Source organism: Ambystoma mexicanum, chromosome 4q (assembly GCF_040938575.1).
Source record: "Ambystoma mexicanum isolate Mex_15411 chromosome 4q, UKY_AmexF1_1, whole genome shotgun sequence".
Taxonomy (NCBI): domain Eukaryota; kingdom Metazoa; phylum Chordata; class Amphibia; order Caudata; family Ambystomatidae; genus Ambystoma; species Ambystoma mexicanum.
This window is the reverse complement of record NC_090928.1, coordinates 649,134,823-649,206,911: the sequence shown is the minus strand read 5'-3', so window position 1 is coordinate 649,206,911 and position 72,089 is coordinate 649,134,823.

Below are 72,089 nucleotides of genomic sequence, written 5' to 3'. Positions count from 1 at the left end.
GACATGCTGCCAGTACTCCGGCTCGGGATGTGAAAGGCCATCCCACAGAAGCTTGTTGAGCACATTCAGGAGGATGCGATTAAGGTGAGCTGGCACCAGCCACCAACCTTTTCTGGGATATGGAGCAGCACACCATGGCATCTGGGTTTCAAAAGCCATACGCAATCTCCGGCGACTTGGCTTTAAACTTGATTGGATGTTTTGCATAGGCGCGCAAGATTTTCAAGTCCGAGGATAGACTGCTGACCGCTAATGACGGTGCGTTTCCAATGCAGCAGAGACTCCTGCAGGCTAGCAGCCTCACAGGAGCTCAGCACAGTGCTGTAAGTGTGGTGAGAAATCGAGGAGTGGGGGCGCTCTGACAGGGCGAGTAGCGTAATTACAGAGGTGAGGATTACCTCATTGCAGATGTCAATAGGAGAGACAGAGGCAGACACATTGCTTGGATTCATTTGGCTGTGCCCACCTCTCACTTGGTTTCCTTGTGGCACCAACCCCAGCAGACAGGCTTAACACAGTTGTACGCATCTTTTTCTCCACCCCTAGACACCCAAGATAGACGTAACTGCTTTCACATTAGAGGGCCGCCTGTAGGGGTCATGGCCACAGATAAACAAAAGGAGAGATGGGTGCAGCAAAAGCAATGATAAAAATGCTCCCGCTTCTCCAACCGAGATGAGAATTTTTCACAAAGGGTAGGGGTAAAATAGGCCTGAGCCATGGTAGAGCCTCAACTCAGGGCCACTTTTCGGAGATTGGCGGGCTCCGTCGAGCCTCACATCACTGTTATTTAATTGCAGTAGGATAAATGATGTTTGAGTTTCAGAGGGACGAGTCGACCCGGAAGCTGAAGATGCATTAATGAATTTGGTGAGGTGTGTACACATTTGTGGATTTACAAGGATGTAATGTATAGACTTATGAACTTGTTAGTTATAATGAAGAGCTCTGTCCTTACAACGAACCGTGCTTTAGTGAGATAAGTTTTCAAACCTCCTAGGTCGATATTTACCAGCTAACACGATCCAGTGACAGCGCTCCTGGTCCCGGTCAAGACAGGGTCATGTTGGGGGTGGGGGAATCACTCTCTGCAGAGGGGGCTGTGGTGAAACAGGGTGAAAGCCCCATCCTGACAACTGGCCGTCCTACATTATTCAATAATGCCTGGTCTGCGATTTAGCTCAGAATAAACGGAGGGAAGCAGGGCCGGACCTGGAAATAACAAAAATAAAATGTGTTTCATGTACATTCTGCAGCAATACCTATGTTGCAATTGTGCGAAAATGTGCTTTATGTAAAACTGCTCGGAGACTTTGGTGAAAGCCTCCAGCATGGCAGTGCATCAAGTGAAACAAGCATTGGCAGAGAGAGCAGTTTTGTCGTTTGTGTAGGCACAGGGTATGCATTCACCCGACACTGTCATAATGGTAGGAACTGCCCATGGAAACAGCTGAAAAATGGTATGAGTACCTGGGCATATGATAGCAGTGCCTGGCAAATGCCCATTAAATATATATCTATACACAAGCCAAAACTGTTGCCTTTGCCATTGTTCGTTTTTAATAAGACTTAAGTGCAAGGATATACATACTACGAATAAATCAAGTGGCTCAAGGCAGCTTAGTTAAGACTTGCTTATTACACCAGTTACACATTTACAGCTCCAATCAAGCCAATGACACAGAACACTGCTCTGAAATAACACTAGCAAGCACTTACTGTACAATGTTTGATGTTACTGGTAGATAAAGTGTGCTTGAAGAGATCCCGGGAGGATGCGTTTTGGGTGGGGAGGGGTAGGTAATTGGTGAGAACGGCCAGACGTATTAGCATGGGTGGGTAAAGAACCGAACAGCAGCCACAAGCTCTGTGTCCCTCGTCAGAAGACCATCATCTGCCTGACTGTACTCGCATGCAATAGTTTTGAGTAGCCAATACAGAGTATTGTTGTGTGGGCTGCTATGGGCCTAGGATAGAGGTTATGATTCTATTTTTGCTTGGTGCCCTTCATCCGAGGTTGACTGGCCTACAGGGAAGTCAAACTCCTGAATCGCTAGTGCGCGAAAGGCTGGTTCAGTTGTGGGGTTGAGGGAGGAAGAGGGTCAGCTATTTTATGTACAGACATCACATGTGAAAAGCCGAATCAGGCTCGTCTATGAAAATTGGAGGCCTTAGGCCAAAGAAAGTCACCCCAGGCTAGCTTCTAAAAAAATAAAACATTGGGCATAGGTTCTTAGTCGAAAGGGCTGGGCCAGAATCCGTCACATATTAGGCAATAATAATGTAGTATCTGTATTCCCCTCAACTCGGCTGCTTCACTCTGGAGCTCCCTCACAGTGACTATCTGGTTCACAGACCATCCAATACCCGGGCCTTTTGAGAGGATGTCTGCATTCTAATCTTTACTGCTATCATGGTGCTGGTAAAATACTGCAAACGTCTTGGACGTCGTTCAGCCTCAGATACCATTATGGCCCTTAATTGTAATATTGGCGCCAGCTTCCACGGTAGCATTGGCAAATGTCAACAGATGATGTGGAATAAGCGCGGATGCTGTAAGCCGAGCCCACTTCAGAAACAATTGTGGTTGCTTCACCTTTCTTTTTGCAAGCTGCTACTCACCTACTCAGGTAAGCAGACAAGTCATTTTTGTGAAGTGCTCTAGTTTGGCTGTGTGGCGCTCCTGATTTCGAAAAAAACATCATCTTGGGCTTTGAGTGTGCGTGAGAGGTCGAGAAGTCTTCTTACGCCTCATAGAATTGGGAGGTGGCTGGCCTTAGTTCGGATGTTTAGTTCAAGTAATTGGCATCATGTCATTCTATGCCGGCTCTGCGATCGACTCTACTGTTGCCTGGGGTTGCGCAGTAGGCAAGGCACAAGGTGAGGCGCTGATGATAGGTAGGGGCAATTGGGGTTAAATGATGAGGGCAGTGAAGCAGATTAATGAAATTGGCAATGCTGAGGAATGGGCGGTGGGGTGTGAAAGGTTAGAGCAGTGCTGGAGAAAGCATCACCGTAGTGCTGGAGGAGGTTAAAGTGAAACAGGCTGCATGGGAGAGGCAGTGTTGGAGGGGTACTGTGTGCGGATGACAAATGCAGAGAAGACACTTTCATATAGGAGTAGTAGAAGAGCACTGGCAGTGAAGCTGTTGGTTTACTTTCATTTCTCCATGTAAATTAAAATTGCTTGTGCACTGTGCTATGAACTCAGTATTTGCCCTTTTGTGCTGACCTACTTCGACATTAGATAGGTCACTGTTCAATATGGCACCGGAAGCTGCAGGGTTAATCATTACGAGAGACAATATGAGCAAAACCAACGTGACCCATTCATTGTAAAGACAAGTAGTAATAATAATTTAGGACATTTCAATTGCATTAAAAGGATACACAATTTTGCAATCCATTAAGTAGTTTGTAATTGTAAATCAATAAAAGTTACAAATAATGTTCATGCTTTGGGAGCTCTGATCACTTCTCGGATGTTGTCCTTTTCCCAGTTGGAGGGTCCCGGATTAACATGGAAGAGATGCTGAAAGTCTGGAGTTCTGGTTGCACCAACAATGGACATATGTAAGGAACTCCGGACTCTGAATCAGGACTGTGATCGCGAGTCCCACCTGGAGAACCTGCACCAATCCTGTATAGCTCCCATAAAAAGGTAGAGACATGTGGGTCAAACTGGGTTCTTCTTGGATGATGGGGCTGGATTGCTGCTGAGGCATTAGTGGTCTGAGAACAGGAAGCAGTGGCCGGGGAGGGGGTAGGGGGAGGCTTAGTGATGGCAACAGGGGAAGTGCACAGGGCCAGGCGTACTAACAAATACTCCATGTGGTGACTTGAGCACTGTTGTACCTGCTGGATGACGAGCAGGAAACGGACATTAGTTACAAACCAAAACCCCTTTTGCCCCTCCAATGCAGAACACATGAGAAAAGGCAGTAAACATGTGATAATACAGGTATAAGATGTGAATAGTAATGATGCATTCAAGATTCTGACATAAACTGAAGGTTCACTCCACACAGAAAACTGGGGAAGAGTGAACAATACCTGCCATATCGGCGAAACCTAATGGGGTCCTGGCTGTTTAACCCCCCATTAGCTTGATCCCATCAGCGATGGATGTACCATATGAGCTAAGGTGCAGCAAACTATTCATAGGGGCTTCCCTCATTGGGGAACATGAACTTCCTGGGGCTCTCTTAGGGGTTACGGATTGGTGCTCATGAGAATTTGTGACCTCCTCAACCCCCCACGGGCCAGAAGCAACTTTTCAGTAACTGAGTAATTCTGTTCAAAAGGAGGCTGCAGAGTGCAACAAACGAATGCAGCACTGGGCTCTTTTGTCTCATGTCAGGACTTAACCTGCCTCAAAACAGTTCCAGCAGCATTCAGAAGGCCGAATTATGCCAAAGTGCCATCAAGGTGAGCACTGATTTCGGGAGCTCTGTTGGACCCTGCTAGCCGTATGACAACCCATTGGAAAAAAAGGCATTTTTGTAAAAAACATTCTGCATGAAAATATTCAGGAAACCAACAAGTTTGGCATGAGTGCCAGATGAGTTGTTTGCCAGGTTTGGAGAACTTTCACAGACATGGTCAAATTTTAAAGGGGAAAAATGTTTTCCCTATATAAAGTGTTATGTAACCTTAACTAGGCTGCCGCTCCTGAGGCTGTGCAATATTTTAAATATCACATGGCATCCTGCAATAACCATATGAAAGCCGTCAAGCTCAGTAGTGCATTTTTCTGTAAACCCTTTCTGGTAGTCAAGTTTCCCATCCGTTCTCATAGTTTAGTTTCAGCTCACCAAGGCAGTTATTATTTAATCGTTGAATTTAGCCTAAAATATGTTTTTTCCTGTTTTTACTAAGCTTCTCCTTGGTTTTCACAACTACATTAACATAATAAGTGCTGACAGTAATTTGTGTTTAAAAGTGCGCTAGCTTTGCTGAGCAGCAGGACCGAGTGTGTGAGAGGTGCCATTCGGGTGATGCGTATTCTGAAACCCAGGCCTTGGTGCGTCTTGGGTAGGTAGGGATCTTTTCAAAGTGCCCGGGTGATCTATCTCTACTCACCAAAAGCCACTTTTTTATGTTTTCCTTGGAGTGGTTATATCCACTTTCTCTGTGTAGGTTTTTCCACGTAAAATGTTTCACATCTGTCAATTTAGGGCTGGATTGCAGTTAACATTAGAGTTCTTAGCCGATTTACTGCATCCTCCTCAATCTATGTATCGGGTTGTTCTTTTACAGAGCAAGCTGTCAACACCCTCTTTCAGCACTGCTGCAGGGCCACTATGAAAGCACAAAGCCACTCCTGCACTGAGTGATGGTAGATTGGATAATCATTTACATTATTCGGTCTGTGGGACCTCCCCTTCAAAATTGGATTCCTCCTACCCTTATTTGCCCTCCCTGTGCTCCTATATGTACAGGTTGTCTTATAATATCACGTTGGGCCTCATTACAAGTCCGGCCGTAAACCATGCTGGAAATTCCGGCAGGTTACCGCCGGACTCGTATGACCATTCCGCCACCGTGATTCCCTGAATTACAGGGGCATTACGACCCCGGTGACCTGGGAATTCCGGAGGCGGAATTTGGTAAATCCCCATTCCCACTCAATGGGAATGGAGAAATGGAAACACCGGCACCATCTCGTGATGGTGCCGGTGTTTCCACGTCTGCCTGCAGGTGGGTGGTGTTAAACCTGTTAGGTCAGACCTGGCGGGAGTGACACCTCCCACCTGCAGGACTCAAGATCACCCAGTATGGAATCAACGGTGGCGGCGGGTTTACCGCCACCATTATTTCCATACCATACTCGTAATGAGGCCCTGTATCTTTTAAAAAATAGAAATACAGAAAGAGTGACTACTTCCTCCTTGGCTGTTCTGCTCCTTTCCCCACACAGAACACAGCCATAAAGACACACACATCCCACCCAATCTAGGTGAAACCATTCCCACAAACAACCTGGATTGGTTCTTGGGTAAGGCTAATGGGCTTCCTAGGTTACCACTGAAATGGGTCCCTGGATTTGGATGTATAAACTGCGGAGAGTGTCACTCTGCCAGATGAACGGGTTGCTAAAAATGCATCCTAGATCATGGTACTACAAATATTTGCCCCTCCCTGTACCCAACACTACACCAAATGAGAGTACGTCCCTACACTCTACCCTGCACCATTGTCTCTCTATCATTGAAGATCTATTTTTGCGAGATCATTATCTTATTAAAAACATGACTTTTTAATCAGTATATGTTTAAAACATCCTTTAGATTAACTAATTATGACTCATTTTATTCAACATTTTCTTGGAGGATACTCCCAATCCCCTCATAGAAGGGTTGGGTTCACACACAGTGCTCGATCATTCGCTGAAATATGGGGCCACTTTAGAAAAATGTCCAGGGCCACTTTTGGTTCCCAGTCCAGCACTGGGTGCAGACCTTTAAGAAAGCTGGAAAATATCCTTTTACATTGAAAGTAAATCTTGGGGAAGGGAACCCCTGAGTACTGCTTAATTCTACTTCATCCTAAACTTAAGGCAATCCTGAGACTTTTATTGGAACTGCTTCATACTTGGGCAAGGGAGCTGAAAGAAAGCACTGAACTGGCAAGAACCTTATGTTGAACATTGGTTTGTTGGTTGCTGACATCCCTACACAGTGTATAGATTAGTTGTAAGGCCAGTATAGGTTTGGACACAGACAGATTCCTAAGTTGAATGCTTGGTCTTAGACTTTCCTTACTTTTGGTTTGGTAGGGAAATCCCACCATAGTCTATCCTCACTTTTAAGTTAATAAAGTTGTATTATTAATTCAGAATCTTATGTCTGTGTCTTACTCCAAGATGCCTTTACAGGTCAAACATATATTGCATCTCTCACTAACAATACCAATCATGTTTTCTTCCGTAAGTATCGCTGTTAGGATGCTAGGATGCCCCAATGCTATAAGATGTGCAGAATGTGTGGTATAACATCGTTTGCCATATTTCAATAATATAGCATCAAAAGAAAAACAGAGTGGGATCCACCCTGTAAAGCCTAGTGCTCCTCGTTGCTCCACGAATGGAGCTCAGTTAATTTGTTCTCAAGTTCCAAAATTAAAAGCTTTTGTTTGTAATTATGTTTGCTTCAATCTTCAATTATATTATTACTAGTTTGCTTGCTTCAATGATCAGATGTTCAAAATATTCTCATTCGAAAATATGCTGTAAAAGATTTTTGTTTTAATCACACAATTATCCCAGGTGAATCAACAAATCCTCAGTTAACAGCACAAGCTCTTTGGCCAATGCATTTCGGTGCAAAGCACCTTCGTCAGGGATGTGTTATTTCAAAAAAACAGTAGTTCAAACAAACGTTTCAATCATGTAATAAATTGTAAGTATTTACATACCCCCATTTGAGTGTGTCACAAATGATGCATAGTTGTATGTCGAAAAACAGGTCAGGAAAAAAACAGAAAAAGACAGAGTACCCTAATTAGAATACTCGAACCCATATTTGTGTTGTGTATCATACCTTTTACAAACTTCAGTAACCCGCGTCATGTTTAATAATTACTTTAGCTATGACTGGCGAGAGTATGTGTCTCGTGTTCCTTCAATTTCAAGTATAAGGGGTAAATATCTCTGCGGGAGAAGCAGTATGCAATAAGCGTGTTGAGCTTCATGGTGTAGCTGTGTGTGTTTCAATACCCGTGCAGGTAAAGCCCTTACCTCTAGGCCGTATTCGTTGAACCGTTCTGCTTGCGCGGTGGGCTGCAAATGCAACCGCAAAACCGAGCTTCGTGTTTAAACGTTGCCATGACGACCGGGGCGACGCCACACGTCCAGTATTGGATAGTGCAGGCGCACCTGCGGTCCCACCCTCCCAAGGGATTGGAGGGGTGTGACGTGGTCAATGTCATGACACCGTTCTGTCTGGGAGTGGACACTACGTATCGTGTCAGTGCGCCATGTAGTTATGTGTAACTGTAAATATGACGGTTTGGATATCTTTAAATAAAAGTGTGAGTCAGAAACCCGACTCACGCCATGGTAAAAAATCACATGCAATAGGGTCTGGTGTGTGTTAAAAAGAGATCGGAAGTCGACCTGGTCGTTATAGAAATGTAGATTGGGCCACCCATCCTTAAAGGGCCCCTACATCATGTCAACATGGTTCTCTAAATAGGTGCTGGCGCCTTGTCTGTGTAGCGTCAACACCCATATCTCTAAACAGAAAGGGGCATGACAACCTCACGGTGTGGTTACAAAAAGTTAAACCATGTTCGCAGTCAGAGTGTACTCTCAATCTCCCCTCATGTTGATTGTATATTTCTGCATCCATTGACCAGAGACATCATTTCTTAATCTTCTAACCTTCCCTCAATTCTCTTTCTTTGTAACACATATCTGCAAAAACCATCAACTTTGTCAGCGGATTCCAACAGTGGACTTTGAAGCATTAACATTAACATTTAGATAAAGACATTTAGAGAAAAACACAAACAAACAACTGCACATCATTCTTAAAGAAAGCAGGCGAAATTTAACTCTTGATTTAATCACCTTGGTGTCAGAGTTCCCAATTTGTCAATCCAAAAAGACTTGTGCTGGTCCAGTCTCTGTTATATATTCATGTGCGGATCCACTTTCTTTACCACTTCCAGTATCTGAAATCTGATCTGGGATAAATTATGTTTTTTCAAATCCCAGTGTCTTGCTACTGCCGAATTTTTGTTATGGTTGCGAATACAGGAGCGATGCTCGTTCCATCTTACTTTTGCGGTACGTGTGGATTGTCCCACGTAGTATAGTCCGCAAGGACATCTTATGGAGTAAATCACATTGCTGGAATTGCATGTTCCAAAACATCTGAGCTTTCTTTTTTTCTCCTGTGTGCGGATGGTGTACTATATTGCCTTTAAGTATATATCCACAGTTCGTGCAACTCAAACATGGGAATGTTCCGGTTTTGGCGGTGTCCTTTGGGGAGATACTCCCCCCTTGTTTGTACCAATTTGTCTTTAAGATTTTGGCTCCTTTTGTATGCAAAGGTTGGCAGTTACTTGAAAAGTGATTCTATCCTCTCGTCCAGGGCCAATATGTTCCAATTCTTCTTAATTATGTCTTTGATGTGTTTACTCTGTTTAGAGTATTTTGAAACAAACACCAATGGCCGTGTTTCCTTTGTTGTGGATTTCGATTTCAACAGATCTTCTCTTGTCTTGTTTGTCAATCTTCCTTCTGCCTGCTCTATTTCAGAACTTGTGTAACCACGAGTGAGAAATGTATCTCCCATCTTGCTGATAGCCTCTTCATAATCTGCTGGATCACTTACGATCCTTTTTACTCTCAACATCTGACTATATGGTAGATTCTTTATCAAGCTTGGTTGGTGAAAGCTTAATTTGTGAAGAATGTTATTCCTGTCCGTGGGTTTTTGATAGATGTTTGTCCTGAAACCCATGCTTTGTTTGGTGATCTTTAAGTCCAGAAAATGAATTGTCTCTTTGGATTGTTCTGATGTAAATTGTATGCGTTGATCAATGCTGTTCAAATATTCAAGAAAATTCTTCAATTCTTCTTCAGTGTCGTGCCAAATTCCAAAAATATCATCAATGTACCGAATCCATAGCCTCATCTTGTTGTTCCATCTCTCATTTTTCAAGACGTGGTCTGTTTCAAACTTGTGCATGAAGGCATTAGCGTAAGATGGTGCCATAGTGGCTCCCATTGATGTTCCCGATGTTTGAAGAACAAACTTTTTGTTATATTCAAAATAGCATGCACAGAAAGTGAGATATGACAGAAAAGGTACATGTAAACTGGAGTGAACCTAGCTGGTCATGGCTGCTAGGTCACGTGAAAAGGGTGACTTGGGAAGTTCAGGACGCCATGATGGGTCATGTAATATGGGAGGCTGGAGAAATATGGAGAAGCTAGCAATTGTCTTTTGCTGACTGTGCCCAGGATACATGGATTCACAGACACGGAAAAGCCAAATGTGTGACCCGAATCCTAGATAAGGTGTACTGGGCAAGGCAACTGGCCAAAAGCCTGCAACAATTTAAGTTTTGGCGTTTACTGCTGTTCTTTGCATTTTACATGTATTTGCAACACGGTACAAGGAGGAGAGTGCACAGTTTCAAATGAGCATGTGCTAAGTGGTGTACGTGTGCAAGAGAATTAGAAGGGGACTGGAGCAAGGGAGGAAACCATTGATAGAGGGTGCCATTGATGATGCGCTAGATGAAATATGAGCAAGAAAGGGTGAAAGTGAGAGGGTAAGAAATAAAGTGAAAGTGTGAGAGGAAGGATGAGAGGTGGTAGAGAGAGGGGGTAGGGTGGGTGGGGGATAGAAAGGGTAGGGTGGGTAGGGGAGGAATTAGAGGGAGTATGGTGAGTGGGTGGGGGAATAGAGGGGTTAGTGTGGGTGGGGCTAGAGAGAGAGGGGGTAGGGTGCATAGGTGGGATGAAAGAGAGGGATGTAGGGTTGAGTAGAGAGATAAGGGGTAGGGTGGTTGGGGTACAGAGAGGGGATATGATGGGAGGGCTTAGAGAGAGGAATACAGATAGTAAGAGTGTGGGTGGGGTGGGTGGTGTAGGGTTGATTTTGGAGGTAGAGGGAGTGGGGGTAGAGAGAGTGGGGTAGTTTGGGTGGGGATAGGGAGAGTGGGGGTAGGGCAGGTGGGTGTAGAGAGAGGGGTGGGGTGGGTGGTTGGGGTTAGAGTGGTGTTCAGTGGGTGGGTTCTCAGAGAGAGCGTGGGGAGGGCGGGGCAAGGTTGGGTGGGGTAGAGAGCGGGGGTAGGGTGAGTGAAATGTAGAGTGGGGTGCAGTGGATAGTTGGTGGTAGAGAACATGCAGGTAGGGTGGCAGGGGTAGAGTGAGTGGGGGTTTGGTGGGTGGCTGGAGGTAGTGAGAGTGGAGGGTTGGTGGGTGGCTTGGAGTCGACAGATTGTGGGTCTGCAGAGAGAGTGGGGGTTGGGTGGGGTTAAAGAGAGTGGGGTTAGGGTGGGTGGTAGGGGGTAGAGAGAGTGGGGGCAGGGTGGGATCAGGGACATCCTTTAGGGTTCACCAGGGGTCACACCCACGACCCCTGAGGTCTCCCTTGCTACCCCTGTGGTCTCCCTTGCTACTTAAAAAAAAAATGGTGGCTCCTGGGCTGTGGTCAGAGCATGTGGCTCTTTGTTTCTGGAGTGGCTGGTTTTGTGATAGCTATAGCCGGTAAGATAACTCAGTGGGTTGAGCGCTCGCTGTTGCAATTTGTGTGTGATCTGCAGGTTGCAGGTTCAACTCCGGTCAAGCTTAAGTGCTATATAATAACACATCATTATCGTTTGGTCTTGGACGTCTGCTTGCATTCCCAGTAATTTGGTAATATGGGCCTATACGCACTGATATTAATGATGCATATGGTGATCCATTCTTGTATGAAATGTATATCACGTTGCAGTGATATCCTAACCATGTTTTTCGTAGTGTACTTAGAAACAATGCTATGTGATGCCCCTTCCTATTTTGTCAAGAGGTGAAAGGTTAAGCTACATCGCTTCCTGTGATGTCATCAGAGGTCAAGGGTCGTGTGATGTCACTTCCGCTACCCATGGCATTTTGTTGAAATGACATTCCTGGGTGGGGTAGAGAGAGTTTGGGTAGGGTGCGTTGGTGGGGGTAGAGCGAGCAGGGGTAGGGCGAGTGGTTGGGGTAGAGAGAGTGGGGGTGGGTTGTGATAGTTGGTTGGGGCAGAAAACATGAAGACCAATACAGCCTCAGGAGGACTTGTCGAAAGTAGACCAGGGGGCCGGTGGAGAGAGTGGTAGTGGGGTGTGTGTGTGGGGGTAGAGAGGCAGCCTCAGGAGGACTAAAAAACGGATCCAAAAATATCCCAATTGTATACGAAATAGCCCAAAACAGCCCAATATCACAACCTTACAAATCCCTGCACAGTTGGGAAATGGAAAGCCCGGTACCTGACTTACTTCTTGTAAAGCTGCTGATTGGAGCAAATAGTGTTAAGTAACTCCTCATTGGTTAGTACAGTGGAGGAGTTTGGAAAAAGAAACTTCAATACTTTCATGCCTACGTATTGACGGTTTCTATGCAAACTCGATATTCTCAGTTCAGAACCCTCCTTCCCTCTCTCTCTCTTGTGTAACAGTGGTCCGACAATTCGCCAAAACCATTGTGACAGCCTTTCTAGAAATTAACACAGAGAGCAGGCGAAACACATTTCTTTCGGATTTAAATCTTTTTATTGCCATTCTATGGCTAAAACAAGCTAAGAACAATTCACTGCTTCATCCTCACCAATGCCAGATCATGCTGAAAGAGGAACACAACATAAGCTCAGAATCATTGTCATGTATGTGAGACCAGCATTAAAACCAATGACTCCATTACGCCCAGCCAGAAAATTCCCATGGGGAGGTCCACCACCAGGAGCACTCCAGAATGTCACACATTTTAAAAAGAAGACTTTACAGTTTTTAGACATGTATGAAATATATCATTTATTACAATGTATTAAAGATTTGATGTGCATCCCTTGTTGCCCCTGCAGAGACTGGTGCTAGAAGGCACACCAATGAAACAGTCTTTGATGGCAAGAATGTAATATATCCAGCGACTGGCTAGAATTGAAATTAATCACTTCACAAAAACTTTGGGTTGGAAGGAGCTACGTCAGAGGGCAGCAAGAAGGAGCACTTCCCGGGGATCACCAGAAAGATATAATGTCAATGTTATAGGTACGGGATAGAGATTTTCCCGAGATCAGTGGTTTGTGTTCTGATCTCTGTGTGTTACTAAAGTCCCATTTGCTGCAATATTGTTAGAAGTCTGCTTCCCTGTTCTGGAGTCGAGGGTGTGGTTTGGTATTGAGAGTGCGGGCAACGGTTCCTCCTAGATGCTTTTCTGGTGCACCAGGCACAGAAAGAGCCACTAGCATCGAGAAGTCTAGATGCAATGTATATCACCTCAGGTTCCATAGAAACCACTAAAGATCTGTGTCATCGCCCCCACACGACTGAAACATAAGGAGGCATTGGTCTTGTTGAACCACACTTCAGAGTCTATTACGGAGGCCTTGTCATTGGAGTCCCAAGCATCAGGAGCAGCGGGACAACATCCTGCACAAATCCCTTTGTCACCAACGGTCCCTAAGGAACCATTCTTAATAGTAGACTGGTCTTCTATGTCCACCTCTTGGCCTACATCTTATCTGTGCCATCCTCTTCCAAGAGTTATGGCACTCATCCACCTGAGACACCCTACCTGGTTCACATCATCTACATTATCTTAGACTCAGTCCTCATCTTCCACTTGGACTCCGACTTTGGCTTCTTCCTCCCAAGATAGGATTTTTGACAGGTTCTAGCAAATAATACATTCAGATCCAATGGTAAATTATTTTTAAAACCTAATTAAGGCGGTTGTACCTCAAGCAATTCAATCAGTTTAGCCTTCTGCACATTCTATGATCTTTCACCAGTGATTCCGGTGTCAACCACGAACCAGCCTTTTCTTTCCACTTCAATAGCCAAACCAGCTGCACCTGTGTTGCAGTCTGTCCCAGTCTCAGGGGAGGAGTGCTCCTATAGCTCTGAGTACACCTGTGACCCATTGCAGGACATGCTGATAGTCCTGTGGTGGCCTGGCCAGGTTCTGGTTCTCAGGCCTGATGACATATTCCCCCTGTGATCCATGTTTCTCAGAATCCAGACATCCTGTCTCAAAGTGAAGGCAAAGTTCTTCAATCCCTTCTCTTCAATCGCTGAGCTCTTCAGACTGGGTCATGACACCTCATCTTAGGCAATCTAGACCTTACTTTAGGCACATAGCGATTGGTCAGCTGACCCAGGCAAACATCGCTTGCCTCTTACTGGGGATTCCTCCATGTAATAAACGGTTAGTGGGTTTTAGGGACCCTGTCCCTCTTCCTGCTTTTGGATCCCCTCAAACGCCTTAGTGTTCGTTAGCATACCTCACTTCCCTTCCCTCCCTTTAGGCCTCCCATGATCCCTCCCTCTGCCGCCTTCCTGACCCATGATTGACTACATGCTGCGGACCAGCTGACCCAGGCAAACATCCTTTGCCTCTTGCTGGGGGATTCCTCTTCCTTTGCAAACCTCTCCTGCTCCTGCAAGGAAGCATCCTCCCCAGAAGAAACGATGAGTGAGTTTTAGGGACCCTGTCCCTCATTCTGCATTTGGATCCCCTTGAACGCTTCCGCATTCGTTAGCGTGCTTCGCCTCCCTTCCCTCTCCTTTGTTCCCCCATGATCCCTCCCTCTGCCTGCCTTTGCGACCCATAATTGACTGCATGCAGTATGTCAGCTGACCCAGACACACCTCCTTTTAAGCAGATTCCACAGGGCAGCCTTGCCTGGGCAGCTGGCAAAGGGCTCAGGCAAAGGAGACCTTTGTAGGCTTGCATTTTTTTTTAATATCGCTGCTGTTTTGTGCCACCATTCTGCATCTTTTTCCACAGGGATCGTGTTCTAGGCTTGCATTCTTGAATATTGCTGCTGTTCTGTGTCCCTACTCTGCATCTTCTTGCACAGGGATAGTGTTGTAGACTTGCATTTTGAATCTCGCTGTGGTTGTGTGCAACTGCCCTGCATCTATTTCAACAGGGATAGTGTTGTAGGCATGCAATTTTGAATATCACTGCTGTTTTGTGCCACTACCCTGCAACTTTTTCACGAGGGATAGTGTTGATGGGTTGCATTATTAAGTATTGCTTCTATTTTGTGCCACTCCTCTCCATCTTTTTCCACAGGGATAGTGTTGTAGGCCTGCATTTTAAATATTGGTGCTGTGTTGTGCCACTACTCTGCATTTATTACCACAGGGATAGTGTTGTAGGCCTGCATTTTAAATATTGGTGCTGTGTTGTGCCACTACTCTGCATCTTTTACCACAGGGATAGTGTTGTAGGCTTGCATTTTAAATACTTGTGCTGTTTTGTGCCACTACTCTGCATCTTGTTCCAAAGGGATAGTGTTGAAGGCTTGCATTTTAAATATTGATGCTGTTTTGTTCCACTACTCTGCATCTTTTCCCACAGAGATAGTGATTTAGGCCTGCATTCTTAAATATCGCTGCAGTTTTTTGCCACTACTCTGTATCCTTTTCCACAGGGATAGTGTTGTAGGCTTGCATTTTGAATCTTGCTGCAGTTTTGTGCCACTGCCCTGCATCTTTTTCAACACGGATAGTGTTGTAGGCTTGCGTTTTGAGTATTGCTGCTGTTTTGTGCCACTACTCTGCATCTTGTTGCACAGGGATAGTGCTGTAGGCTTTCATTTTGAATATCGCTGCCGTTTTGTGCCACTACTCTGCATCTTGTTTCACAGGGATAGTGTTGTAGGCCTGCATTTTGAATATCGCTGCCGTTTTGTGCCACTACTCTGCATCTTGTTTCACAGGGATAGTGTTGTAGGCCTGCATTTTGAATATTGCTGCTGTTTTGTGCCACTACGCTGCACCTGTTTCACAGGGATAGTGTTGTAGGCTTGCATTTTGAATATTGCTGCTGTTTTGTGCCACTACTCTGCACCTGTTTCACAGGGATAGTGCTGTAGGCTTTCATTTTGAATATCGCTGCCGTTTTGTGCCACTACTCTGCATCTTGTTTCAAGGGATAGTGTTGTAGGCCTGCATTTTGAATATCGCTGCCGTTTTGTGCCACTACTCTGCATCTTGTTTCACAGGGATAGTGTTGTAGGCCTGCATTTTGAATATTGCTGCTGTTTTGTGCCACTACTCTGCACCTGTTTCACAGGGATAGTGCTGTAGGCCTGCATTTTTGAATCTCACTGCTGTTTTTTGCCACTTCTCTGCATATTCTTCCACAGGCATAGTGGCATAGGCTTACATTCTGTTCCCTGAGGGTTTTAGGTGCTGGTCTCAAAACCCACATTCCTGCCCTATTTTACCTCACTGCACATGCCTGCACGGCACTTCCTATAAGTGAACTGCCTGGATTCCCAATCCCGCTAGTGCAGATCTCATACTTGCGTTTTTTGCGGTTGCTGCTCTGCTCTGTTCTTGCACTCTTACACCTCCCTCCCTCAGGGCTGATGTTGCAGGTCCCCCATCATGCCTACCAGGTCCAAAGTTAGAGGCATGCTGTGGTGCGCCTGGAACTCCTCCACATAGTCGTCCAAACCCCACCCCTACATGCCACCTCACCCGCCTCAACACCAGCCCCCCTCCAAGAGAATACAACCTCCCCTCGTCCCTCCTTCATCCACTCAGGCCACCCACCTTACCTTGCCAGGACACCTGCACTTTGCCCCACCCTCAACCAGACTCCTTCTTTGGACCTCCCGACCTCCACCCCCTCATGCAATCCCTCCTCTCATCCACCCTGCCATGACCCATTCTTTGCATCCCTAAACTCTGCTGTGTCCTTCACTGGCTGCTGATCGGGCGACAATCCACCTTCAAGGAAATGTGCATTACCCCCCAAGCTCTGTACAACACAGGCCCAGAACATCTACAACACAAGCTCACACCCTACAGGCGCACCTGAAACCTGAGATTAGGCACATCTCTCCTTCTAGTCATTCCAATTGCTAAATCGACCCGACTAGGAGGATCCTCTTTCTCTGTCCAAGCTCCCACGATCTGGAACTCTATTCCTTTTAGCACCCGCAGCATAGAGGATCACCATGCTTTCCGGAATGCAGTCAAGACCTGGCTCTTCCCTTCTGCATCCTGACTGACCTAGTCCACCACCTGGGTGAACTATCACCCCAAGACCGGCAGGTGGGGCCTTGATGAGTCACTTGAGGAGACAACAAGACAGTACCTAGCCAGCAGGAAAGGATTCCAGTCGATCTGTATGATGCAATTTACATACCCTCATTGCAACTAGATATCAGCCTGAATCTGCAGTGCATAAAGCACTCCATCTTAATGGAACATAGCCCTATGCCTCCCAGGGCACAGCCACCCACCAGCATACATCTGCAACAATTCACTACTCGACTACTTAATGCACATCATCTCTGGCATTACAATGCAGCTAAGTCCCATGAAACAAATTCGGTCCGACTGGGCACATAATCAGTCTCCTTGACTAGCCTACCCTCCTGACAGTCGGACACAGAACCCATCCACTAGCCAGATCTCCATGGGTCGCTAGAAGGGACTGAGCCGACCCTCCCTACTTTTGTGCTGGCTAAAAGGCACACACACATTCTAATAATCCTCCTTTCAATTCTCATGCCTGAGGCTTTGGTCCTCCAAGGGCATTCACCCCAAAGTGCTTTGAGGACATACCAATGGCATTAGGCGCTATACAAATGCCATATAACATAACATAACAATGTGGCCCAACATTTCTAGCTGTAGTTGGGGGAGCAAGCCCATCAACCCTTTATGAACAGAAACAACGTGGTCACTGGCCGTGTTGCGATCCCAACCACTAATGCAACAACTTGGCGTAAGAAGCCAGAAAGCCTAAATCATCCATGCTAATTTGCTAAAGAGCCATTTTCCCTGGCCGTGTATACATCTGTGAGAAACCTGATGGTGTTTTCCCAAGTAGACCTCGGGAGTCTCTTATTCTTATTCAGGTGGCCAGGGAAGGGCCGGCGCTCTCAGATCCCAACCCTGGGGGTAGACGACTGAGGGAGGATCAACTGTCTAGGGGAACATGGGGGTATGTTTGGGGAAATGCCCCAGGTGAGACACAGTATTGTACGGAGGAAGGAGAGGAGGATGAGATACCTAAGGCCTTTGTAGCCTGTAATACATTTACCCCCCTTCCTACCGTCAAACCTTTCTTGTATAAATATAACAAATTCCCCGGAATCCCAAACCCAGTTACACTAAAGACCACCTCTCTCAAAATTCCTGCTTTTCCACATGCGGCTCGAATACTCGCAGTTACTCTCTTTCCCGGCCCTCTGATGATCGTTTTCAGCATTCCCAACCTGCTCAGATAAAACACTACCGTTCCCACCAAACCCTTTGTTTATTTCATGATAATAATCCTGATCATTCCCGTTTGCTTCACAAACCCTAACAATCTCACCTTTCTGAATTTACCAACCCCCCCTAGGATGAAGAATATAATTTCCATTGACAAAAAAAACCCTTTTGAGACTAACCCTAGAGCTGTTTACCTGACATGTTCCGACACAAGGGTCAGGCAATTAATCATAATTACACACACTTGACAGCCCTTTCCTTTGCCAACAGGGATAAAAGGTGAAGTACAAGAGCACAAGACTGGCAAGGCAGACCGCACAACCTGAGAGCTAACTCAGCACAGAAGTTCAAGAGGAGGAGAAAGACGGCGCAGACTGAGAGGGTGACAAGGAAAGAAGCGCCTTTTCCCTTTCCGACCAGTGCCTGTGAAACCTCTGCAGAAGGAATCATAAGAACGTGAACAATAGCCAGCTTATGTTCCAGCGGATGTCTACGGTACACAAGACTCTCATCCGCCGATAACCAAGCCGGGGAAAGACGCCGGTCTGAGTGGTACCAACCTTGACTCGAAGAGAAAGAAGGGCAAACGGTTCATCACAACCGGTGAGTCAAGGGGAGTGTCGATAAGAAACCGAACTGTGTTGAACGAAAAATAGCCAATAGCTAATTTGAACTTTGAAAAGCTAACAGATACTATTGATGAAAGAGGGGGAAACCAGCAACGGAGGAGTCCGGCACCATGTGGGTGCTCACGCAGGAAACTCTGGCCGATTACCCGATGGTAGAAACTACCGTTAACAGAAGGCCTTGGGAAAAGGTGAGAAGATGTCAAAGTGGTCATTCATAGCCAGAAAAGGAGGGGCTAGCGGTTGTATGGGCATGTGAGCACTTTCAAATGTTTCTCCTGTGAAAGGCGTTCAACATTGTCACTGACCATCAGGCGCTAGTGATTATCTACGGACACCCACACTGCAAGATGCCCCCCGCATAGAAAGGTGGGGCTTATGACTGCAGGACTTTGATTTCACCATACTAAACAAGCTTGGCAAGGAATAGAAGCCTGATGATTTTATGTTCCGTCACCCCCTATGATGGAAATGTTGATCTCTGAAGAATAAATCAACTTTCTCACACAACAAGGAAGTGATCACAAACAAAAATTGCACCAACACACTCGACATGGTGGCCTATTAGAGAAGTTATGAGAGCTGTGAAGAGCACTGATAAGGTCTGGAAGGTGGAGGGAAGCGAATAGCGAAGAGTCAAGAGACCCCACGGGGGACACAATGAGCTGGCTGTGTTCAAGCGGATAGGCGAGGAACTCTCGATATCAGCAGATGGCCTTGTGATGCAAGGACATTGGATAGTTACCCCAAAAAGCCTGTGCAAATCTGTCAAAGAGCTAGCGCATGAAGGGCACAGAGGAGTTGTAGCTGCCAAGCAGCAATTAAGGGACACCATGTGGTTCCCAGGATTAGATGAAATGGTGGAACGCACTGCCAGCACCTGTCACCTCTGCCAAAGCACCTCAAGGGCCAATGCCCCTGGACCACTTTGAATGTTTGAATTGCGGGAACGACCATGGACCCATCTTTCTATTGATTCCTTCGGACAATTCCAAGAGAACAAGTACTGGATGGTCGTTATGGATGACTTCTCACAATTTCCTCTCCTTCAGCTGCTGATGTCCAGGTCAGCTAGTTCACTTATACTGGAGCTGGACAGCATCTTCTCAGCGCGGGGCATACCTCAGGTGCTAAAATCGGATAATGGCCCACCTTTCAGCATGGTTAAATTGTCCTGATTCATGGAGCACATGGGCATACAGCACCGGAAGGTAATGGCAGTATGGCCTCAAGCATACGGCATGATTGAGAGATTCATGGGGGGCCCAAAGAAGGTCCATGTCGCTCAATCAGGCTGTGTGCAATATGTTGCGAGACTATAGGAACTCACCACATGGGTGTCCGTTGGAGCTGATGTTTGGAAGAAGGCCACAAACAAGACTGCCGCATAATGCAACTGCTCCAGTGAGAGGGGATGATGAGCTGAGGATGGTCGATGCGGCCAAAAAAAGGAACATTAAAGACTACGCCGATGTCAAGCGCCATGCCACAGAATCGAACATTCAGTGCAGAGACAAAGTTCTTGTGCGCCAAAGAAAAGGCATGAAAACTGACTGCAGATTTGATCCTGTGCATTTAGTGGTCCCTCACATGGAGGTCCCGATGATCACTGCCAGATCTCCATGCAAGGTCACCACAAGTAACGTGTATCATTTCAAGCAGATCAAAGAAGGTGAGTGGGCAACGATGTGGAAGAAAGCGAGGTAATGCTGCCTGAACATGCTGCAAATGAGCCAGAACCAGAGGCAATGCCAGAAGTTGCAACAAGACCTGTGCGGTGCATCAAGCGTCCCATGCACCTGATTGAAGAAATATCACCACCGAACTGTGAGTCGCAATGCAATTGCGTAGGGGTCAACATGGGAGTGGAGAGAGCGGTGGAAGATAGTGATTTCACCACCGAGAATAGTTCCCTTGGTCGATTTAAAGCACCCTCATTTCATGAGTAAAGAAAGCCTGCTTGGCTTCATGGATGGCTGCATGATATAATCGGATGGGCATTTATGTACGAAAGCTTGTGGCTCACAAGGCTCTCATTATACCTTTTGCATCATAGACCATACAGCATTTTATACAGTCTCTGGTTTACCACACCACCCGTGCCATGCGTGGACCGCATAGTGGCTATTTGTCCAATTACTTTATCACAAAACACGTTTTAATATAGCTGGATGTACATATGCCCGTGTCTTTACACGTGTTGTTCACGTCTTTACAGTGATTTGTCAAACGCCCAGCTCCAGCCCAGCAGTATATCCATTGGACCCTAGCGCACTCCGTGGAAGGGACCATTAAGAACTATGCCGACGGACGTAACCCTACATATTTTACACCAGTAAATAGTGTAACACTGATGCAGTACTTACAATATCAGCTACTATAGCTTTAGTAATCTACACCCAGTGTCCTAAACCTATGCACATGGGCTACACAATTGCTGTTTTTCTTGAGTGGGAAGTACTGCTCCATAACTGCTTCCACTGCCTTATAGAGACTCCGGCAGCAAGATAGTTTAGCATCATTACTTCTCCTCCACCAATAATCTCAAAGCAGATTTTTGTAAATACTGTGTGAAACTATGAAAACACCATAAGAACGACCATCTTCCTCCGCATGGAGGGGTAGGCCTTTTTTTCTTTAAAAAATAAGCATTGAATGCCTTGTTTAAATTAACTTAAATATTACCTGAACGAACACACACACTCTCACACGTCCATCTCTGTTCTTTTTTCGACAGAGAGAAACAGGACTCCATCACCGAACTCCCCCTTTCATCCATTTCTCAGACCAATAGATCAGCTATCAATTGGCTGAAACACGTCTGTGTCGACATCCCTCTCAGTGTTTAGTGTCAACACTGTCAATATTGTAATTTGGTTTGCACTAATGTTGTTCTTGTTGAACTAGATCACCCGATCTCAAAATGTTACATGGGAACCTGATTTTCTAGATGTATGTCGAGGTCAAAATGCATGGACTGAAATGTTATTATATCATGTATGGGTATTGTATCCTCACCATTGTCTGTCCTGTTGAAATTGTGTCTCATTACGAATGTATGCACTGTAGCATTTGGTTAAAACTAAAATGTATTTACCTAACTTCAAAAAGAATGGCATTCATTATTCAAATTGAATGAATACTGAAGTGTGTTTGCTTCGTTTGGTCACCCTGATCATCTGTTGTTTTTTTTGTTTACTTTTTACCGACCTGGGAAGATCAGGGTTTAGCCAGGAGCCCTATTGATTACTGCCTGCATGATAGTCTATGATAGTCTTTGGTGATCTGACGGTATACCGCCTTCCCGGCCAGCCCATAGGTCCGACGCCATTTGCGTTTCACCTGTCTCAGCCTGAGACATGTCGCTTTAAGTTCATCAGAAAACCAAGGCTCCGATCGGAGCATGCAGAGTTTGGTGAGCTTGGAGTGAGCGACTGCCTCCACAGCCACCCTCAACCATTCAGTTAACACAGAGAGGTGAACCATGGTACTAGTGGTACACTCCTTTTTAAAACTAGACGGAAGAGCATCCCGATCAGCAGAGCGCCAGTTCTGCTGCATAGCTGTGAGAGGCTATTTTTAGAGGGGGGCATAGGGCGCTTCAGCACAAAAGGCACTAAATGATGATCTAACCAGACCACCGGCTCCACTGGGAGCACATCGATTTTAGATGTGTCAGAGAATAACAGATCAAGGGTATTCCTTAACACATGAGTGGGCTTGGGCATGGAGTGATACAAGCCCAAATCAGTTTGATCTTCAAAGTATTGGGATATGATAGGGGTACATCGGAGATTGAACTTAATATTAAAATCTCCCAGAACAACCAGGTGAGAGTACTTCACCTGAAGTTCTGAAGTTCTGCACCAAGTCCAGAAAAGGATTTACAAATCCTGCATAGGGGCCAGGTGGCCTGTACACGATCAAGAAATGCAAAGAACATATTGCTGAAACAGCAAACAGAACAAAAAAGGGGGGTGGACCACAGACTTCCTCCTGCTCCTGTTACTCCATTGACTAATAATTAGTCAAGTCCCACTGCACACAACCTTCAAGAAATACTAAATAGTTTCACTCTTTTTTTTATTTTTTATTTTGGTTGGCTGATAAATCAACCTTTCAAAATTTTACAAAGTTTACCACACAATAAAATTACTTTACAAAATCAATTGCAACTTTCCACAATACAATATTAATCAAGCAATTTTTAAATAAATTATCAAAACATAAAACATATAAAAGAAAAGCACTGAAACCATCAAGATTTCCAACTTGAGGGCGAATGTCCCCTTCGTTTCCACACAGTTATAATACACATCTGCTGTTCGATTCAAAATGCAACCATTGTTCAACTCCAATTAGCTAAGATGGAATAAAAGCATTAACAAATTGTACCAACGCAATTTGTATGGAAGTCTTTGTACTGGTTAGGAGATATGTCCATATTTCATCACTAGATCGTAGTGATAGGAATTGGCAGCACTTATTAAACAATTTGTTCCGCGTCAAAGTCAAAGCAGGACCATCAACCACCAGATGGCACAAGGATTCAGTTTGAAGTGGGTCCTTACAATATCGGGAGTATGTGTCCTCTTTAGAAATCAATTGTCTCCTGCCCAAGATCTGCCTCGTCAAACATAAATTCAACTGAATTCGTAACATCTGGGATCTTACAAAGTTAGACGGGCATTTGACTAAGTAAGGTTCCATAGAGTGCAATCTTTTATGGGAAAGCATTATTATTCGACCATCCACATATTCCGAGCATTGATTGCGTGTATGAATCCAGTCAAATCGATGCAATCTCAATTTGGCTTTTGTAGGATTCAGTAAAAGGTGTTCAAGAGAAATATCAGCGTTGGTTAATGCTTCTAACACACAATCAGTCAATTTTTTGGGCAAGTCAAGACGAGACACAAGCAAATGTTTTGCAAGAATACCCAAGACATTCTGAGAAGTTGCGCCTATTATGCATTTTCTATACAGAGAGAAGAATTTCCACAGTACTTGGCTATACATAGAGATGGTTCCTAATTCATAGCGAAGTAATGGTAGCAGAGTACATTTAGGGAGCCTTAATACTGTTTTCCAAAAGACTGTTTCATAGTGGTCCGAGAAGGCTCTTGGTTTCGGTGGTCCTGTTTCTGCTCCGTAACTAATAATTGGAACTACTTTTTGTTGATAAAAAGTCATTATGTGCATTAGTGTGAAATTGCCATATCTGTACAGCAAAATTCTAGCTTGGGAAGTTAATGATCAAATTTTTACATCCAAGGTTGCTGTTTAAATGTGGTCGTTTTGCAGCTCTGTAAAGAGAAGACCCAAATATTTGTATTACGAAACTCTCGCTACAACCCGGTTCTAAAGAGTCCATTTATAAATAAGTTTTTTTTTCTTTGCAGAGGGATGACAAGTTACTATTTGCGTTTTGTCTAAATTGATAGTGAGATTATTTTCATTAACATACTCTTGAAGTTTGTTCAACAAAATTTGAAGCCCACCCGGCAAGCAGGACAGTAATACAAGGTCATCAGCGTATAAGAGCCAGATGATTTTCTGCCGACCTAATTTGGGGGCATCAAAAATAGGCCCTTCAAGCTTAATACCTATATTTTGTTTAGATACTTCAACCTTTGTTGGCATATAGTCCTTTCAAGGGCGATTCTACTGTGCCAGTAATATTCTTTGTGCTAGGATCTGCACTCCAAATGACTCTATTGTGGCTGAAACAATAATGTCTAAATATCTTTCTCATATGTTGTCACTTGCAGTTTGTGCGACTCCTGCACCAAATGTGATAGGGTCGACTCTTCGTTTTTTTAATTCATATGTGGTTTTATTCTTCATGTATTAGTTTCATACATTCCAATCATCTGAGTTTACATGCAAGCACTTCTTTTCTCCCAACACGTGTTTCACTACAGGTTTTAGCCGTGGTTCCTTAGGAGAGATTCCTTTTGTGATGTTCACTTTTTGAAAAATAATTGTAGTTTTTAATTTCAGAACTGGAATTAGGTTTCCTTTGTACCAAAAAATCTTAATCTGCTTTTCATTTGCCAGGTCCGATTGCCTAGAGCAAACTCGCCAGGATTGGTATAAAGGAAACCTAATTCCTAATTCCAAGCTGAAAGCTGTGGTGAAACACGTGTTGGGAGAAAAAAAGTGCTTGCATGTAAACTCAGATGATTGGAACGTATGAAACTAATACATGAAGAATAAAACCACTTATGAATTAAAAAAACTAGGAATCTAACGTATCACATTTGGTGCAGGAGTCGCACAAACTGCAAGTGACAACATATGAGAAAAAGCTTAATACCTATATCTAATAGAAATAGGTTAAAGATTGTCGAGGCCAAGATGCACCCCTGTTTAAGCCCTCGATTTGTTGGAATGTGAGCAGACAGTAAACCATCTAAAGAAAGTCTTACTTGCAACGTGGTGTTTGAATGCAATAGTTTAATTAAAGTGAGAATGGCAACAGGGCAACCATATTGTTCAAGTTACTTAAATAGCAATTGTTGATCAACTGAATCAAATGCGTTGCTAAAGTCGGCAAAGGCTATGTAAAGATTTTGTTTCCGTTCAACATACTTACTCTTAATTAAATTAAGCCGAAGCATATTAGGAGAGGTACCCAAACTGGTGACAAAACCTGCCTGGAAGGGATGTCTTTTAGCTTTAAGCTTCGTCCAGGCGTTCAGCTCTTGCAATATAATACGACTATACAAATTGCCAGGGGCATCCAACATAGCAATTGATCGATAACTTTGGGGTTTATTACAATCACCTTTTTTTGAAAAGTGGAATTATAATTGAGTGTTTCCAAGATAATGGGATGTTTTGAGTAACATTAATATTCTGAAAGATTTGAAACAAAATCTTGGTCCAGAGTTCGGGATTGAGTTTAAAGATCTTATTGGATAACCCATCTGGGCCCGGGGCTCTGGACTGACTTATGGTCGAAATATAATAAAGTATATCGGCTTTTACTATGTTGAGATGAAACACAGGCAAAGGATCCCCTTACTGTGCTGGGACCACTGGGACTGGAAATGGATACATTTCCGTAAAATGCTCAATCCAGGCCTGTTCAGATACGTTGTGAACCTGTACCAGCGTTTGGGACGTGGTTGTGGCTTTGTTAAGGGTAGCCCATATTTGTGCGGCGGTCTGATTACGCATTAAATTCAACATATGTTCACCATCCTTTTGCCAAAGCGTGGCGCGATATATCCGCAACCAGTTTTTATAACCTGTCTTCGCTTTGGTCAAAGCAGCTATTTTGAGGCTAGCTGGAAGAAGAGCGGCTTTACGTCTCAACGCACGATATTCTTTTTTTTTGCTTTTAACTTGAACATCAAAGGCATGTCTTCTCGGCTCACAAGATTTTGTTAGATTCCGCTTATTTGCTGGATTTCTCTGCATAAGATCACAGTAACATATGTTATTACCCCACCCCACTAAGTCATGAATGGGCAAAAGCAGATGTAAGGGAGTTTGCAAAACGAGTTAAGCTTTCTTCAGACCATCTTATCCGGTTCACTTGAGCCTTTGCCCTCACGACCCCGGAGTAAGCGGGAGACGAATTAAGTGCCACTAAGTGCGGGATGGACCAGGTGCTAGTTAACATTTGATGGTCACTGTCTACGACCAACATTACATCAAAACCCACTACATGTGACAGCAGTCTTGAGTCAACATACATATAATCAATGATGGCTCTGGACTGTCCACGTTGCCAGGTAAAATTTGGAGGTGTGTCCCCCACACAAGATCCATTGAGCATAAACGGGCCACGTGAGGACATTGTGTGATTCCAGTGAGTTTGTCTAACACTTTCTTGCGCTTTCCCAGGTGAAAAGAGATGCAGAGTAAGATCCCCGGCTAACACAGTATGAACAATGTCCGGTATCATGACAACATAGTCAAGCAAATAAGTGAGATCATTAAAACATTTCGTATCGTCAATCCCCTGACATTTCCAATAGATGTTAACTAACGCATACAGCACGGAACGCACTGATATTACAGACAGTTGCATGAAAGGATTAGGGGCATATGAAGTTATAATTTTAAGATCAGTGGTGGTTTTAATGCGTGTAATTAGGCCAGCCATAGGACGCCCTTTATCGCCTTGTAGGGCAGGCGTAAAATGCATAACGTGATCATGCCAAATAGGAGACGTGGTGAGCCACGTTTCTTGCAACATAATAATATCATGCTGATATAATGTGGAATTTTGATTATTGAATAAGTGGGAATGCCCACAAGTGTTCCGCGATACAAATTTTAAAAGTTCATCCTCGTGCTGATTCTTTAATTAGCTTTTAATCTCACAATTGCAAACACATTTAGATTGCATTGGTTGTTCCTGAGCAACAGAATTAAATGGAACTTGCACAGAAAACAAACATTTAGAAGGCTCAACATCGAAAGAGGGGCCCAACAACAGTACAAAACCCATTTCATACAATTGGTTTTTAGCAGTCCAAATAATGTTCCGAACCAACCGCGAGCGTAACTTCAAGCAAATGGTGGTTAAAACATTTTCATTCATAAATTCAACCTGCTCGATGTCGGCCGATCCTATGTCTTCCAATTGTTTTACATCTGAGAAAATTTCAAGTACACTGTGTCTATTGAGCAAATATTTAGGATGAGGAGCAGGCCGACAGCCAAGGATTAAAGTATTGGCATAAGTATCATGTTTTAAGCCCTCCGATTGCTTTTCTGGTAGTTGTTTTTGAGGTTGTGGAACTATCACAGAGGGTAATGAAATTTTAGGTTGAGGTTTAGGAAGAAGAGCTTGTAATAGATGAGCAATCTCATCACCCCGCCCTTCAAAAGAATCTTGAAAAGATTTCACTGGTGCATTTGAACCTGTACTAGCAGTCAGAATGCAACTGCGTCGATTGCCATTTGTCTCCACAAAGGAGGTGATTTGCTTGATATCCGTTTTTTGGAGACCATTGTTCTCCTTTGGAAATTTTTCACTTGATTGCTGTCTTGTGACAATCGGATCCTTGTCAAGTGTAGTCATTTCAGTTGCCAGAATTTGGGGCGCACCTATAATCGGGAGATGGGTAAATTTAGCCATATAGGCATCCACCTCCCTTCTAATTTCCTCCCACCTGTTACACGCTACCAAAGATATAGTGGTGGTGTTCGGTGCCTTGAGAGGAACGGGGGACCCATCTTTCGAGGCCGCATTCAGGCTGATAACAGATTTACAGTGATCCTGAATCGCCTCTACAAGGTTGTTAAAAGGGGCATACGGCTCCGTAATGGGTTTGTTTTGATGCCCCAATTTGGTCTTTCAACTCCACATATTTTGGCAAAACTGCAGCAGAAGCTACAGTACAACTTTTTGTGGGATTATTCAAAGCTTTAATAAATTGTTTGGTAGCGCCAGAAGTCACATTTTTCTTTGATTTTAAATTCTTAGATTTTTTCTTTGACACAACTAATGTGTTGCTACTGGCGTTAGCCGAGTCCATATTCTTTTGGTTAGACAAAAAAGGAACTCCTTTAGATGGTTTGGCAAATATGGTATAAATTTGTCTATCTTTATGAACCGTAGAGTGAGTTGAGGTCTCCTCATTAGAAGGGGCTAGCGGGTCAGTAATGACATTTCGAAATTGTGGTAGCACAGCTGAGACCTCTTCTGTAATAGGACAAAGCCACTTGGGCTGCCTAGAACCATTCACAATTATAGGAGAGCAGGCTCTATCTGTGTAAGGCACTCTAATAGGTGATAGTGCTATAGATTCCTGGCAGCCGCTAGCCTTTTCACCCAGAGAACTGGACAAAGCTTTCCAAGCCAGGATAGATGCTATTTGAGAACTCTGAGCATTTATCTTTTCATTTAGTGATTCAAAAAGTTTTAAAAGAGTGTTCATAGTCGTATTCATGGCTTCTAAAGCCAAACCCACCACTCTATTTCCACTAGGAGAGGGCAAAGCGCCTTCTCTATGCGTAATGTGCCTCGAGGTGGGCACTAAAAATGAGGAGGACACATTAGGCTTTGAAGGACTAACATCAGGAAACATGTTTGGGGAGAAAGAGTTTTTCCGAGAAGGTTTGTGCTGAGTAGTCGGTGTGCATGGAATCCAAGTCAATGACTGCTACATCAGCATAAGCTAAAGCAAAGCTCCTGCTAACCGTTGAGTCGACACTTGTTACCGAAACCCCTCGCACAACCATATTATCTGTTTGAAGACTGATTGCAGGTCATCCGATGTGTTAAATGATTTACAGTCGCGCATTCCACACGCCCTCCCACACTTCCTGCAAGGGCCGGTCTCGCTGAACACACCGTAGGGGGAGGAGTGTCAACAACCTTTTCAGAGTTTACTGGAAAATAGCCTCATATATCCACAGTGGGTTGCCCTTAAAGATTTTAAGCGCATCATTATTAACCATGAACTGAGTGCGCTTTGGGGTAGAACAAGTTTTCGTGTCAAAAAAGCTTTTGAATGAGGTGGTGCGTTTCTTTTCGAGCTTCGTACTCGGTTCATGAGTTGGAAGCTGCAAAAGCATTCCGGTTCGCAAAGTATAGAATGGAGGTTTCATGATTTTTCATGAAACGTGATACACTCACTTGTGAAAACAGGACCCACACTCCGATTGCTTTAGCATCTCACGACCCACAGCCACTTACAAGTTCACAGGGCAATCAGAGCACGAGATTGAGTAACAGACACTGGTGCCGCACCGCACGTCGCCGCAGTGAAGCGGTGCTTCACTGGTGCTTCCTCCTGGTGCGCGCGCAGTGGTGCGCACGGCATCCTCCTTTTATGATTTCCACAAAAGGGGGCGGAGCGTGAGTGTATTAACAACTGTAAAAAGATATATAAGTATATTTAAGTAAGAATCAACACTGTGTAAAGACCGTAAAGTCCATAAAGTCCAATAATGAGGAAGTAGTCCAAATACCAGCAGAGATAGTTCGCAGTAGAAAAATGAGTGAACCAAGGAGCAGGGGTCTGGTGCAAAGCAGTGCTTCACCGGTGCTTCACCGGTGCTTCCTCCTGGTGCACGCCTGGTTTCACTCTCAAAACAAACCACTCCGTATAAGAAAACTGTTTCTTATTAAACACAAAACATATTCTGTGTACCTATTTATTCAAAAAAACATTTTTGTACATGTTAGAAAAAACTGAAAAAAACGAATTGCCTGTATATCCTTATTCTGACATAAAAAAGAAAAGAAAGCATATATGTGTTCCATTTCTACAACATACACAATGACATTCAATCTGGGTTAGTACATTTATGGCCTGTGTTGTTATGCCATTACATTTCTCATAACCTCCTATCTCTTTGTGGAAAGGTCTTTTGACTTTGTCAACCTTCTTTTGTGAGAGTGGTGTCTTAACACACTGTACATAAACAGCAGACGGAATCACATAAAGCATTGGTCTATAGAATAACCTAGACTCAGTTGATTCACAGTAGTCACACTTCTCAGTTGTGTTTCTTATATTATCTGAGAGTTTAATACTGTCTCTGTGTTCCTTTATGGTCTCATCTTTAGGCACCTTGCAGCATCTCCCTCAGGTGTTTATTAAATGTCACCCTAATGATACACTTAAAGTGATCCAAAGGATAAACCAAAAGTGGTGTCGACGCACTGCATTTCGGCCTTGTGAGAGAGGTTTGGTCCACATCCACGCAGTGGTCTTCCCTTGATGTTTAAAGCAGGCCTTCATCAAGGACAGAAAGGATTATTTATAAGTTGATGTAAATCTTCTAACCCCAAAAATAGTAATCGGTTTGGGTGAAACGAACAAGGACAGATCTTCAAATTTGAATGCATCTAAAGTTGTGCATTTCAGGAAAACAATTTACCTTGAAAAAGGGAAAGGAATCGCCCCTGTGGCTGTTGCCCGTGTGAAAAGGCATCTCGTCTGGTAGTTGAGATGGTAATGATTTTAATTCTTAATTCGCCTCAGGCAAACATTCAGTGAATAATGAAAGTAGAGCCGCGTAGATGGCTCTAAGACTACCAAATCAGGAACTGCTCCCGTTGGTCCTCTAACCACACGGATCCAAATCGAACCGCAATGTACTGTTGGTAAAGCCGGGTCGCTTAAGTTGAAACAACATGCGTGGGAGTTAATAAAAATCAAACAGCAAATAGACAAAGCTTCCATGTCTATCTCATGCAGTAACAACATACGTGATAATTTGAATCTAGATTGAAAAAACAATTGCAACACCTCCTACCGGATGGAGCGACACCGATCAAGGTGAATTATGTTATATTCCCGGAAAGCAGCTGTACCAACATGGGTGCATATATTAATAATGGGTACTTCCCAGTTTTTTGTTGAAGGGGGACCAGTTGTAATGTGGGAAGAAAACCTGTACTATTTATAAGTGGGTGACAACTGGTTACCCCTCCCTTCACTTCACATCTATTAGCGTTAACACTCTTGAGATGCTATATTAAATTTAGCATTGTGTAGTCCAGAACTTTTGTTATAAATGCATAAATGTATTTGTAATGTTTACACATAGTCAAATCACAAAAAACATTACCTCACACTATAATTTATTCAAATCACTATCAACAGTACACACATACAAAACATTGCATATACAAAAAGCTTACTGTGTCTTTGGGTTATTAACAATGTGATTCAATTACTTATAGCACATCTGCCTTTTATGAAAAACAATTGCACTTCTGTTTTATTTTTTCTGTTTAATTCCAATAAAAAAACCTTTAGAAGAAAACAGTGTCCATGTATTGTACATTAGGCACCAAAGAGGATCAAGGAGACAGCTTGAATTTCTTGTTGTCTTGTTGTCTACACATGTTTCTGACCTTTTGTCTGAATAGGTTTGTCCTAACATGTTAGGAAATTGATCGGCTTTCTTCAGGATGGTATTTGTTGTGTAGGCAATGCAAATCGATGTAAGTCTTTATGTTTTCAGAACGACACACCATAATGAAAAGTAATACAACTCAATAAGACTGTAGAAGGTTCCGGAATAGGCATCACAGTACAAGTATGTGATGTTTATCTTGAGAGTGATAACCACTAACCTTTATCTTGATAGGGGTAAGTGTGGGCACCATGAATATATTCAATAGTACTATCCGAACCTCAGTAAAGTTCACCTACATGGGGGGACAGGTAGTTTCAATGTAAAATATTTAGGGCCTCATCACGAGTTTGGCTGTAACCCTTAAATCCGGCGGTAGCGCTATTACCGCCGGATTTAAGGGTCCGCCAAATCCGGCCTTCGGCGGATTTCTCCCCAGCTCTGAGCTGGGGGGAAATCCGCCAATAATTTGCGCTATTACCGCCGGCGGATTGTCTGCCGGCGGTAAGAGCTCGAAAATTCCCCATTGAGCCCAATGGGGAAACAGGGGAATTCCCGAATGGGCTCAGTGGGGAATGGCCAATACACGTTCGGCCAAACCTGTGATCCTGCGCTATTAGCGCTGGGGGGTTTGGCGTTAGGGCTATTAACGCTGGTGCTTTACCGCCCAATTGGTGATGAGGCCCTTATACCTTTCTTTTATGTTCTGCAGTACTTCTTAGAACAGAAATGCACTGATCAAAGTTAAATTAATAACCTCAAAGAAAGGGGGTGGACGGGCGGCATTTTCCGGTTTAATTTCTCGCGGCACCTTCTTTAATTGAAGGCTGTAAAATGTGCACGATCTTATCGTGCTCCTGTGAATGAAAGGACAAGAGATGATGTTTTGTATATAACCGGAACACACATCAGTATATTTGTTAACAGTTAATGTTGACACATGCTTATTCATATCTGTGCCTGCCTTATTATGAAGATCATACTTGTATAACATCAGTGTGATTTTATATTGGACGTTTTTCGAAGAATATGCAGGGTCACATAATTTCATTAAAAAAATATCATATCCGTCGGTGTAGCGTACTGGGCATTCATTCAAAAGAACAGAGGATTCCTTACCTCATTCGGAGGCGTAACAGTCTGCCATGATTGGGGATTTTTGTGACGTTGTACAACTGTGGGATGCCGGGAAGTGATCTATAGCAGGAGCTAGTCTGTTTGGCTAGTCTTATGCTACATATGCTACATTTCTGAGTCAGTTTCCGGGGCCATCTTGGAAAGGTTTCCATGATTTCAATTTTACATTATGCTTATATCATAGCATGCTCAAAAGGCAGTCAATGACGAAAAACAGACACATGGTATTGTTCTGTGTGTCAATGGTTTTATTTTTCAGAAACATTGATTTATATTATACTGTTTGTGGCGTTATTTGCCCATGTTATTGCTACATATGGTCATTTGTGTCATGAATAACACTAAACAATCCCACAAATAGACAAAGAATACTCAAGTCCTTATTTTTCACGGCAGGTGGATGAAAAAGAAGAAAAAGAAGAATTGTTATTATATTTGAAAATAATGCACTTACTGTGGGGTAATCTATAGCGAGAACTAGTCTATTTGGCTAGTCTTGCGCTACATGTGCTTTATTTGTAAGTCACTAACCGACGCCATGTTGGGAAGGTTTGAATGATTTTAGTTTTACATTACACTTATGTCATAGTTTGTATCAAAAAACGAGAATTGATAGAAAACCAGCACAGGTTGTTGTTCTGTGTTTCAGTGGTTTCGTTTTTTTAGCAACATTGATATATATTAAAGTTGGCGAAGCGTGTTTCCCCAGTGTCATTGCTACACATTTGTATAGTAAATTCCAAAAGACAATCCCTCATGTGCAGTCATCATCGTGTTTTAAGGGGCAGCTAATATGCATAAAAATAGTTATGTAAGTTTGTAATTACCCTTAGGGATTGCAGTTTAAACATTCTATGGAAAAATGTGGGATCCCTGAAGCAGGTCCCGGTATGGTATGGGAGTGGGTAATGGAGATCCACTCCAAGTTACCCCTTTTCATTTTCCACAGATAATAAAGGCTCTTTGATATATTTTGACCTAAGGAATCGGATATCACTGCTCCTATGTTGGTGATGGAACAGAAGTGTGAGAACCATGTGAAAAAAAGAATATACATGAATGATATATATGAAAAGTATATATGGAAAGATGAATGGGTACAATCTCACAATAGACATGGGAATGTTCAAGAGTTTTAGCGCAAAAAAAAGTCACCATTCAATGTTGCTATTGAGGCCTTTTTTTACAGAATCTAATTTGAATATCCATTTTTGTTAGGTTTTTCTCAATATGGGGTCTCTGTCTCCTCCCCCTGTTGGTGCCTCAATTGTTTGGATTACAACCCAGGACATTTCTGATTGTTTGTGATTGAGCCTTACAAAATGAGGCATCAAGGGTTTGTCCTCTGTTTTGTTCTTTAGACACGACCTGTGTTTACTGATCCTTTGGCTAACCTGTTGTTTTGTCTTGCCCATGTAAATAAGGTTATAGGAGCACTTGATGATGCACATTGCCCATTGGGTCTTACAATTAGTAAAAGATTTAAGGTGTCAGTCTAGATCATATAAGTGAACAGTTTTAGTATCTTTTGTTAGCGAGCATACTGAACATCTCCCGCATCTGAAGTGACCTACTTTGAATTTCGTTGGAATTTGAAATCGAATCTGGGTTTTGTCGGAAAAAAGTTGGGGGTTTGTACAAACTGACAATTTCTTCAATGGTTTTAGCTTGTGGAGTGAGGCACTGTTGATGTGATGTATGTCATACTCTCTTATAAGCTGATATTACTACTGTTGTGGAATCGCTGCCTTCTTTAAGACTTGCTTGCAAATCTTTACTGTGTGTTTCAAATTCTGTAGAGGGAAGTGCAATTTCGAGGATCTCTCAAGGGGTGGAAACTGTCATACTGGAGAAGTATGTTTTTATCGGTGGGTTTCCTAAAGAGCGTAGTGGTTAGAGTGCCTAGATCAGATCTTTCGACTAACCAATCGAGGAAGGCCATCTTATTGGGGTCATGTACCACAGTAAAGTTGATGTAGGGATATTGTCCATTTAGCCAGGGCACAAAATATGCTAATTGAGATTGTGTGCCCTTCCAGATTAAAAAAACCATCATCAATATAGCGATACCAGCCACCAATAATGGCACTGAAAGGATTTTGAGTGTTGTAGATAGACTTATGTTCAAAATGTTCCATGTAAAGATGTGCTATGTCTTGTGCAAAAGTGGCACGCAGACTTGTGTCACGTTGTTGGTTATAGAATTGACATTCATAGAGAATATAATTCTCTGTGAGGGCAATTCTAATACATTCTAGAATAAACTCGGAAGGGACAAAATTAGTAGTCTCAGCTCTCTTGTTGATATATTCTTTCATGACTATCATGCTCTGCATTTGTGGAATGCTTGTGTACAGTGAATCTACGTCGAGCAAGACCAGAAGGTAGCTCTCACCGATCTTTACTTCTGACAGATTATTAATCATTGTGGTGGTGTCTTTTATGAAAGAGCGCATTTCTCTCACAAGCGGTCACAAAAAGAAATCTGAATATATTGACAAAGGTTCAAGGACAGACCCTATTGCAGAGACAATCGGTCCCCATGGAGGAACAGAACAGTTTTAATGAATTTTTGGCAGGATGTAGAAAGCTTGAATAGTTGTATTAGGTTTAGTCAAGAAAGTCTGTTCATCAGTATTTATCCAGCCTTGTGAGAAAGCATGTGCCTCCAAGCTGGTAATTTCCTTCTTCAAACGTCTGGTTGGATCACTGTGCAGTTTCCTATAGAAAATGCTTAGGACAAACGTATTCAGACAAAAGGGCTGAAATATGTGTAGACAACAAGACAACTAGAACTTCAAGGTGTCTCCTTGTTCCTCTTTGCTGCCTAATGTACAATACATGGACACTGTTTTTTTCTGTGTTTTTTACTTGAATTAAATAGAGTGAAATTGTTTTTCTTAAAAGGCAGATGTGCTATAAGTAATTGAATCACATTTTTACTAACCCCAAGACACAATAAGATTTTTTAAATGCAATGTTTTATATGTTTGTACTGTTGATACTGATTTGAATGAATTATGGTATGAATTAATTGTTTTTCCAACATAGGTGCAGACACCACCGGAAGCCACGTTCCCGTAAAGCACATAAAATCAAGGGACTTGTCACACAAAACATCTTAGACAGACGCCGCCTGAGCTACCAAGGAACGTGCGTTAGCTAGACTCACTTTAAAAGAAGATCTCACCTCCTTCATTTGGGTCGGACATCCACCCAAAGTGGATTTCCAATTAACAGGGAACAACGTATTGGAGGGAGCCAAATCCAATATATCCTTATGGGTGAGCCTGGCAGTAGCAGCCACACCGAGCAGGTCTGCAGTACGGATGAGCACAGACAGGCTTAGCTTTGGTACACCTTCAGCATTCATTAGGCGTGTCCACTGCACTGTCTGCTCTCCCGGCATATTTAAACTATGCCGAAGAGTCACATGACCGCTGCAAAGCAGAAAGTGAAAGCAGACTCTATTCTGCAGAACGTGGGTGGGCATCTGATGTCTACAATAAAATCAAATAATGTCCCCACAAGAATTAAACCACCAAAATCAAGGGATGTTTGAGGAAAGGGAGAAAAAGATACACATGAACAGTTGCACCAACAGAATATAAAACACGTTGTTTATTTATTTTTTTTATGTACCACGCAGCTAAGCTACAGCTGCCAATCTAAATAACGATCGGATTGAATTTAGCATATATGTGTGATGTGCATGTCATGCTTTGATAAGATCAAAAGGTTGGCTCATAATATCTATCCCTTTCAATGCTGCTATATCCAATTTCCTCCAATGAAATTCCAACCCTCCATCTCTCCCTCTTATAGCCACCCTGCCTTTAGACCCAGCACAGATGCTAGGTACCCGCTGCTGTTCTCTCTCTCTCTCTCTCTCTCTCTCTCTCTCTCTCTATCTCTCTCTCCCTCTCTCTCTCACACATTCAGGCATGTTCACCTCCGAGTGCATGCCCTGCTTTATTCCCATAAATACTTCTCTCAATGTCCAGCAGGCACCAGCCTCTCTTTATATGACTCTCTGCTGTGTAACTTAAACCCTCTCCTTTGCCCAAGCGTAACCCCCTTTTACTTTAGATGAACCAAGACTACAGCTTCCAGAATGCAATAGATGGTGACATGTAAGCACAGGACGGACACAGTGTATACTGATGATATAACTATCTAGTAACCCAAAGCACATGAAGGCTATTTAGTACTGTTATACCAGTTTTAGCTGTTCTCAAACATTGTCAGTAAAAAGACCTTGTACAACTCTAAGACAAGAAGAGGAATGAGGGCCCTTTCCATCGATAACCCACCCAATAACCTAAGTGGCCCTAAATAAATTTGAGGTTGAAGGGCTGGTTCTGGGTGCACAAGGAGGACTGAAGATGTCTTTAGTGTTGTAATCACACTTCACAACAGTTTAGTGTGTTTAGAAGGCACACACACAGTTCCATTAAAGGATTAGCAAGCTTTGTAATGGTTCTCTGTGTCTTTAGTGTGAGAAACCTGAAGCTGTCTCACCCGCTAGTCCCCGGGGATCTGTCATCCAGGTGGCCAGGACATGGCCATCGCTTTGGATCCAGTTACTGGGGGTGGACCAGTGCGGGAGGATCACCTGGATGAGGGGTCTTCGGGGAGTGTAAGTGGGACACTGGATGGCGAGACGTGGTATCCCCTTCCCTGTAACACCTTTACCCCATCCTACCAGGTAGGATACTTAGGAACTAAACTCCTCACTCCCTTTTCCAACACAAACACTTTCTCACGGACAGCTTACTGTGAGACAAGACAGACTCACACCCGAGCCGTATACCTGACATGCCCCAATACAGAGTCAGGCAATTACTGATCATTACACATAACTGACTTCCATCACACTTCCCCACACGGATAAAAAGCGGAGCACGAAAGCACACTCCGAGCGAGGCATAGCACACGAGGAGGCAGCAGTTCCAAGATGGCAAAAGATGGCAAGACCGAAGAGGATTGCAATGGGGGAAGTGCCCTTGACCTTTTCACTGAAAGACTGTAATTTGAATGAGCCATCGAGAATATGAAACGTAAAACCTGGAATCAAGGCTGAAGAATCCAGCATTGTGTGTTGGAGGTACACAGGCTCTCCCGCTTCGATAGTCAAGGCGGGGAGAATCGTTTGCTGCTGTGGTACTGTCCTTGGCTCCTACAACAAAGCAGCACCAGTGAAGTCAGCACAGCCTTTGAGTTGAGGGGACTGATACCAGACCGGTATGTGTTGAAGCCAAGGTTGCAAGAGGCAACATTATATAGAGAAAACTGAAGAGAACAGTGTGTGAAGTATGTGCGGCAAGCAGCACGAATATAATTAAAACAGTAGATGAGTGATGGAACTTTGAAGCCAAGATATGATGCCATAGATGGAATGGTCCGGCACCACGTGGGGAGGTTATTCGAAAGTCTCTATTAGGTATCCAACTGAGACATGGCAAATGTTAAAAAGAAAGGAATTGTGAAATCAAAGTGGTCCTGCAACGGGTCAAGCCAAACCCTGTGCAAATTCGAATGTCTTCAATAGTTGATGTTAATTGAAATTGGTCCGAGCCCGGCCGAGGGAGACTAACTGTGTTACAAAGGGATCTGAGTCTGGATGGGGGGGATCCGGGGTGAACCGTGAGTCACCCGAAAAGTAATATCCTATGACATTGTTTTAAGAAGATCTGAGCCCGGATGAGGGGGATCCGAGGTGAATAGCAAATCACCTAAATTGAATACTTGTGAAAATCTGAAAGAGGAAAATAATTTATTGCTTATTTGGTCGCATTAGGCCCTCTGAATGAAGAGACTTTGATAAGCAAAGAGACTTGAGCACAGAAGGCCCCAATGCTAATGATTGAACTGTATCCTTGTGCTAAAGAAGCCAGAGACTGTGCTCCGCTCGAGTGAAATACCTTGTCCTGAGCTGAAAACGTGAGGAAGGGAGGCCAACAGCCTGACCATCTTGACATATCGTTTTATGAACACTTCTTTCTTTTTCATAACACTATTTCCCACACTATTTGTATTTAGAGGTAAGCATTGGCAATAGATGTATAAGTATACGTCCTTGTATTTTGACAAAATACCACTAGGACTGCGTTATTATTTGATGGTTGTAGCTTGCGCCAATCTGTAGATTTAGGTTTAGATGGGCATTTTTCAAACCCTTTTTGAAATTCAATAAACACCTTTGAACTGTGGTCACTTGTGTCTGACTTATTGTTGATAGCATGCCTTCCTTATATTAGTCAAGCTTAAACTTGTTCTCTCCAGAATCCTTATGCTACTCATAATAGGAAACTGGGGCATATTTTGCTCGCAGCTAGAATTTAATCTTAGTTGCTTAGTGTTTTAGTTTCATCTAGTTTGTTTCATGCAGTTCCTGTCTGGAGGAGGCTCGCAGCGGGGGCTTTAGCAATTGCTAAAGCCCCGTTCTGACCCTCGTCATTGGTTGGGAGGCCGAAGCCACGCACCCACTGGGTACTAATTTCTCATATTGCATGTTACGGTCTTCCGCTTCCCGAAGCTAGGTCCATGCTCAATAAATACCATTATGATAATACCAAAAAATGTTCAGCAGGTTATGAATGTGGCTTTCTTCTTCATGGTGAACGTATTCCTGGAGCTGAAAACAGAGTTTCGTGGCATTAGGCCCGGAAGATGATCACAAGACTTGAAGCTGTGATGGTGGGTACAACAAAACAACAAGCATGTTTTGGTGGAGGGCACGGCTATTTATAGCCTTGGATGTAGATGGCTGCCCAGTTTCACAGGATTTCAGGATCTGGCAGGATTTAATGTTCCTACCCAGGAATGCTGGGTGTTATCTCTCCATTGGTGCATAAATGGGTACAGATTCCCTTGCCATGCTCTATCGTTGTGCACCCAGACCCACACATTAACTAATCCCTCTTGGGCCTTGATACTCTCCGTAACTTTGTTTTTTGTCTTACCCAAGTATTGTCAAAGATGCTAAACCCCCTTCTGGCATGGCCTCTGGTCCTGCAAACAATGTGACTTGCTTAGATCCTCATATCCTCTTGCACAACCTACTAGTTACCACCCAGGGTTAGGCAGTCGACATCCTCACAGTTTATGCGCATGTGAGTACTTTTGTCTGAATTAACTTTGTTAAATGTGGTAGCATTTGCGGGAGCATGCATTGTTGCCAGCGTAGGTGTGCATGTGATTGTGTGTCTGCATGTAATTAAATGAGTGTGGGTGCACATGTGTCAAAATGCGGGCATATGGCGTGAAAGCCTTGCCCTATGAGGACAATAGCTGTTATAATGCTGTGTATTGCCGTCATGCATTTAGATACTACTGCTCTATCTCAGGTATTGGTATCATATGTCCAGTTAGTGCCATAATATGCTCTAGTACACAGGGACGTCATTTCACCAAAATGCCAGGGGGAGGGCAAGTTACATCACAATGCCACGCACCCAAGAGTGACATCACAGGAGGTGATGTCATTTGACCATGCCCCCGTGTGATATCGCAGGAAGTGGCATCATAAAGCATAATCCCTCAGTACACTAAGAAAAATATGGTTACGATATCACTGTATTTTGACATTTCACAAACACAGTAATGGAGGGCATGAGGTGCGGGGCAACAAACACAGTGGCAGGGCATGAGGGTGGGTGGGTTGCAACAAACACATTCACGGGGGTATGCGGTGGGTGGGGGGGCAACAAACACTGTCATGGGGGCATGGAGTTGGGTTGGGTTGGGGTACCGGAGGGCATGGGGGTGGGCAGGAGTCAACAAACACAGTGATGGGGAATGGGGGTTGGTGGGGGGCACAAACATGGAAACAGAGGGCATGGGGGTGGGTGGAGCAACAAACACATTCACGGAGGCCATAGGGTGGCTGGGGGGGGTTCACAAACAGTCAAGTCGCTTATGCACACACTCGCACAAGTCAGCCACGGCAAGCCCAGCATGACCATTGTGCTTCAAGTGAACTCGTTCAGTTGAAGCACACAGGTCAGCCTGGGAATGCTGCGACCTCAGGCGAGTTGAACTTGCCTGCGCCCTGCGACTGACTAACTTGTGTGACTGGAACTGGCAGTGGACAAGGCACCTGCAGCAGCACCGGTGCTGCCGCACGCGTGTTCCGTTGGTGTGTGAAGGTGAAGCTGTAAGTACACAGCCGCTGGCGAGAGTGGGCACTGACCACACACACACACACTTAAAGCAGAAACCCAGCAGCACACACACCAGCCCCAGCACCTCCTGACCTCAGACTCTCACACACAGCCACAGCAAACTGACCTGAGACTCACCATGTTTTTCAGGGCCTTGGACAGGAGGAGCCGAGCGCCACGCAAGCAAGTCTTGCAAGAAGAGAAATCACACGTGCAAGATGGCTGTGGCCACGCCCCCTCCTCTGATTGGATGAAATGCCAGAGGTCGCAAGAGATTAACTGAGGTCACTGGCCAATCAGCAGCAGTCACTTTTGCGACCTCTAGCGACTCCTAAATGACGTCCCTGCTAGTACACCTGTCTTATGCTGGCTTCTGGCCTTCCACATTATGCCTAGGCAACATCTAGATGAGCATTTGTGCTTTCATATGTTCTGGTACTCCTCTCATATGACAACTATTGTCCTCATATGGCAAGGCCGTCACACCATATGCCGGCACTTTGCCCTCAAATGCAATATGTTGCTATGATATATACAGCAACTCCCCCATATACACATGTGCACTCACACTCATCTAATTGCATGCAGACACGCACTCTCATGCACACGGGATCTACGTGATTACACTGCATTGCAAAAATTTGAATTCGAAATACCAAATTCGAAATGTGCGCTGCAGTGAAATGACGCATGAATTCAGACGCATTCCCCTACCCCATCTGACACCCACCCACCCTACTTACCTGTTGACGGCACACCTCGTTGTGTGCCGCCCACTCCCCCATCTCCCTGTGACGCCAGTTCCCTTCACTTACATGGTTGGGAATTGGCGCTGCAAGGTCCTTTTCTTATGTTTTTTCTGTGGACAACTTTATGTACAAGAAATGTGGGACACCCCTGCAACTTTTGGTAGCATTGTAGCAAACAAGGGTGCAGGAGACACCCCTGAAACCCCCGCTGCCCTTGTTCACTACAATGGTAGCGTATGGTGGATTTGATCTGAATTTCCGGCTCAACAAAATGTTCGTACAGCCAAAATTCTATCAAATCTACCATTCTTTTTTTTCTTTTCTCATGTAATACCTACCTAATCAAAGGACTGATACCTGGGATATAACTGGAGTATGTAACCATATGGTGGCAATACACGGCATTACCTTGTCAAAGGATGGCAATATATGATATAAAATATAACTTAAGATGTCCCAATATTCCCAGTTAACACAGAAAGGCCATATATTATTAATTCCCATGTGTACAGAAATGCCATAGAGCATTATTCCCAGCATCTACACAGTAAAGCCATTTACAATTGCTTCCAGGTTGCATAGTAATGCCAGATATAATTATTTCCGGTGTGTACAGTACAGCCAGATGCCATTATTCCCAGAGCAGATAGTAAGGCCAGATCCCAATATTCAAATCCTGCTGCATCATCTACAAGGCCGTCTCCCTCAAGTCCCCAATACACATGGCCGACAAGCTCAGCATTTCCAGAGACCCACGATCCACCAGAAGTAAGGACATGTGCAGACTTGATCCCTGCCCTGACAACACGTGACTCGCCCTTTGCTTCTACATTCCAGGAAAGAGCGCAATACCCTTCTCTTCAGGGAATGTCTCCTCCTTACCTAGGTCCACACACACCCCAAACCCCACTCACCACTCCCCGAGAATGGGACATCTGCTCTCCCTTGTTTCTTCCTCTGGTTGCTTGTAGATCCCTTGCTGCCAAATCACCCACTGATGTTAGCTCCCCGCCCCCTTGCATCTCTTCTTCCCTCACTGTGAACTTCCCCAATTACTTGTAGAGCACTCAGTTGCTTCCAGAAACTACACCTGCGATCAATAAATACCATAATAATAATAATAATACTATACATTTTTAAGGCCAGATGATGTCATGAATTCCAATGTGTGCAACATTTCCTAATTCCGTTATTGCCAGTGCTCACAGTAAGGACAGATATGTTTTTTCACAGTGCCCCGAATACCGCCAAACATCATCATTCTCAATAGTAAGGCAAAATTCCATTATTACCAGTTGATACAACAAGACCAGTTACTTCCCAGTAAGAACCACCATCCCCAGAATGTGGATGGCAATGGCGGTGAGGGATGATACCCATCCTTGTGCCATCAGAGACGTAACCCCAGTGCAACAACTTGGTATCTACCAGCCCAATTTCCCATCATCTGATTGAACCAATTTGATTTTGGAATTTATGAAGTGCACTCAGTAAACTAAATGACGTGACACGGACCATTACTCTGAATGGGATGGACAGGAATGGGAGTGAATGAGAGGAATTGATGGGATGGCTTGTAATCTAATCACCCAATAAGACCGTCCTACAGAGAAATCAGGATAGGTACTGGCAAGGACCCATTTTCTTACAGGCGAAGCTATTTGCCAGTTTTAGGAATCACATGACTCTCCCCAACCCCATCTGCATTTCAGAAGCATTTCCCTGACAATGTGGCTGCCCCGTTCAAGTTCTTCTTCAGAGGCACCAGATTGATAGTAAATCTCCTATTTCCCTATAGCCCAAATTGTGAAGCAGACACATAGAGTGCCTTGAGGGATATAGAGAACTACTCTAGGACCAATTATTTTATTTTACTGCTGTGCTTATTCTTTGTCTCCTCAAAGGGTCCCTCTCCACTTCCTCACTTTTGTTGCACTGAATTCGAAAGCTTACACATCTCTCCATCTCCGGGCCTCCTTGAATGTTCTCTTTCCTTCCGTTCCCTTTGGTTGCATGAGCGCTCAGTCCACATTTGCCTTCAGTCTCCTTGAAGGCTTTTCCACTGCTGTCTCCTTCAAAACTGCCAACCCAGAAGAATTGTCTCTTTCCACACTTTCCATTAACCTCTCCTTCTTTTCAGGCACCCACAACACTGCCTATCTTCACCCTCTAAGCTCACTCCTCCTCTTTGGCGCACTCTTGGACTTTGACCGTTTGGCATATCTCCCCTCCACCTTGACAGGATACATCTGTCTAGCTTGGCATGCTGCCGCAATCCAGCCACTGCATGAACTTGAAGTTGCCTGATGGCCTCTGTCCCATTAGTGGCTCCCTGGCTCCAGCCACACTCCTCAAGATGTACCCATTTGGTTGCTGCTATTGGTCATTCCCGTGCATCGGAACCTGCCTCTTATAAAGAGCGTGAGCAGTAGCAAAAGTCCTGCTCACCAGCATGTCAGTTTAGCGGAATGCAGCTCCTTGGACCTTATGAAAAGATTCCCTTCCTGCCACCAGCCACATGTCATATTTCTCCAATAATAGGTCACCCGATTATCAATGCTCAGTGCGAAGGTAGGCTTTCTTGTTAGCTGCCCAATCAGAGATTCGTTGCCTGTGCAAACCCATAAAGAACAACACATTATGAACCAATGGTATCCTAAGAGAACCTTGGCCATTCAGGATGGTCCGTGATAAAAACGGTTGGAGGGTGGTCACCAGCTAGATCTCACCTTGATACAGAGCAAGTAGCACCACAGGACAGTAGTAGAACATACCCATAGACCGTTGGTTAACCATGAACATGCCTAGTTCTTGATACAAGAAGGGAAGATTTATTTGTATTTTATTTAATATTATTTGTTTATAGTTCAACTAGAATTTTAACAAATCATTAATATAAATACAATCTCATAAATCTTTAAAACACAATAATAACATTATTGCATCCATTGTTAGAATCTAGTAAAATCCCCATCTAACAAACTTATTAATCAATACTACATCCCAAAAATTAATACTTTTCATATAAATATAAATGTAAACATTACAAGATTCCATAAGACGTTGTCATATAAAACAAACTGAAAAAGAAAGTTCAACCACTTACATTTTTTTTAAAGTACCCCAATTTAATTTAATTTAAGAGCCTATTTAGAATTGTCAGAGTGGAATTATCCATATTAATTACAGGGTCCTCTACGGCTAGCCTGCCCATTCATATCGAAGACAACCACTACATATTTCTAAGTATGTCATGCTGCAAAGCGATTTTCCACTATTTTCCAAACTGAATAAAGTGCAATGTGCATTGGTTGAGTGGGAGTTTAGGCAATAGTCCCAAAATGAGTCTGATCTAATTGATTCATAATTGTGCACCCTGCTGCCCAAGAAACACAAGTATACTGGCCAGAGTAGACTGCATTCGGTCATTACGTGCCTTGCAGATTCCAAGCCTTCAGGAAATTTACACACCCGGCATAACCTCTTTGTCCCATTCATGGACCTTTAATTGTTAATAATGGTAATACGTTGATTTTCAATCTCAACATAAAATGCAACACTGCAGGGCTAGGACTTAAAAGGAGATAAGGCTTAGGTTTCAAATATCTATGAACTACCTGTTCAACAGCACTACAGTTACTAGGATTTGTCAAGTGGTTGTGATTTTTAACCTAATCCCAAGTATTAGTCTTTCTGAAAAAGGATGCTTTGACAAGGTCAAAATTATACCAAGTCTCTGGATGAGGCGTCCAGTTAACATTGTCAAAAAAAGTCAACATTTAGGATTCAAAATTCTTCCCACTGACTCTTCCTTCCTTTCCACAACTTGTGCCAATTTATCAATTTAGATTTTACGTATAAAGCCCCTCGCCTTTTAACATATTGAGTACTTAACGATACTATGACCAATTTGAGCTGTAAATATTCCACATGACAGGAGGTCAGTAAATGTAGTGCCCTGCACCAAAACCTTCCCTCCAGGTGATCCAGCCAACTAAGATCTCTCATCGTTATGGACTCCAGCCCATACAGAATCATGGGGCAATAGCATTGCTTCTAAAGAGTCAAGATACCCTGGATCGTGTATCTTGTAGTGTTATTGACACATTTTCATAAGAGGAGCATCAACTGACGTGCTTTCCTTATTTTAATCTCCAAAATGTCTACGTAATTATTTTTATAGTTCAATTCAAGCCCCAGGTACATATAACCTCCCACATATTCAATCTCCCCAGCTTAGTTTTCATAGGCGTTTTATATACTTAAAAAAAAATCACATTCCTTTAGTCTTGGAGATGTTTACCATAAAGGAGTTTTCATGCACATATTCATAAAGTTAATTTATCGTGTTTTTCATCTGACTAAGCGTATGATCGAATAAAAACCAAATCGTCAGCGTATAACGTGCACCCAATTCTTTCCATCCCTATTTTGGTGGGCAGTTGGAGCTCCTCAGAAGACGAGCAGGCAAATCAGCAATGTACATATTAAATAACAGGGGAGCCAACACGCATCCCTGTTTGACTCCCCTGTTTATACTTGTTAGCCCAGCCATACCTCCCTCATTATTCAAACACACTCTTACATGATTCTTGTTATGTAAAAGCCTGATGGCGTATGTTAACCATTCAGAGCATCCTAGTGTCTGCAACTTTAACCACAATCTGTCTCGGTCTACTCGATCAAACGTGGCCTTAAAATACACAAATGTAGCATATAGGGAAGGGCTGCCTTTGCAGGCAGACCGTTTAAGCAGTGTGTCCAACAACCTAATATTGTGGACAGTTGAAGAGCTGGGTCGGAAACCCGTTTGGTATTTATGAAGCACTCTTGCTCTATCCGCCCACCTCTGTAGCTCACCCAACAACAGGGAACCATACACCTTTCCTGTGACATCTAACATTGACAGCATTCTGTAATTGTCTGGGAGATTTCTGTCCCCTTTCTTATAAATAGGGACCATTACAGACTGCTGCCAAGTGGCTGGTATCTGGTGCATGACACATATTTCCCTAAACGGAACCAAGAGGATAGATGCCCAAGTATCAGGAAAATTCTTCAAAACCAAATTGGACAATCCATTTGGGCGGGGTGCGCACAAACATTAAAATTTCATTATAGCTTCTACCAATGATTCGTAGGTGAGCTTCACTGGCCACTCACGCATAGAATCGGGATCCACCGGGACAGTTAGGTCAACACCGTCTTCTCCTGTTTTTAAAACCTCCTCCCATGCTTCTCTTTCTATGGGATTTATAATGTGTTTGGACCCTTCACCCTTTTCATGTGGGAGGATTTGGCAATGTCCTCGATTGGATACTATCCCGCAACATGGGAATTACTAAGGTTAAGACTCAGACATGCCATTGGTCGGATCATTTTTCTCTTGCCTTTGAAGCTTCCACCTCTTCAGTGATGGTCAACCCCTCTCCCCCCATCCATTAGACAAACTATCCCTATCAGGACATCCAAGGGGATTTCCCATGAAGCTTTTGCCTCAACCACTCTTCCTCCATTTGCCTCTCTAGATGGTGATCTTTCTCTTGATGACTTTACGTCAGTCTCCAGGAGGGCAGATAACCAGTCATATGAACTTCTGCCCCCCCCCCCCCCTAAGCAGTCCCATCAAAAGAAATCAACTTCCTCTGAACGGTGGTTTACTCCAGACATTCTCACTGCCAGGGCAGCAAAAGGGAGAGCAGAACGCCATTGGCACAAACATCCTCCTGATGTCTCTCTTAGTGTTTATAAAACATCTGTGAAGGTTTTTAAGAGTGCCTTGTTTAGAGCCAAAGAAGAAACATTTTATGCCAAATCCAAGCCAAGGGAATTGTTTAAAGTGCTTTTAGAACTAAAGGGCAGCCCAGTGGATACCCTTCCTGAGGCAGACAATACATGGTGCCAACATATTCATGACAGTTTCATCCAGAACATCAAACTGCATCATCAAAATACATGGGACCAATCCAACCTACTTCCACCTTGTGATACAGAAATACCCTTGGTCTGCCTCTTACGTGACCTAGCATCTCCCTGCTTTTCCTTTCATGAGGCATCACAAAGAGAAGTCCAGGAAGCAATTCTTAAATTGAAACCGACGTCATGCAAAGGAGAAAGTTTCCCTTCACTGCTGTTGCAAGAAATTCAGAGTTCTCTAGTGCCTTGGGTAACTGCTCTTGTTAATCAGTCCTTCACCAAAGCCTCTGTTCCAGAAAGAATTAAGAAGGCATGGATCTCACCACTTTTGAAAAAGGAAATATCCGGCCTAATACCTATTATTGAAAATTCTGGACAAACTTGCACTTGACCAATACCAAAGTTTTGTGCAGTAAAATAACATTCTTGCCATTGGCCAATCTGAATTTCGTGCGGACCACGGAACCAAAAATGCTCTTCTTGATCTTAAATCCAACATCACTTTGCCCATGCATTGCTACTTCTTTTAGTTCTTTCGGCTGCCTTTGATCTGGTCGATCATGCTATCCTGGCCGATAGATAGGTCAAGGTGGGTAGGTGCTCTGACTCTACAGCCAACTGGATTAGATCGTTTCTTGGCCCACAAACTGCCTTTGTAACCAAGGATAATGCACAATCCCAAAAGTGGTCTTGACCTGCAGGGTCCAGCAGGGATCCTGGATCTCGCTGCTGCTGTTTAACATTTACATAAAACCATTATGTGACCTTCTATGTTCACTAGGTGTACGTTTTACAAATTACACAGATGACACCCAGATTGTGATCAAACTATCAGGCCTTTACAGTAAAGATCTAGAAAGGGTTAATGCAAACTTCTATGCTATACAATCCTGGATGGCCAGTACTTCTCTGGCCCTGAACGATAAGAAAACCGAATTGCCTATCCTAGGCACACCAACAAAGCTTAATCATCTTGGTCCATTTTATCGTAGCTTCTCTAGTGCAGGAAACACAGTTAAGGTTTCTGGTTATGTGAAAACATTGTGGGTCTATTTTGACTCCCATCTCTCATTTACAAAAAATATCCTAAACTTTAAATCCTCCTGCTCCTATTACATCCATTTGCTGTGGCAAATCCGCCCCTAACTTTCCGAGACCAATAGGGCTATGATCGCAGCTGCTATCATTAATTCTAAACTAGATTATTGCAATAGTCTGCTCATTGGATCCTTTCAGGCAGACGTAAAAAGTCTCCAAGTGATCCAGAATGGAGCAGTTCGGGCCATTTATGGCCTCAGTCGGCGCACCCATGTCACTGAGGCCCGCACAAGACTTCATTGGTTGCTTGTAAGTGAAAGAATTAAATTTAAAGGCACCATGTTAGTCCATAACTGCTTGTGAGGTATGGCACCAAACTATCTCTCAGCCAGAATTTCGAGAGTGGTCTTCCGGCAAATCCTCTGCTCCAACTAAAGACATAGGGCCTCATTACGAGTCTGCCGGTAGCTGTGCCGGTAAAACCGGCAGGCTGCCGCCGGACTAATACATTTTTCCGGCGCCTGGCTCCACGGAAACACTGGGGGATTACGACCCCAGTGTTCCTAGAAGTCAGGCGCCGGAAAAATGTTAATCCCATTCCCATTTAAGTACCATAGGACTCAGTGGGAATGGGGATGACGGAAGCACCGGCACCGTTATTAACAGTGACGGTGCATCCTGGAAAGTCTGCGGGTGGGACGGCAGCCGCCCCCAGGCTCGGAGTGTGCCGGTCCGGTAACAATGGTGCTGGTAGGCTTACTGGCCCGTTGTAACCGGACCAGCATGCTCGTAATGAGGCCCATACTCTTATAGCAACCGCAAACCTTGCTGAAGAGGATTGACGACTCAGGCTTTCATGCCTGGGCACCGAATCTCTGGAACGAGCTTCCCTCTGCCCTAAAGTTTTTTGAGTCAACCGTTCAATTTAAAAAACAACTAAAGACACATCTCTTTGACCTAGGCATAGGTTAGGTATCTATGTACCTTGATTGACTCAGACTCTTTCCGTCCAAACAGCTTTCTGTTCTTTGTTGTTTTGTCTTGTAAGCGCCTTGAGGCCTGTGGGCATATGGCGCAATATAAGAATCTAATAGATAGATTGATGGAGAGATTTGCCAAATACTGTGCGTGTTCCTAGACTTCAAAGCACCCAGCATTTGCTGCCATTGAGCGTTCATATCATATAAGACAGAAATCAGTGCTTACGCTAGTTCCTGTATCTATTTTTTTTCCCGTCTTACCAGTCTTCATTTCTCAAGTATGTCTGCCTTGGAACTTTTAATGGTTGTAATTGCCCTTAGTGTACACTTGGCGTCACGGATTGCAATATCAAAGGTCTTTATGTGCCCTTTCTCTATGATAGCCAGACGATTACCTTGATAGCTCCTGTGCCTTCCGCCATGTTTTGTAACCAATTTTCTTATTCATCTGGGCTCAAATCTGCCAGACTATTCATATCATAATGGAGGAGGTTAAGTACAGCTTGTGACATTCTTTGGAGATTCTCCACTCACTAGAAAATGCAGTTACCTGTGTGATTCCGAGCCAGGGCCCCATTTATTTTTAGACAACTCTCATAAAACTGTGTATCTATAAGCAGTGATAGAACCGCATGGTCACTATTTACTCCTGGAGTCAACCTAGGCTCCCGGATCTGGTCCAAGGCCACATTATTACCAATAAAATAACCAAGAGTGGCCCTGGATCGTCCGCCGCTCCAGGTGAATTGTCCAGGGACATCGCCCTTACATCAGCCATTATTTAGAGACATCTCCCATTCTTTCAAGAACACCAACCAACGCCTTCCCTTGTCATTCCCCTGAGTCTGTAACATTACACTTTCACTTAAGACATTCTTATCATCAGGGCCCCTGGAAAACGTCGGAGCATCTAGCGTTTAGGTCTCCACTATCGCAATTAGTAAGGATTTCCTCTATAGCTTCATGGATCGGCTCCACTGTGCCAGGTCCAGGGGGTGTATATACGTTAATAAGGAGTAATTTATCCTTAGCCTTTCCATTCCCCGTTCGTATTTCCACCGCCAGCACATTTTGGCATGAAGTTGAGGGAGGTATAATTTTGGATGTAAAGGCATGAGAAACACCAATTATTAGGCCTCCAAATGGCCTTCCCTTCGGGCCCTTTTTAGGTAATACATTGCATACGTGAAACCCGCCTATCACTACTGATGAAGTGAACCATGTCTCCTGGAGCAGAATGACGACATGTTGCGTTAACAACTAAATAGACCCAGTTTTCCCCAACAAATGTATGCTCCCCCTGGTGTTCCAAAAGGCGATACGGATATTTCAGTTACAGAAACACAAAGGTGGGTTACCAGGTGATAGAGCACTCAGAGAAATAATTAAGTGCAGAACAAATTAACAATGACCCTGGACTCCTCCAATCCTATGAAATAGTAGGTCTCCCCAGGCCTAAGACATAACAGTCAAACAAGGATTGAATCTCCGGATATGCGCTGTCCAGCAAAAAGATTTTCTGTGAATAAAGTTCTCATATGATTTAACACTTCCTAGCTGTAGACACAAGACTGTTTATTCATCCCAAAAAGGCCCAATTAAAGCCAACACGTGTTTCGACTGACTTCGGTCTTTCTCAAGGCAGGGCCTAATTACATTGTTAACATTACATCACAAATCAAATCACAAATTTCCGCCATAGCAGGTTGGAAGAGGATGTGCCCAAGATGAACCGAAAGTAAGAACAAATTACAAATAACCCAACAAACATTCAATCAAACCAAGTTGTTTTTAACAATTGTTCAACAACAGTAACCAACCAAGAATAAACCGTTAAAAGACGAAAAATGGGAAAGAAAGGGAAAAAAAAAAGAAAAAGACATCTGATTATAAAGACAGTCTTATTTTGTTCAAATCAAACATTTGGATTAAAGATGCATCTGCAACTAACATTACATGTGCTAAGAAGAGAATTCTTGAAATCTGATTGTGAGTATCAACACAATTGATATGCACAGGTCGGAATCTGTCCCCAATGTAGCACCATAGAAGAGTAGACCCAAGTTATGTGATGCCACTAAGAAATAATAATTGTTAGGTGTTGTGTGCTGATCCGGAATGCATGCCTCAAACCACCCAGTTGGCATGCATGTTAAGGTCTCTATTGGTAAAAATATAGCATGAAACACATGTAACCAACAGTCACCTGATACCGATTCATAATGTAAGACAACATGAGGTTGGTACAGCTTAAACTGTGTGTAGGTATTCTGCACAAAGAAAAAGTGTACTGATATACGTTGTCACCAACGTTGATCGTTTGTTCCTAGTTGACCCTAAACCGATTCTACAAATGATTGTACCTTGAGGAATCGAATAAGTCTTTCAGTTCGCATCCGTTGGGGGTTTCAAGTCTTTCAACCCTTCACAGCCTCGTATACCAAGTGTGACTCTCCAAAGACATTAGAAGTCATTACTGCAAAACAAAAGGTAACGACGTGCTGCATCAGCCTTAAGGTCTCCAATTCCAACCCGACTTTATCAATTATGACTCAGTGTTATAACGGAGGGTGAAAATGATATTTCAGTTACGTATTTCACTGGACTGTGTGACGTAATATAAATGTCAACTGCTCAACTTGGTTTGTAGACGTAATGTTCATACTGCATTTATAGTGCTTTCTCAATACATGGCGCATTTCACCTCTTAATTGCATCAAAGTAAAATGGCACCGGTACTTGATTCTATAGAATAAATTAAAAACATGTTTGTACCAAGTTGACTGAAATATTGATTTGAGATTACTGGTAATCAACTTGATACAAACAGTACAGTGAAATACGGTAACAAAAGGTTGTTACTCAGGAGCGACAGTTACAATTTCCTTGTGGTTGCTAATAGTTTGTACCCGGTTTAAGTCCTCACGCAGCATTGGCCCGGCAACTATGGCACCAGTAGGGTTACTTGTAGAGCCTGGCAAGGGTTCACATGAGGATCTGGTATCATCAAAAAGTCTCGTCATTATGACAGTTTTTGTCTATTAACCAAGCAGCTCGTCAATGTCCCAAAGTCCCTTTGCGACCGTCTCAGGCATCTCGACTCCTTCTTCCTTATTTTCCATGTCTTGGGGCGAGTTTCCGAACTTATAGTGGAATTTAGGGGTTCATCCAGTTGCAAACTAATAACAGGTAAGGGTACCACAGATTTAGATTGATCCTTAAGTTTCCTTTGTACTTGTAGTTCACCCTTATCCATTCGCTGTTGCTTCATGGTTTGAAAAAGGGTTGAAACCTCACCTGGATCATGGTCTTCTGGGTGAGTCGTTTGTTCTATACCACAATTATTCTTTACCATTTCTGTCAGTCAGCTTAACTATAGCTTTCTTGTGACTGGCATCTCCAGCAATCTTGGATTCAACCTGTTCCACTACAGATTGGGGCTTAGAGTCCACAGAAGATTTAATTTTAAGGTGCTCAGTCACGGATTGAATAACAACGCTCTATAAATTCAGCTGTTGGAGAACCGTGCTGCAAAGCTTTAATAAAATCTTAACTGCGGACTGCAATGGACCAATGCAATCGACATTTCCTGTAATACTATGTGCATTTGAATTAGAATTAGATGTTCTAGTTGCTTCGTGAAAGTCAATGCCCTCCGATGGGGCCGGGGGTACAACACCAGGCTGGTTGACATTTTTCGGTGAGTGAACGGTGAGTGAACGATAGCAGGTCGCTGTTCAATGGTTGCAGTAGATGCAGTGGGAAGGGGAGAAGAAGCGGGCAGAGTAAGCAGGGGTTAGGGCTGAATGGGAATGGGAGAGGGAGCAAACAACGGGCCGATTACGAGTGGCCCATTGTTTGCTCCCTCTTCCCCTCGCGGGACCCAGTAAGCACGCCTGGTTTTACCAGGCGCGCTTACCGTGTCCCGTGAGGGGACCTCGTTATGTGGCGGAACGGGTTTAACGGGTCTGCATCCTTTTGCGGCACCCGTTAACCCGTCCCGCCAGGGTCGTAATGAGGCCATGTCTTTACTGTAGGGACCCCCCTCTCAGATATCAGCCAGGTTATAACACGTGATAACAACCAGAAGACTCCTAAACTAAAATAGTTTTATAGAGATTGCATCATTTCTTCTGAAAACAATCTTTCATGTCAATAAAAAAACGAATTATGTTAAAAATATGAACAACAACGTTAACATGTTTGTTGCAAATGAGTGTCATCTGATGCACAAAATCAATATCTGGCAGTTTATGGGGCAATTGAGCTCAGTTGGATGAAGGTGCCTTTCAATAAAATTATTGCTTAACCAGTGTATTATCATATGTATCTTAGTGACCACCAGCACATTGGAGCAAGGCAGTCATGCAATATTTATGAAGGGACAAAATGTGTTTACGATTCATGTGAGATGTAGAGTATATAAAAGATCACTACTAGAGGTCAATGTTCCCTCTAATTATTTTTCTCTAAGTGTGGAAAATGGCTTCCGTGTGCACATTATTTTGCATATGCGCAACTGACTAATGAGGTAAGCACTTTGTGAGCATGCGTAGTTAGTGAGCTATCATCCTGAAGAGAGTTTGGAAGGGAATGACCTCTTCCCAACCACTAAAATCCTTTACGCATCATTATTAAAGGTTCATTTTACAGCACTTTTCTAAATATGGCAACTATAATTAATGTGCCAGAAAACATGCCGATAGGAGATCACGTGGCACTTTAATGATGTAATTCAAGGGCCAGGACAACATGCTGCTCATAATTTGTGTAAGGATTGTAAGTGCATTAGAATAACTGTGCCATAGAATATGATGATCAGAATTCCTTCTGCTTACTGTCATTACATTGTCCTGTGAATAGAGCTGTGACAACACTTACTCAAAACCAGCCTTACAGCTAAGGGGCACACACACCATCCATTTTACTCCCTAAAACCAGGAAAATGTTCCCAGCACAAATGGGAAACTATGAATACATAGGAGCCTACCCCCTGCTTTTACCCACAAAACTCCACTGATATTTTCGAACCAGTGACCAGCAGAGCTATGGCATATGAAGGAACTCTTATATATTTTGAAGGGGAAAAAACATCTTTTAATAAGCATAAAGTATCCCTATTGGCTAAGTTAATCACTGATTTACTCCCTAAAAAATCATTTGATTGAAATTAGGGAGTACATTCTTAGCAGAGCCCTGCTTGTAACCATAACATAGAAAGTGAAATGATGGTCCACATAATACAGCTGATAGTTTTTACCATCCTTCCATACCACAGCCTATAGAAAATCCATCAAGTTCCTTACTGTGGTTTCTTATGGATCTCTATTGAAGAAAATCACATATATTTGCCTTTTAGGTTAATAGAAGCACAACATATTGACTGCCTTCTTTTGTAACTAGGGACCTTCTGGGGTTAAGGCCTTGGCCCAATTGGACTCTGAAACCTTGGAAAGGATCCACATTGTGTTAAAGGCATTGTAGCTGTCTGACTATCAGTTGCCCTAGAACAGTCCAAGGCATGTTCCATACCCATTATCCTTTACGGGCCAATTAAGCAATATTGCAATGTTGCTCTCAACTTTTAGGGCAACGTTGCCAATGCTAATGTAGAAGACGCTGAGCATGAAATCCATCGAGAGAAAATTGATATTTGAGTTTTTTAAAGCGTTAACTTGCAAGTTGACTGCTTCAAAGCGCTTGTGTGACATATTTGCAGAGAATAGGAAGCATGGGTTGAGTTTACACATCAGAGTAGTCTGCTTGCAGCCAGGATCTGATATTTGATCTGACAGTTGGGTTATAAAATGTGGGTCACCTTTTTGCTAAGGCACTATGAGCAACAGATATTATGGTGGTTGAACGTTATTCATATTACAACAAACATAAAACAAATGGTAAGCAAGTCTGGTAAAATTTAATAGAGCCAAGGTAGGCAGAGTGATGGTTTGCTGGTAATATCTCAATGTGACCTGGAGTGGATGGTAGAGTCATGAGGTATAAGTGTGGTAGAGTCAAGTATAGGCATCATGGGTGAGGAGGGAAGATTATTTGGCTTATGTGCGCAGGTGTACCTTTTCTCTTCATGAAGCCACTTGAGGGTGTATTCTGCTGGGTATTTTGAAGAAAAAGTGATAGTTGAAAGGCACAGCTGAAAAAGAGAAGTGGAGGAGAGGAGAAGCAGATGAGAGAAAAGGAAAAGAATTACCGGCGGGCGTGGGGCGCTAACTCAAGCGGCATAGGGCCTAAATCCATCTATGACGTGGGCGGCGAATGAGGGCATCATCCAGCGAATGAGCCAGGTGGCTAAGCAGCTTGCTAGGGGCAGCTTGGGCCCATTGTGGATGGCTACCCGCCCAGGGGCCAAACCCCTGGGCTGCCTCGCGGAACATCGCAGGTGTAGGCCAGCGGCCCACCCCCTGCTTCTAATCATGCATTGCTGAGGGGGCGGGTCAAGAATCCCCAACAGGCCGCAGCGCTTGGCGATGAACGTGTGCATTGGGGACGATGCCTGAAGTTAGGATGGCTGCGGGAGTGGCGGTAGAAAGCGGTGGCAGTCCCACAGTATAGGGGACATCACCTGAAGCAGTAATGGTGGCGTGGGCCACAGTGGTGACATGGAGTGGTCCCCACACTAATGGGGATGCCCCGAAGATTTTGAATATGTTGCGGGGGCAGTGTTGAGTGTGGGTGGGCCCCCAAGCCAATGGGGCCCACTTAGAAGAATCCAAGAAGGCTGCAAGGAGCGGTGGTAAGGCAGGCGGACCCCCAAGTATGCAGCGCAGGCAGCGCAGTAAGTGTGGGTGGCCCCATGTGGCTGATGGGGCTACCCTGAAGAAATAAGAGGGGCAAGGCCTCCATCTGTCATCAGGGGACAGGCTCCCAACCAGCCCAAACTAGAACCAAAGCAAGACCCAAAGCCAGCCCTGCAGAGCTACGAAGGACAGAGCCATGAAGGTACCGCAAAGTATGCAAATGTATATATGTATAGTTATATTTATCTATTTAACTAATACATGTTAGGAAGAATGTTAAGTAGGGGAGATGTAATCTTTGGTTTAGTATTAGGGCAAACGTTATGTAGGTTGAAAAGTTAAGTAGGGGTAGGACGTTAAATATATATATATAGACATTAAGTAGAAAAAGGGTATAGGGGAAGGTACCCTGGTGTGAGGTAGTGGGATAGTGTGGTGGCCTGCCTGAGCTGCCTAGCGGCCTTCCATGTGGGTGGTACCTGAGTTTAGGTAAGGGTTCTGCTGTGTCAGACTCACCGTAAGGGTCCCCGTGAACACGGCATGCAAGAATGAGCTGACGTAGCTGGTCTCCATCTAATTGGAGCTCACGCCAGGTGAATCCTAGGGAATAGTAAAGGGAAAGATAGTTTAAGTATAAGTGTTCTTTATAAATAGAGGGGTTCCTGTTGGGATCCCTATACAATTCACCTTGATGTCCGTGTCCATTAGTCATGAAAGAACTCAGGCTGTAGCCCATCTCTTGCTAGCAGCAACTTTATTCGTAGGTGCAGCACCCCTCTGTAACCATGAGAGTCTGGGGGGGATGGATGGTGGTTTCCATGGGAACTGTCCCTCATCTGGGGTGAAGGGGTTTATACCTTTACCCGCGTCAGGGCCGGGAAATAGGGGCTACATACTCACATATCAATTTGATGAAGCTCAAATCCAACCTTTCTCTATGTCAGGAATTGACCCTCTAAGTTCGTAATGAACATTTGCCAACTGAAGATATTGAAACTGCCTCAATTTCAATTGTGTCTGATTCCAGTACTTTATTCTTCCAGGAATCCAACACAAACCAACTGTGAGCACTCCTTTTAAATAGTACATCAGCAGTCGATGATTTAAACTTGCATATCCTCATTTGTACAGAAACTTGGTTTTCAGACTAGTCGCAACCAATCCTTCATGACCTAGCCCCCTCAGGATATTGAGGACTGGTTCAAAACCACTCGATTAAAAAAAGGGGAGGCATGGTGCCATTTTCTTTAAAGACTATATTAATATTTCTAATATTTTGACTTTTACTCTGAGTAATGCCGAATGCCTAAATATGAAATGTCTATTAGCTCAGGATATGTCTTCTGATTTCATTTTAAATAAACCTGACTTTCTACCTTGTTTCTGTGATAATATTGTGTGAGCCTTACCTAAATGTTGCAAAGTAATCATCCTTGATGACTTTGATTTTTGTTTTGAACAATTTGATTCCCTGTTTTTTAATCATTTGTAGATATTATAGCTGATTTAGCCTCATCTCAATTGGTTGCGGGCCAAACCCATGTGGCTGGCCATATCCTAGACTGCTCCTTGGTTATTTGTAGGACAACTTCCGTTTTTTTTCTTTGGTCAGTCCATGCTGCTATTCCTCTCTTTCTTCTATCCACCAGCATTTACTACATACTGGAAGAGGAAGTCCATCCCATAAAAATGTAAACATGGGCTAATTTCATAACAGAATGTCTTTCTGCTCTATTTAAATATGATGCGATTACAACCACCTTTAAGAAACCCAACCATGTCTGTGCTCCTTCTCTGGACAAACTTGTGGATATTTTTTATTCTAAAATATCAAAAGCAGCTGTGACTCGTTGTTACCCCTAAATGACATCCATGACCCTTAGTAAGAATGTTTAACCAACTGCCTCCCCATCCACCACTGGATGACTATGTTGCCACATGCGCAACTCCTCTAAGACTTAAGCCATCTTTCTCCCAGCTGCCAATGCCACACCCTCTCATCTGTCTCCCATCTCTTAGTTCCCTGACTTCCTCAACCCTATCCAGGATCCACAACCTTTAGGTCCTCTTTGACAGAGGGCGGACATTTTTCATCCAGGCTTAACCTCAAAATAAGAAACATGTGCATGAACCTCATACACCATTCTATGAAAACTATGATCTTTATCCTAGTGCTAAGCAGACTAGGTTCCCAAGCAAGGCTACTTCTAGGTCTTTCACTCTACCCCATCGCTTCCCTCAAAAAATCCTCAACTTTTCTCATGCACCCTTTTCAGCCTACACAGAGCCTTCCCCACCAACTACCATCACCATGTTGGGGGGCTCAGTGTAAAATCCCTCTTTTTAACTTCTTGATCCTTACCCTTAAATCAATTCAGGGTCTCGACCCCACTATCTTGCTGACTGCATTTATCTGTATTCTCTAACTCAGACTCTGAATCTCTTTCCTCTCTACTTGCCCCACTCCACTGGAACATGCTACCAACAGATATCAAAGGCATTCCTTTAGTTGAACTGTTTAAAACCAGGCTTAATCTCCACCAGATACTGAGTGAGGACCCCTCCCCCCTTTCCGTCCTTTAACAATTGACCTCTCAAACCACCTCTCCTGTTAAAACCTCACAGTATGACGAAAACATAAATAGTAATTATGTACATACCAGCCATAGGCCCTAAATGTAAGATTATTTATGTCATGCCCCCTTGTCCATGTCCCCAGTTTATGTTCCTACACTATGTTATCAAATAACCAGCAAGTAAACCCAATCCATTCTACCAGTGTATCCTGCAAAGGTACTAGGGACTAACACCACTAACTGTATTTGCTGTGAGACATTTCTTTCTCAATGATATCCTGGCTCTTAAAAAGTATCAATACGCATACAACAGGAGTTGTATCAAGGCCGCCATTGCAAATGCCATCCTCCATGAACCCCAATGCTGTGCATCAGGGCTCCCTGGCCCAACCACCAGCAACATCTCTGCAATTCTGAAGCCCTGGAACAGAGTAGCACTATGATGACCCTGGCAAATGACAGTTCACCCCTCCCACGCAAAAGTATAGCTTTGAAAGGAAACTGCCAATGAAAGGCCCTGAAAGTATCTGCACGCCCTACGAAAACCTTCACTTGCAGGGTAACCTTTACAGCCAACCGAATACTTCATGGCAAATACAGAAATCACTGATATCAGATACCTCGGCTTTCTTATTAGCATCCGCCATAATCAATAGCGGACGTCTCACTGTTTAACCAAAGCAGCCTGTCTTATAAGGTTTCCCTTGGGAGACGTGAAAAATGGTGTGGCTCTTCCAAGTACTATGCAGTTCCAAAGGGCTTGCGACAGAATCCGCTGTGCGAAGAAAGTACAATAAAAGTGAAAGCTTCACAAGTAATGACCATGCATGAAATAGCTTAACCACCAGCAAACCTCATAGACAATAGCATACACAGGAGGTTCTATGTGAAATTCATCAGACAACATCTGAATATCCCTCCTAAACTATTTTAGAGTAAGGGCAAACATGTCACAGATGCTCCACAATGAATAGAAATTCCTCAGAACAGGGACCAACTTCAGCAGTGGAATCACTTCAGGAAATCAAGCAAAAGCAAGGTACTGCCCAAGAATCAGAATGCAGAGAATAATTCTAAGCCAAATCTGCTGCATGTAACACAGTTTTTCACATGAAATATGTGGCATTCCCAAGAAGCTTTAAATAGTACTCTGTCATATGATTCAGCCTTTCTGTCCATCTATTGTTCTTTAAGTGGTAAAAGAAGAGTGTGCTGTTCACCCCAAAGAAGTACACACCACCTCACAAATCTTTACGCTATATTGCATTCTCAATCAGAAATTATCTAGCATTGCATCCAATGTAGGAAAATAAATTCCACCAAAATAATTGAAGCATGGTTCATTATCATAGGTAAAACACTAAAATGTGTTAAATGTGTCATCTTGGAAAACCTCAACTGTGATGAATCCTACAGAGACATCACTGATTCCCTGGTGGTGGTCTTCTCTCACATGGCCAGGGGAAGGCAGCCACTATCCTGGCCTTGGGGATAGTGTTATGAAGGAGGATCATGTGGGAGGGGACAGCTATTGGGAGAAAGTGGTGACTCCAATGGAAGGGAGACAATATTCTCCCCCTATCCCAGGAAACTATAACCTCTGAAACACTAGTGGCGTATTGTCAATTTGAGACTATTCTCACAGTTGTGCACAATGATAACATAACTTCTTCTAGGTCTAACCACCTTGATCTGAATGTAAATCCAAAGTATTGTAACTTTATAAAGCCTCAATCTTCAATGGACTGCAAGTCCCAGAAAACCTATAGTACTGGGCCGAGGAAGAGGAGAAAAGAGTTATTGTAGAGCAAGAAGCACACCAAGGAGAGGAGAGAAGCACAGCGGGTGATGCGGGAAGCAGAACTGGAGACAGACACACTCAGGCAGGCTACACTGAAGGAGGCAGGCGCTTCCTACCGGAGTGGAGAGACTGGGAGCAGCATTGCAGAAGCAGAACGGGGACCGCAAAGGAGCCGGCAGCAAGGAGAAGGTTGGCGGGAGTGTGGTCACGCTGCAGAGCCATCATTCCACCATTGAGTGAGAGAGAAGCCGGGGGAAGACCAAAGAGGTGCCTGCAAGGCTGGGGAATGCTTCCCCAGCATCCAAACAGTATGGCAGCAGTACGCCAAAGGCCAGGACGCAAACGGACACTGGCAAGTCTGCCCTGGGGTGTTGAGAGGTCTGGGGCATACCGATAGGTGTACCCACAATTACCAAGATGTTTTGAATGTCGGCAAGTATCGTTGAAAGGTTACGTTTACACAAGTGTCCATGTGAGGGATGCAGTTATGGGGAAAGTTGGAGTAAACATCATGAAAAGCAAATGAACATTACAAGTGAAGTAATTGAAAGCCAAGGACTCGTCATATATGAAAGGTCGATGTGAGGAAAATTGGAACATGCATTGCCACAAGCCAATGAACAGTGTTAATGAGGTTGAAGGGCAAAATTGAACAACCCTCCATACAAGGGATGCCAGTGTGGGGGAAATTGGAACATGTGATAATTGAAGCCAGTGGAGTATGAAACAGTGAAGAAGTAAGAACTGTGTCATACTCAAGAAAGAAAGAGTATTGAAAGATTGTGAGAAGACCTTGTGAAGGTGTTGCATCAGACAGTGAGTCTTTGGGGGACAGATACCTGGCAGGAGATCACACCAGGGGTTCTTCCGAACCCAGAGGATCCTTTTTGGGGGAGATGCCTGGCAGGAGAGTATACCAGGGTATCCTTAATGCCCAGAAGGGAAATACCTGGCAGGGGCGTACACCAGCTAAAACAGCTAAAGTTTATAAACAGAAAAGACATTGGGCCTCATTACAACTCAGGCGTTAAGGGTTAACGCTGTCGTTAACCCTTGACGCCTGATTCCAATTTTAACGGCTGCTTTTAGCAGCCGTTAAAATCCATGGCGCTAACCCGCCATGATGCTAATTACGCCACCGTAATTTACGGTGGCGTAATTAGCACCTTCCCCACTCCCATTATGCCCTATGGGGCAAAAATGGGAATGGGGAAGGGAAAATGGGAAATGGGGATTTACCGCCCCACTCACCTTGGAATGGGGCGGTAAATCCGCCATCCACCATGGTGTAAACATAGTTTACACCATGGTGGTAAAGTTGGCGTACTTACCGCCTGGGTCGTAATGACCCCCATTGTAATACAAGTTATTGGTAGGGAAGTATACCAGGAAATCCGCAGCAACAAATTGCTGAGTAGAAAGAGACACCTTTTTACGCCATACTTACAATAATCATAAAACTGCTTAAAAAAAATATCTTTGACATTCTTTAGAAAGTGTTGCACAAAAGAGACATTTACACTACTTTGGGGAATCAGTGTTTAGGAAGGACAATATTTTTGCCATCCCTGAGAAAGTGCTAAAACCATCCATGCTCAGGTTGCCAGGAGAATTTACCATCTGTGCAAATCATCATTTGCTTGAAAGAGACATTTCTGTCACTTCTAAGAAACAGTTGTTTGAACTGAACATTTTATACGTGAAACAATTCAGGGGAAGGGAACTATCCCATGGATCCAAGGATTGTTCTGTTGGATTGATATACTTAGTTGTTTGCCCTTATTTTCTAAGTTTAAAACAGAGGCATGTATCTTGCACATTTTGTTGTTAATTTTTAGTGTGAGGATCGGATACCTTTTGGACACAAGGACTGTTTGCTTAAATTGGACAACGAGACACAGACTATTCCCTAGTTTTGATTTTGTAGGTAGGGGAACTCTCAGTTGGATATGGATAAAGAGGCCTTTTTCGAAACCTTTATTTTAATAAAATTTCCAACGTTGAAAACATTACAACTTTGTGTCCGTCTCTCATTTCTGATCCCTCACACTACACAGTGACCATTATCATAGCACAACCTTTTCATGTAGGCAATTCACAGTCGGTGAAGATTGTAAACCATGTCTGTGGAGCAATCTTCAAAGTCTCAGCAATTGAGCTGGTAATTGACCAGATGGTTTGTTCTAGGCACAAACAGAACAACCTGACAGACACCATTGCAAATTCACTAGTACCTGTGGCAATAAAAAACAATGTCACACCAAACCCAACGTTTATTGGTAGCCCCCATCGATTCTATCAAGACACATTGGGCCTCATTACGACCCTGGCGGAGTGGGTTTACGCCAGCGGTATTCGCGGCGGACCCGTCCGCCCTACTACGAGTTCCCGTAGCGCCATGGAGCGTTTTCCGCCTGGTTTTACCGGGCGGAGAAATCCATGGCGCTACGGGACCTTGTTGTTAATTACGCCACCGTATTTTACGGTGGCGTAATTAACGCCTTCCCCACTCCCATTATGCCCTATGGGGCAAAAATGGGAATGGGGAAGGGTAAAATGGGGAATGGGGATTTACCGCCCCGCCAAGGTCGGAATGGGGCGGTAAATCCGCCAACCCCCATGGCGGTATCGGCAGCTTTCCGCCGTGCTCCATGGTGCATATTGCACCACGATTTCCGCCAGGGTCGTAATGAGGCCCATTGTCTACAAATTTGGTAGAAGATATTCTTCAAGCGCAAACAGCACAGGCTCAGAAGCATCTATCATAGAATGACAAAGCACAACCTGTTCAAGAGAATTAAAAATGAAAGGTGGATTCTCCCCATGGTCTCATCTGGAATACTGCTTTGACAATGAGTCTGCTCTCAGATTGTTAGGCCTGGGGAAATAAGTGACAGATAAAACCTACTGAGCGGAAATATAATATGCCTTCTGAATTTTTGATGAGTATTTCGACATGGCACTTCTTGAAGTACATGCATGTTTCTGTGATCCCAGCTGATATCAAATGCAAGGGGCTTGCAGCAATATATGCTTCGACAGAGTTCTGGTCTCCTTTATCACAATTGCGATTTATCATTGGCTGAAAAAATCCTTTCGAAAGGAGTAAGTGTTCTTCAAAGATAGAAAATAGGCTGCTCCAGAGATCATTCTCCTAAATCCATAAAGACAGCTCTTACAGAGTTTTGTGAGGTGTCGACCTCCGAAACAAAGGGTTCTGAAGCAGATCCAGGGATATCAGCCTTCTTCAAAGTGTGGTATGCCAGAAGAAGGACTCGGACCAGAGGATGTACAGTTGAAGGGCTTTTATTTAACTTAAAGAAAGACGCCTCACTATTCCTATTGGTTGAGGCAGATTCCCTACCTAATACACTAAACTAAGGTGCTTGTCATCGAAAGAAAACCGAAAAATGTCCTATGTCCAAACCTGTCCACTAACTGGCACTACCACTTAAAAATAAATAACAGAAAAGATGGAGTACCCTCTACTTGTGCGTTTCTTCATATAGTTGCTCTTAGGGATCCAGGCTTTTCCCTGGGTGTACTTCCAATCTTCAAATGGTCTCACAGTCTGTCTCACTGTCAATCACTCACTGGTTTCCAAATGTTCTTCACAAAATGTCTCAAACAAAAAAAGGTCTTGTGTCTCTGGGAAAACAAAATGCTTCAACGTTCTTTGTTGGGGGGATATTTTCTCTATTCTTTTCCTTCACATATCTGGATTTCTTAGTATCCTAAAACCCAGGGGCCCTCATTACGACCTAGGCGGTAAGGGGTTTACACCGGCATAAACTTCGCCGACCCTTACCGCCTGAGTACGAGTTCCCGTAGCGCCATGGTGATTTTTACGCCTGCTTTTTGCAGGCGGTAAAATCCATGGCGCTAAGGGACTTGTTGTTAATTACGCCACCGTAATTTACGGTGGCGTAATTAACGCCTTCCCCACTCCCATTATGCCCTATGGGGCAAAAATGGGAATGGGGAAGGGTAAATGGGGATTGGGGACTTACCGCCCCGCCAAGGTCGGAATGGGGCGGTAAATCCGCCAACCACCATGGCGGAGTTGGCAACTTAGCGCCATGGACCATGGTGCTAATTGCACCATGGTTCTCCGCCAAGGTCGTAATGAGGGCCAGGGTGTTTTTGTAGTTCTCAGTTAACTGAGTTTCTTTATGGGACTGGATTACTTCCCTGGGTTTTATGGTTAATATTGCGTACTTAGATTCTTGAATGGCCTATCCTGGTAATCGCTCAGCGGCCTCCTTCCCTACAGCCCACTCTCTTCCGCACCACTGCTGGCTCCACGGTTCTACACAGTTCTACCTCTCTCTGGTGTGGCTACATCAGAGCTTTGCCTCACTTCTCCTCCAGTCTCCGGCGCTGTACGTTCATATCTGAAACGAGAGGGGGCGGATTGTTCACCCCAAGATGTTCAATGCAAAGAAAGTTCCAGTTTGTTTAAAGTACAACACGTAGTGGATCAGTTGTTCTCATATAAGCAGACAATAGTTTTTCTGTATGGAGTTACACACAGGAATGGGAGTCCTTGTCCTCTAGAGGGGAGTCACTCCCAGTAACATCTTGCTTTCCCGAACCCCGGTATCCCTACATATTATCCCCACCAAAAATATCACCGTACATATGGTCGTTTGTTTCGTCATAGGCGATATCTTTAGGGGGGATAATTTAAAAATAATGCAGGGGTTGCGGGGTTGTCCCCCGCAGGGTCCATGGCTCAATATCGCCGCAAAAATATGGCGATATTTTTGTATCTCGATATTTTTGCGGGTATATTAACACATGGAGCCCGTACCTCTGGGAAGGGTTTTGCTCACCTCCCTAGCCCCAAAGGGGATGACTCCCCCTAGGGGAGAAGGGACAAACACCCTGGATTCTTCACAAAAAGCATTAAGGCCTCTCCGCGTGACAATCTCAATGAAGCCATGCTGTAAATCTTCCTTTTCCAGCAACCAAGATATTTCAAGAGCAAAAGGGGAGACAATCTGGATAAGTTGCCTATGAAATTGGAAAATTATTTTTATCTATTTATTTATTGTTTGCTTGTTAGGCGCTTGTACAGGAAATACATTCTGTTTCAAAGCACCCACAGGGCAGCAGGGAGGGAACATGGGATAGCAGTAGAATTAAATGAAAAAGAAATGACAGAGGGGGAAGGGATAACCAAACCTACTATGCCTTGTGATTATTCACAACTTGCACGTGCAGGAAGGAAGAGGACAGTGGGGTAGGTGCTGTGGTGTTCGTGCTGCAGGGTGAGCCGCAGATGAAGTGCACGGTATGGTAAGTGCTATGCCGCAGGAGCCGCGTTGGGTGGAAAGTGCGAATCTCCAGTGCGGAGGGTGTGCTGAGGCAAGTTCTGAAGGAAGACAGATGCTGGGGAGATTGGGTGTGAAAGGTCAGAGGCCCAGAGGATGCATAAGGGTCCAAGACACCAATGACAGCAACTGTGGGATTAGCATAGGAAGGAAGAATGGAAGGAGGATGAAAAGAGGAGAGTCTTGAGGTGTTTTCAGAACTTCAGGAGGTCCTGCTCAAGACACAGCAGGAGGGGAAGGCTGTTCCAGAGGAGGGAAGAGAGCGGCCTACTGCTCTCTGTTTAGCAAAACGGTTTACACATAGAGAGTTGGTGCCAGAGGAGCGTAAAAGCCTAGAAGAGGCCCTCAAGCATCTTTGTGGCTCCTTCTCAGAAACGTGCTTGAGCCACTAAACCACTGTCCCGATCTTTCTTTCATCTATTAGCATTCCTTTTCACAGATGATAAAAAACAGATTATTCATGGTCTCTACAAAATCTTGCTCCTGTGTGCTCTTTGCTGATGTAGTGAATCATAAAGAAATTTAAATGTTATCCAAATAAATGATACATAATAACAGAAAAATTGTAGTCCGTAAAATGTTGAACAATAGGGGGGATGCTAGCTAGCCCAATACTTGTACTGCCAAAAAGGCTTAGGGTAAGCTGTCTTTCACTCATCAGCCCCCATTTCATGAAGGTCTAAGATCCAATTTAGTAGAAAATTATTGCCCTCTTCAGAGATTCCTAAAAAAAAATCACTGATCAATGGCAAAGAATTCTTAAGCTTCAGCATTATGGTGTGTAGCGCATGGTACTCCGCACAGTGCTGTGTTCTTTTTTGGCACACAAATAAAGATGCCAGAGCCAGCCATTTAAAGGGAACGGCTGGCCTATGCTGAAGATTGACATGTAGAGATAGCTCTTTAGTTTCTTCTTCTCCTTCTCCGATAAAGTATACATGTGACCAAAAAACATAATCATATACAGGACGTACACCTTGTTGACAGGCTTCAGAAAAATGTCCTGATATTGACAAGTTAGTCTAGATACATTAGCCCCTACCTTGCTATCCACCGCCTCGTGCCCAAATGATTCCTCTGCACCTGACTTCAAACAACCCAGGTAACCCAGACAATTCTTCTCACAAAAATCTGACCTTCTAGTTACACAGAGAGCCCTGCAATTGATGTGTGCTTTTTGTTATTCTAACCCTTCAACACCAACGATCAAGAGAAAACGAGGAGAAACTATTACAGCAAATGACATTGCCTCTGGATGTCAATCCAAATGATCTCCCAGGGCCTGACCTTTCCATGGCAACAGGTGCTGAAGCTAGAGCCCTACCAAACACGTGTCCTTATAGCTTGCTTACCACAGGTCTATGAATGGACCAGGTAATATACATAAAAGAGTCAGCTGAATCTAACAGAGCAGATGCCTCCAAAGTGTTGCCAAAAATGGACAAGATTCTCATCCATTTAATAAGATCCACAACCTGTTATAGAACAATCAGCCTTTTTTTCAACTCACACTTCTAAAAATGATCCTGCCCTCTTTTCCCGGCCAAGTGATCATCATTAATGTGGTCAAGGTAGCCAGACTTGACTACGGGAAGTCTATTTTTCTGGGGCCTATCTAGTTATGCCCTTAGCAAAGTACAACACATTCAAACTTCTGCAGCAAGGGTGCTGCTCAAGTAGCCTCGAAGAGATTCCATCTCTCCAGCCTTGCGGCAAGCCCACTGGCTGCCAGAGTCAGCTGAGTTGAATTTTAAAACCTGTGTGTTAGACGTAGCGTAAACTAAACTGGTGTGCTCCATTTCCATGAACTCTAAGAAATATTCCACAATCTTTTTTTGAGATCTGGCAGTAAGCATCTGCTGGTTGCCCCTCACTACCATCACAAACAAGATGGTGGCAGAGCTTTTATGGTGCAAGCAAGAAGGCTCTGGAACAGTATCCCTGATTATCTTTGCAATTTCCAAGATCACTACTTTTTAAGACGCCAGTTAAACATCTCTTTCCTGTTTAATCTGTTGGGCTACTACCACCCTTGCTACTGATCGGTAGTGTATGTTGTTTCTCGGCACCTGGGGCTCCTGTTCAGAGGCGTAGGCCACGCTTTCACAATATATATGACATAACATATTTTTTTTTACATGGGGCTGGGCCATTCACTGGAGATTAAGATCATATTTTATATTCAGGATGACAACAAATATGCAAATAACCTCCGCCAAAACTCATATTCAAATGTTTCTCAAACATATGAACTGTGGATATCCTGTAAACCTGGATGTATATTTGTTTTCCAAGGCTTGATGAGCTCATCCCTGCATATAAACCACTCTGGCAGTCAGCCTAGAAAGGATGCTGAGCTCCAGCATGGTTCTGCTAGTTAATAAAGATTTCCCAATTAGAAATGACAAATTACTACATCAGTCGATTCCGATCATCTGTCCCAGTGGGTATTTTATTTTATTTTATGTATTTGAATTTATAAAGCGCACAGCGGCTCTAAGGCATTGTGGCGCTGTTACAGAAGATTCACTTGGTTACAGATTACATAGGAGGAATGCCGAGAGAGGAGAAACATTACAAGGTTCAATACAGTAATACAAGTAGGTATGTTCCATGGTTACAGAGGAACCACATTAAGTACAGTCTACTTGAAAAGCTTAGTTTTCAATGCCTTTCTGAACACAGTGAATGAAGTTTCATTTCTGAGTTTGAGTGGTAGTGCATTCCAGTTTTTTGACGATGGCATGTCAATGAAACAGGTCTAAAGGACATGAGATCAAGATATTTAAGCACATGCCCAAGGATTCCTATTACATCGCAAGAATCCTAGCAAGATGAAGCTTTGGCTGATTGCAGCAGCGATGGCACTCCCTATATCAGAAATATTTCCGGATGTAAATTGCCACCCACTGAAGTTACTAATGTGTAGAAAAAAGAGGGGGTGAGGCGCGCACTCTAGTTCCCAGTTTTGTATACCTTGATGCAAGTAGTAACAGGGTTAAATTCCATCAATGATCAAGTAATAACAGGGTTAAATCCCATCTGCTGCAGTTCAGTTGCTGTTCTCCTCCAAGCGCTTTCATGTCTCTTACAATCTTCAGGGAGGCAGTCTTTTCAGGTGTTACTAATTAGTCTCAATTTAGGTCTCAGGGAATTCTGGTAGCTGTAGTCACTTCTGGTAACGAGGAACCAACTCCCCTCCAATAGCACCATTTTTTCCCATAATAGGGACAGGGGGGAAAACCATCAATGTGGCTCTCCTAGGTAGGGCATGGTGACCCCGGTGCCGCTGCCTCTAGAGCCCGGGACTCTCGAACAAATTTGTAGAAGAAAGAGGGGATGAGGCACGCACTCTAGTTCCCAGTTTTGTATACCTTGATGAAAGAAGTGACAGGGTTAAATCCCATCAGTGATCAAGTAATTACAGGGTTAAATCCCATCTGCTGCAGTTCAGTTGCTCTTCTCCTCAAACCATCAATGTGGCTCTCCTAGGTAGGGCATGGCCGACAAGGCTCTGAAGCCTCTGCTTCTCCGCTGCGGCATCCAGGAGTGGCCCCCATGCAAAGGGAGAAGGAACTACGTTTAGTCCCTTCTCTCAGATCCCTGGTGGCCATTTTCTTTGTTTTTTTCTCGAGTCGAGCCAGGGTACTAATGGCAATATGACCCTCAGGGGGGCATTATCGGCTGGGTAATGCCTGGTTGGGTAATGCCCCCGGGGCTCTCTTAAAGCTAACTATGGCCCCAGGGGCATTACCCGACTGGTAATGCCCCCCCTCCTTGAGTCATAGAGTCTAAAGAATGCATGTTGAGTAAACGATTGGGAAGAGTGGGCCCCACTAGGGTTCGTTCTTAAAGTACGGGTAGATACTATGCAATAAATTAGGTTTTAATCTGTGGTTCTGTGGCCACCAACCCTCACTTGCACCTTGAGGTATATTAAAATTGTACAATAACAGATCCCAAGTTGTTCAACCAAGGAAGTTGGAAGAACCACCCCAAGTGTGTATTAACACATGTTGTTATTTGCATTCATAATACAATTAAAAACAGGCATTACCTCAACAATGTTATGTTCTTTGTGTACATACAAATCTCAGGACATCGGTATAAGCTTAAAAAAAAACACATTTTTATTCCAAAGTGACAGACAGTTGTATGTTGTCCAATGCATTTCGGTCAAAGACCATCTTCAGGGACCCAATTATACAAAATATCACGATATATGAAAACGATTTGTTTATTTTTGTAGAATTGGGTCCTGGAAGATAGTCATTGACCAAAATGCATTCCAACTTCCTAGGTTGAACAACTTAGGATCTATTATTGTAAAAGCATGCGTGTTGCCCACACTGACCATTTTGCAATACATTTTCATGCTGGGCATCTCCAAAGAACACCAGGATCCCATGACAAAATATATGTCAGCATTGGCGTCGTAAAGCCCTTGTTCATACTCATTATGCCCAACACAAATTATGAAGTCTGTCTCAACAATATTTGCTATCATTTATTTATTGGACATCTATAAAGCGCTTATACAACAAGACAGTAAATCCTTACCGCCATCCGTGTAATGAGGCCCGTGTTTCAAAGCGCCAGAGGGCAAAAAGGGAAAGGGAGCAAGGGAACAATTAAGCAATATAACCCGAGCGGCGGGGGCATTACCGACTCAGGTAATGCCACAGGGCCCATAGTTATAGGCCCGAGCGAAGCGAGGGCCTTAACGAAGGCCCCGGGGCATTACCTGAGTTGGTAATGCCCCCGCCGCAAGGGTTATATTGCTATTAGTATCCCGGCCCGCATTATGTGCGTGACCGGGGCACTAAAAGCATTTTTTTCTGTCCCGAAACGTTGCAGTGTTTCGGGACAGAAAGAAAAAACGACCAAGAAAATGGCTGCCGGGAAAGGGAAAACATGAGTCCGTTTTCTCTTTCCATGGCGGCCTTTGGGAGCGGACGCGCTGGGAACACAAGTGTTCCCAGCGCGTCTGCCCCCGAAAAATAAAGAAGCAGAAGGTAAGTGGGGTTGGGGGGGCGGGAGGGAGGGAGGGGAAGGGGGGGGGAACGTACCTTCGTCCCTGCCAGGGGACGATGGAAGACTCCAGCTGTGTGGAGGCGCGGAGTCTCCACGCTGCTGGAGGCTGCCATCGTCCCCCACCAGGGACGCAGGAGCAAGAAGGTAAGTGGGGTAGGGTAGGGAGGAGGGAGGGAAGGGGGAAAAAAAAGCTTACCCGAGTCCCCAGCGGGGGGCGGAGGCAGCCTCTCAGCCGTGGGGAGGCTCGGAGCGGGGATGGCCCTGCTTCGAGCCTCCTCATTGGCTGAGGGGCTGCCACGCCCCCCCGCCGAGGACAAGGCAGCTGGAGTCCCGGCTGAGAATCGAGGGATTCTCGGCCGGGTAAGGACCCGGCGAGAGCCAATCAGAATGCGTGTTGCATTCTGCTTGACTCTCGCCGGGTACTAATAATCAATAAAGTGACAAAGAATAAATCATAAAACAGCGGTCCTACTAGGCCTTGTGACATTCAGAGCGTGCAAGTGCCAAGAAAGAGAATGGGAGGGGGTTGAAGTGCTAGAGGGTTCCTCAAGGGGTAAGTGCCATAAGTGCCGGATGCAGAAGGAAAAGGTAAGTGCAAGGGCATAGACATCCCAAGTGAAGGGAGGGTCAGCCACCTACCAGGTAAGTCCAGGTCTGAGGCAACACCTAGGCATGTGTAGGCCCATGGTCAGTGCAGGACTGGGGGCAGATGTTGTGGCAATTGGGAAGATGGCCAGAACCCTATTGGACACTTGAGGGACCAGGCTGCCGATCTCAGCAACTGTGGGGATGGTTAGCAAGGGAGTGAGAGAGGGAAGGATGAGGAGAAGAGAAAAGTCTTGAGTTGCTTGCTGAACTTTAGGAGATCCGATTCAAGGTGAAGTGAGAGAGGGAGACTGTTCCAGAGGAGGGAGCCAGCCGAGGAAAGAGATCTGCCCCCAGCTCTCTGCTTGGAGAAGCATTTGATCAGCAAAGAGTTGGAGCAAGAGGATCGAAGGGATCTTGAAGGTGAGTATTTAGTAAGAGAGAGCCCCAGGCAGCTTTATGGATGATACAGAGGGACTTGAATTTGATCCTTGAAGCAACTGGGAGCCAGTGGAGAGATATTAGGGCTGGGGAGATATGGTCCCTGGACTTGAGGCCAAGACTCATTGCCGCTGTAAAACACTTGTTCATGCTGGTAGTGCCCA